This window comes from Bufo gargarizans, chromosome 2 (assembly GCF_014858855.1).
Source record: "Bufo gargarizans isolate SCDJY-AF-19 chromosome 2, ASM1485885v1, whole genome shotgun sequence".
Taxonomy (NCBI): Eukaryota; Metazoa; Chordata; class Amphibia; order Anura; family Bufonidae; genus Bufo; species Bufo gargarizans.
Window position 1 is genome coordinate 586,191,723 of NC_058081.1, and position 72,089 is coordinate 586,263,811.

The window sequence follows — 72,089 nt, forward strand, 5'->3', positions numbered from 1 at the left end:
TGGGCCTGGAAAAAAAATACTAAAAGTGGCCCCGTTTTGTAGTCAGGTCCAAATTGATGGAAGGCAGTGCCAGCAATACCATATTGTGGCACATTATACAAAACCCAACAGAGCCAAATACCACAGTCCATCACAAAATACTGCCAGCAGCCCAAAATACACTGAACAAAAATATAAACGCAACACTTAGGCCTCTTTCACACGGGCGAGTTTTCCGCGCGGGTGCAATGCGTGAGGTGAACGCATTGCACCCGCACTGAATCCAGACCCATTTATTTCTATGGGGCTATGCACATGAGCGGTGATTTTCACGCATCACTTGTGCGTTGCGTGAAAATCGCAGCAAGCTCTATTTTGTGTGTTTTTCATGCAACGCAGGCCCCATAGAAGTGAATGGAGCTGCGTGAAAATCGCAAGCAGCCGTAAGCAAGTGCGGATGCAGTGCGATTTTCACGCACGGTTGCTAGGAGACGATCAGGATGGGGATGAGAATTCATATTCTGTATTCAGAATGCTATTTTCCCTTATAACAATATTATAAGGGAAAATATTACAATCTACACAACCTTGAACCCAAACCTGAACTTCAGTCAGTTTTTTATCACGCACGTGCAAAACACATTGCACCCGGAACGCAATCGTAGTCAAAACTGACTGCAATTGGGTACCTACTCGGGCGGGTTTGCCGCAACGCATCCGGACCTTATCGGGACACGCTCGTGTGAAAGAGGCCTTAAGGTTTTGCTCCCATTTTGCAAGAGATAAACTCAAAGATCTGAAACATTTTCTACATACACAAAAGACCCATTACTCTCAAATATTGTTCACAAATCTGTCTAAATCTGTGTTAGTGAGCACTTCTTCTTTGCCGAGATAATCCATCCCACCTCACAGGTGTGGCATATCATGGTGCTGATTAGACAGCATGAATATTGCACAGGTGTGCCTTACACTGCCCACAATAAAAGGCCACTCTGAAATGTGCAGTTTGATCGCAGAGCACAATGCCACAGATGTCGAAACGTTTGAGCAATTGGCATGCTGACTGCAGGAATGTCTGCCAGATCTGTTGCCCGTGCAATGAATGTTCATTTCTCTACCATAAGCTGACTCCAAAGGCGTTTCAGAGAATTTGGCAGTACATCCAACCAGCCTCACAGCTGCAGACCACGTGTAACCACACCAGCCCAGGACCTCCACATCCATCACATCCATTGTCTGAGACCAGCCACCCAGACAGCTGCAGCAACAATCGGTTTGCATAACCAAAGGATTTCTGCACAAACTGTCAGAAACCGTCTCAGGGAAGCTCATCTGTATGCTCGTCGTCCTCATCAGGGTCTGGACCTGACTGCAGTTCGTCGTCGTAACCGACTTGAGTTGTCAAATGCTCACATTCGATGGCGTCTGGCACGTTGGTGAGGCGTTCTGTTCACGGATGAGTCCCGGTTTTCACTGTTCAGAGCAGATGGCAGACAGCGTGTGTGGCGTCTTGTGGGTGAGCGGTTTGCTGATGTCAACGTTGTGGATCGAGTGGCCCATGGTGGCGGTGGGGTTATGGTATGGGCAGGCGTATGTTATGGACAACGAACACAGGTGCATTTTATTGATGGCATTTTGAATGCACAGATACCGTGGTGAGATCCTGAGGCCCATTGTTGTGCCATTCATCCACGACCATCACCTCATGTTGCAGCATGATAATGCACGGCCCCATATTGCAAGGATCTGTACACAATTCCTGGAAGCTGAAAACATCCCAGTTCTTGCATGGCCAGCAAACTCACCGGACATGTCACCCATTGAGCATGTTTGGGATGCTCTGGATCGGCGTATATGACAGCATGTTCCAGTTCCTGCCAATATTTTGCAACTTCGCACAGCTATTGAAGAGGAGTGGACCAACATTTTACAGGCCACCATCGGCAACCTGATTAACTCTATGCGGGGGAGCACTTCTATGTTGCACTGCGTGAGGCAAATGGTGGCCACACCAGATACTGACTGGTTTTCTGCCCCCCCCCCCTCCTCCCAGTAAGGCAAAGCTGTGCACATTTCAGAGTGTCCTTTTATTGTGGGCAGTCTAAGGCACACCTGTGCAATATTCATGCTGTCTAATCAGCACCTTGATATACCACACCTGTGAGGTGGGATGGATTATCTCGGCAAAGGAGAAGTGCTCACTAACACAGATTTAGGCTACATGCACACGAACGTTGTTTGTTTCCGTGTCAGTTCCTTTTTTTTGCGGATAGGATGCGGACCCATTCATTTCAATGCGTCCGTTCCGTTGCCCCGCAAAAACAATGGTGCATGTCCTATTTTTTTCTAGTTTGCGGACAAGGATAGGCATTATTACAATGGATCTACAAAAAAAAATATGTCATACAGAACGTAACATAGTAACATAGTACATAAGGCCGAAAAAAGACATATGTCCATCCAGTTCAGCCTGTTGCGGACCGTAAAACACATACGGTTGTGTACACGAGGCCTTAGACAGATTTGTGAACAATATTTGAGAGTAATGGGCCTTTTGTGTATGTAGAAAATGTTTCAGATCTTTGAGTTCAGCTCATGCAAAATGGGAGCAAAATCGAAAGTATTTTTGTTTAGTGTACATCCCCAAAACCTTCCACTGGCCAGCCGTGAGGAGGCTTCAGGCGACTCTCTGGGCATCGGCCCACCGGTAAATTTCCCTACGGCCAATCCGCCCCTGCCTCGGGGAGTGGAGTAAATTATAACTCCAGACGCACGGACTGCCGTAGATAATTTATGGCAAGGTTCACGTCTTGTGATAAATTATGTGCATCCTCCGGCAGCACACGGTGGAAATCAAGGACTGGTGCATAAGGATGTATGACCCCCACTGCAGCACAGTGTAAATGACCCCTACGCAGCACATCTAACCGAAATCCGAAGCATCACAATCGACGCCAATTAATGCAGCTTATGCTGCAGATTTCTTTGCATTAAAAAGAGGGAAATCCACAGCAGATAGCCACATGTCAGCTTATTTGCAGATTCTGGTGCGGACACTCTCCGTAGCGTGAGGATGAGATTTTTTTTAAATCTCCTCCACTTCTCTGCTATTCCAAATACTTCACATTTCCATGTTCAATTTTGCTGTAGAAAATCCACAGCATTTCATGTCACCGTTCACTTAGGATAAGTGCATATCACCCTTTGCGATGTATATGCTTCTTTTTTATTTTAAGTTAAAGTGATTTTTTTTCCCCCTTCAGCTGAATTCTGAAGTATGCGGTACAAGCATCCACTTATGTACATCCATACGTATAAATATGCAAGGATATGTCTAAGGTTTTGCACAAAGGGTTAACTGTAAAGCTCAAGGATGATAAATGGCTAGTTCTACATATATGAAAAAAATGTAGCTACTTTCCGCCAGATGCTGCTCCATATAAAATATACAGATCAACTTGTTCTTTTTATACCCCTGCAGAAGCGAAACACAAGACGGCAGGAAGATCAGAACTTTAGCACGGTGCAGACAGAGGTCATTGAAGGGCTCCTGCACATCCTAGTCGCCCCCCCCCCCCCTCCCGCCACCAATGTCATTCCTTTTCCTATGTTTCTGCTCCAAAGTGCAACTTCCAACCAGATCAATATCACGTCACGTGAAAGATGCTCACGTTGCAATCTTGCAGAAAAGCTGCATTGTGGTGCATTGTCTGACCTGATGCTGGTAAAGGAGGTGTCAGTGGTAAAAATAACAGGGCCCTATAGCAAGCGGATCAATGCTGCATTTCAGCATCGGAGTGCGAGGAGGAGTCATTGCAGGAACGGCACAAAATGCTTGCTGCAGTCCAAGCCTGTGGTGCATTGGCAAATGTGAGAGGGACTGGGAAAAGCTTCAAGATGAAGAGGGAAGAAAAGTCATCTTCAGCAATGCTGGGAGTGGATGGGAGCGTGGGGAAATCCTAAAGAACAGGGCTCCAGATGTATCCCTTCCCCCTTGTCAGGCAGGGCAGGCAAGCCTAGACTAGTCCAGGCACATCAAGGAAATCCCCTTTTCCAATGATCATGGGCATGGGACAAAGATGGGACAGCTGCCCTGCGCACAAAGTCACCTTGTTCTGGCTGCTGTATACTCTGTGCAACTTCTTAAGGTTATTGCAGAAGCTACTGTGCCCGCCATCCTGCCATGTGCCTGTGTTTAACCCTTCCTTCTACTGCTGTGCCATGGCCATAAAATATACTGCATAGCACGACATGAAAGTCAACTGCAGTGACATAATACAGCGCCGCAGCACATGTCACCGCCATACAGAGAATGAGGAGCTGTTGCTGTGGATATATTATATTGTGCACCCCCCCCCCCCCCCCCCCCCTGTACTTTCAGACCACTGCGGACCTTCTCCACCAAATCTTACCCTAATGGAATTTATTTGTCCTGCAAAGTTTTAACTCCTATGATGCAGAGACGGGGGACCTCGAGTCTGCACCCCCCCAACGCTGGCTCTGAGCTAGGGGTACAGGTGACCCAAGGAACTAAACATAATGATTGGTCAGTTATAAGCCAATTACCATCTAGTCTTTTCATTAATCTGCAGTGCTGGGAATCATCAGATGTAGTAGAGTGCATATTATTCATTTGCCATATTTTACTAGATACAATAAAAATAAAAAAAAGAGGTAGCAGAGCAGAGTTTATAATCTGGCACAACTTGTCCTGAAATCACGAGGTGTCGTCAGAGTTTTTACACAGGACTGCAGGAAAGATTACTGCAGAAAGTGGTGCAGCCAAAAGAGTTACAGGACATACTCATCTTTAGTACATCACTATTTTTACACGTAATGCACAGTTACCTCCATGTAACTTGGTGTACCTTCAACTTTTATTTTATTTTTTACTAATGTTTAAAAAAATATCTAGATTTCCATTCCCAGGACAAAGTCACACAAACCGAGAATCACATGAAATCTTCATTTAAATTCCTACAATCCCTAGAGAAATTAGAACAAAACATTTAATGATCTGAGTCCATGGTTTATCTGAATGGGTTCAGAGAATACAGTTTATAACAGATCTGTACCCGGTGCCCATGGGTCAGTGTACTTTTAACCCTTTACTGATGATGCACTGCAGAATTATAGGCAGGCCTGTGCGCTACAAGTCGCCGGTGAGTTCCTTTAGACTTTTCTAACATTTCTTCCTATACACTTGCTGCATTATACTCCATGCCTTCATCCCAGATAACTTCTTACACTCGGCATACTCATTAACATGCAATAAACAGCTGCATATATAATATATATATACACATTAAAAAGCACTGGGAGAATAAATATCTATCATTTTGCCTGGAAAGGGCAAACAATGGTTAAAGCTGCTTATAATAAATAAATAAATAAATAAATAAATAGGGCTAGTATATAATAAAACATAATGCAACGCTAATATTTTTTCTTCCTTTTTCTGTTTGATTTCGGAAGCTGAAGGAAGTTTGTCAGATCTAAAACATAATAAAATAAAATAAAAATACTGAATAAGTGCTAGAGAAAGAGAAGTATGACATTGGGAAGGGAGAGAAGCACATCTGAGGGAATGTATAGTGCCACTGCAGTATGACACAGGGAGGCTCAGCAGCACTGCTGCAACCCAAAGGGGTAAAAGGGTTTAGGAAGAAAGGTAAAAGAGGGGTGATGAAGCAGGCATGGGGTCAGACTGTATAGGAGAGCAGTGCTGCCAGTCACTTACTTGCAGTCAGTGGGCACAGGCCGGAGATACAGGCAGAATGTGACTTCCTCTCCCAGCAGTGAAAGTTGAGTGCTGCAGTGCCTTGTCACAGCAGAATGACATTGTTATAAGGGATCTCTGGCAGCTCAAACTGCACAGATCAGCAGCCTCTCCCGCTGTCGCAAGCAAGAGTCTGCATCAGATCCGCATGCTAGCATGTGTTGGGACTTTTAAAGGGGAAGCCAACCTCCAGTGGGAGGGGGGAAACCAAAGGATGCACAAGCCTTTGTACTGAATCTCACTTCATGAAGGGCAAAGGGTGATGATGGTGGGGAGGGGAGGGGGGGGGGGAATTAGGAAAAATTACTTAGAGATGCTAAACTATGGCAGGACATGAGCACCAGAAAATGTTCTCCCTGGTAATGTCAGATCATCTGTTTCTATTAGGGAAGGGTTAACAGCACACTTTTGCCGGCAATGTTCCTCCAGAAGCCGAGGGGCTTCACTGCAGCCTGTCCTCTCTGCAGATGGATGCAGTGCAGCAGCAATGCAGGAGGAAGAGGATGAATGTGTCACCTCAGCAGGAGAAGAAGGAGAGCCGCTCCATTAACTGCTTGGGAGCTGGTCACTATTAACTCAATCCCATTAAAAAAAAAGTAACACATATGAAGACTTTCGCCTCGTGGGCGCAAATACGAAGCCCGGTGCATGAAATTTATAAAAATCTCACGAGCAATATAATATATTTAGAACAACTATGACAATTCTTCCTTCTTCCAGCACCTCGTGATGGTTGAACATAGGTGCTAATATTTTGCACCCAAAATTGGCACATGTACAAGGCACATTTGCCCCAACTTTTGGCCCCGATTATTTCATGCACCCTTTTCTAAAACTATTTTAGCTGTCAAAGAAAATATGGTGCCAGTGCTTCATATGTGTCGTTATTTTTTTTAAAGCATATTGAATCATTGGTATGGGGCTTTGGGGAATATGAAAGGCATACCAAGCTATATGTATATAAGGTCTGTATATGCAGTTTTTTCCTATAAGCACCATATTTAGTACACAGTTCTGCAAATGCAGCACTCTTTCAGGTTCCTGCTGTACCACTTAAAACGTTAATAGGGTTCAAGCCAGGGCTCCGCTGGGCCACTCAAGGACATTCACAGAGTTGTCCCTAAGCCGCTCCTGTGTTGTCTTTGCTGTGTACTAAGGGTCATTGGGGGAGATTTATCAAACTGGTGTAAAGTAGAACTGGCTTAGTTGTTCATAGTAACCAATCAGACTTCACCTTTCATTTTGCAAAGGAGATATGAAAACTGAAAGGTGGAATCCGATTGGTTGCTATGGGCAACTAAGCCAGTTCTACTTTACACCAGTTTGATAAATCTCCCCTGGTAAACTTTCATCCCAGTCTGAGGTCTAAAGCTCTCTAGATGTACATTATCTTTATTTAAAGGGACACTGTTACAGACCTTCTAATTATACAAGCGGAACATTGGGACTGTATTAAGATGATAGGACAGGCCGTATGATATACAGAAAGATCCCCTGTCTGATACACAGGGCTTATACATCAGTGGATTGCTTATCTTATATTTTATATTTTTTAGGGGGATATTTTATGTTTAATATTATGTTATATAATTCTTGCTATTTTATGGTTAATAAATGCTGTTGTTGTGACCCACATAGTGAGTGCCAGTCGCCCATTTACTTATTTTTACCTTATTCTGACTGATTGGGTGATCAGTCCCAGACTAGAGCACCTTTACCACACGGAGAAAGGTGGTGAGCTATCCACAACTACTTATTTCTAAAGCTCTCTAGATCAGGTTTTCACCCCACTAAACAGTTTTTTTTTTTTTTTTTGTTTACTTATAATCCCTATACTGCGATTTCTGCATACATAATCTAATTAATCATTTTGGTTCAGTAGATTGTGTTAAAAACTTGCTTTTAAAATATGCTAATTACCTTGCTACCAGCAAGTAGGACGGCTACTTGCTGGTAGCAGCCGCATCCTCCGATCCTAAAGACGCCCCCTCCGCATGTTGATTGACAGGGCCAGGGAACGGGATCGTTCTCTGCTGGCCCTGTTTGTATTCAAAATCTCACGCCTGCGCCGTACCTGTCTTCAATCAGCGCAGGCGCACTGAGAGGCGGCCGCTCGCTCGGCCGCTCCATCCTCAATGCGCCTGCGCCGGGTGTAGATGTGACGTCATCGGCGCAGGCGCATTGAGGATGGAGCGGCCGCCTCTCAGTGCGCCTGCGCCGACTGAATACCGTTACGGCGCAGGCGCGAGATCTTGATAGCAGACAGGGCCAGCAGAGGACGATCCCGTTCACTGGCCCTGACAATCAACATGCGGAGGGGGCGTCTTTAGGATTGGAGAATGCGGCTGCTACCAGCAAGTAGCCGCCCTACTTGCTGGTAGCAAGGTAATTTGCATATTTTAAAAGCACGTTTTTAACACAATCTACTGAACCGAAATGATTAATTAGATTATGTATGCATAAATCGCAGTATAGGGATTATAAGTAAACAAAAAAAAAACGGTTTAGTGGGGTGACAGAAGCCCTTTAACCCCTTAAGGACATAGGACGTACCGGTACGCCCTATTTCCCGAGTCCTTAAGGACCGAGGACGTACCGGTACGTCCTGACTTAAAAATGTAATTCCGGCGCCGCGGGGGTTAATCGGAACGGGATTTCGGCTGAAATCATTCAGCCGGCATCCCGTAACAATGCAGGGGGGGTCATTGGACCCCCCCCGTATCGGCGATCGCAGAAAACCGCAGGTCAATTCAGACCTGCGGTTTTCTGCGTTTCCGGTCCATTCGGGTGTCCTGTGACCCGATGAACCGGAAAAAGACTGCGATCGGTGGCGTAATTTTACACCACCAATCGCAGTCCGAGGATTTGAGGAGGCGGTGCTGGCCCTGGTGCTGAACACTGCTGTCCAGGGTGCTGATTGGTGCAGGGGAGAGAGGCGCGAGATTCAAACTTCCTGCGCTCCTCTCTCCCCTCCTCTTCCTGTTCTGCACGAGCACCCGGCAGCATCGTCCAGCACCAGCTCCTGTGTCCCCCTAATTGCCATCCATCACCCTCCTGCACCCATCGCCACCCAGGTAGGTTAGGGTCAGTGAGGGAGAGGCACCGTTAGGCAGGGAAAGAAGGGAAAAGTAAGTTAGGGAAAAAAAAAAAAAAGTACTTTTATTCCAAACTTCCAAACTTCCATCTATCCATCTAACCCTAACCCCGACCCCCCCTGCCACTTGCCCCCCACCCCCACCAGCTCCCCCCCCCACCCCCACCAATGAACTAAGCCCCCTGCCGATGAACTTAGCTGGTGTCCCCCAGTGGACTTTGAGCCTGAGATTCCGGATTTCGCTGGCAATCCTGGAATCCAGATTCCCACAGTGGGGTTTACTGAAATAGACTTTTTTAGTTTTTTTTTCAGTAACCCACTGGTGAATTTGATGGTGGAGCAGACGAATCTGTACGCCCAAAAGTTCGTCGCTCAAAACCCAGGCTCAGTTTTGGCTAGACCCGGTGGCTGGACGCCGGTCAGTGCAGCCGAAATGAGGACATTTTGGGGCCTCGTGCTGCATATGGGTCTAGTCCAAAAACCCAGTGTCAGGCAATACTGGAGTAGGGACGTCCTGTACCAGACCCCACTGTACAGTATGGTCATGACACGTCACCGGTTTGAGGCCATCCGGAAATGTCTGCAATGCATTATTCCGATAATGCAGCATGTCCACCCCGAGGTGATCCTGCCTATGACCGGCTGTATAAGATACGGCCGGTCATCGATCACTTTGGGGCCACATTTCAGCAGGCCTACGTACCTGGAAGGGAGGTCGCGGTTGATGAGTCTCTCGTTGCGTTCAAGGGGAGACTCAGTTTCCGCCAATACATTCCCACAAAGCGGGCGAGGTATGGCGTGAAGCTATACAAAATTTGTGAGAGTACCTCAGGGTACACTTACAAATTTCGTGTGTACGAGGGGCGAGATTCCCGTATTCAACCCCCAGAATGTCCCCCCACTCTGGGTGTTAGCGGGAAACTCGTGTGGGACCTTATGTACCCACTGCTGGATAGTGGTTACCACTTGTACGTGGATAACTTTTATACCAGCATTCCCTTGTTCAGGTCCCTTGCCGCCAGATCCACGTTCGCTTGTGGGACCGTGCGGAAAAATCAACGCGGCCTCCCTGCCTACCCCCTCCAGGTACCTATCCCCAGGGGTGAGACCCGTGCACTTACCAGTGGAAACCTGTTGCTGGTCAGGTATAAGGACAAGAGGGATGTCCTTATGCTGTCCACAATCCACGGTAACAGCACCACCCCAGTCCCTGTGCGAGGTACCGCGGCAACGGTCCTCAAGCCCGATTGTATCGTCGACTACAATCGGTATATGGGAGGAGTTGATCTCTCTGATCAAGTCCTCACGCCATATAACGCCATGCGCAAAACCCGGGCATGGTACAAAAAAGTTGCGGTCTACTTGGTGCAGGTTGCCATGTACTATCCCGAAGCGCTGGCAGCACAGGGACATTCCTCCAATTCTATGAGGCAGTCCTCAAGGACCTGATCTTTTCGGACCGGGAAAGAGCAGGCCGGAGTACCTCGGGAACTGGAGGCGCCCGGATCGTCCCTGGCCAACACTTTCCAGGTGTGGTCCCCCATACTGGAAAGAAGGGACGAACCCAAAAAAAGTGCAGAGTGTGTCACAAGAGGGGGATACGGAAGGACACCACCACTCAATGTGACACGTGCCCCGATCATCCGGGCCTCTGCTTTATCGATTGCTTCAGGGAGTATCACACTTCCATGGAGTACTAAATTTTTATAATCCCCAACAGTTCACTAGAGAACATAAAACACTATGGCTCTCAGACTTTGGAGACACGAAAACAATTTTTCTTTCCCCAAAAAATATTAGTTTTAGTGCAGGCATCCTCAAACTGCGGCCCTCCAGATGTTGTAAAACCATAACTCCCAGCATGCCCAGACAACCTACAGCCATCATCAGGGCATGGTGGGAATTGTAGTTTTACAACATCTGGAGGGCCGCAGTTTTAGGATGCCTGCTTAGTGTCTCCAAAGTCTGAGAGCCATACATATTGGGCATCGTCGCGTGCGTAAAAGTCGTCGCTATAAAAATAACTTTTTACCAAACGCCTCGGATGAACGGTGTTAAAAATATAAAATAAAAACGGTGCCAAAACACCTATTTTTGGGCAAAATTTAAATTTAAATCCATTTTGCCGGTAATAAAGCAAGGGTTAACAGCCAAACAAAACTAAACATTTATTGCCCCAATTCTGTAGTTTGCAGAAACACCCCATATGTGGTCGTAAATGGCTATATAGCCGCACAGCAGGGCATAGAACGAAGGGAACTCCATACGGTTTCTGGAAGGCAGATTTTGATGGACAGTTTTTTTTTTTACACCATGTCCCATTAGAAGCCCCCCCTGATGTAGCCTAGACTAGAAACTCCAAAAAAGTGACCCCATCTAAGAAACTACACCCCTCAAGGTATTCAAAAGTTACTTTACAAACTATGTTAACCCTTTAGGTGTTCCACAAAACTAAATAGCGAATGTAGAAACAATTTTAGAATTTAATTTTTTTGTTACATTGCCTCAAAAAAGAGTAATATAGAGCAACCAAAAATCAAATTTACCCCAAAAATAGTCCCAAAACAACAACCACCTTATCCCGTAGATGGGGTCACTTTTATGGAGTTTCTACTCTAGGGGTGCATCAGGGGGCTTGAAAGGGTACATGGTGTAAATAAACCAGTCCAGCAAAATCTGCCTTCCAAAAACCATATGACGTTCCCCTTCTTCTATGTCCTGCCGTTTAGCCAAATAGTAGTTTACCACCACATATGGGGTGTTTTTGCAAACTACAGAATCAGGGCAACCCATTTTGAGTGTTGTTTGGCAGTTAACCCTTGTTTTACTCCTGGAAAAAACTGATTATATTGGAAAATTTTCCAAAAAATAGAAATTTCAAAATTGTTTCTCCATCTGCCATTAACTCTTGTGGAACACCTAAAGGGTTAACAAAGTTTGTAAACCCAGTTTTGAATACCTTGAGGGGTGTACTTTCTTAGATGGAGTCACTTTTTTGAAATTTCTATTCTAGGGGTGCAACAGGGGGCTTCAAATGGGACATGGTATAAACAAAACCAGTCCTGCAAAATCTGCCTTCCAAAACCCATATGGTGTTCCCCTCCTTCTATGTGCTCCCGTTCGGCCAAACAGTAGTTTACGACCACATATGGGGTGTTTCTGCAAACTACAGAATCAGGGCAACCCATTTTGAGTGTTGTTTGGCAGTTAACCCTTGTTTTACTCCTGGAAAAAATTGATTATATTGGAAAATTTTCCAAAAAATAGAAATTTCTAAATTGTTTCTCCATCTGCCATTAACTCTTGTGGAAGACCTAAAGGGTTAATAAAGTTTAAAAAAACAGTTTTGAATACCTTGAGGGGTGTAGTTTCTAGAATGGGGTCATTTTTGGGAGGTTTCTATTATCTAAGCCTCACAATATGACTTCAAACCTGAACTGGTCCATAAAAAGTGGGATTTTGAAGATTTCTCAAAAATTTCAAAATTTGCTTCTAAACTTCTAAGCCTTGTAACATCCCCAAAAAATAAAATATCATCCCCAAAATGCTACAAACATGAAGTAGACATATGGGGAATGTAAAGTCATCACAATTTTTGGGGGTATTACTATGTATTACAGAAGTAGAGAAACTGAAACTTTGAAATTTGCTAATTTTTCTAAATTTTTGGTAAAAAATGTATTTTTTTATGCAAAAAAATTAACTTTTTTGACCCTATTTTAGCAGTGTCATGAAGTACAATATGTGACGAAAAAACAATCTCAGAACGGCCTGGGTAAGTCGAAGCGTTTTAAAGTTATGAGCAAAAAATGGCCTGGTCCTTAAGGTGAAAATGAGCCTGGTCCTTAAGGGGTTAAGAATATCTTTGCACTTTGCTTCATTCAGCTTTCCCTCAAACCTGACCAGTCTCCCTGTCCCAGCTGCACAGCGCACCATGCTTCGCTGTAGGGATGGTATTGGGCAGGTGATGAGCAGTGCCTGGTTTTCTCTAGACAGAACACTTAGGCCTCTTTCACACGGGCGTCATGTTTTAGGGCCGGATAAGATGCGGGTGTGTCACGGGAAAATGTGCGATTTTTCCGCACGAGTGCAAAACATTTTGGTGCATTTTGCACGCGCGTGAGAAAAATCGCCATGTTTGGTACCCAAAGCCGAACTTTTTCACAGAAGTTCGGGTTTGAGATCGGTGTTGCGTAGATTGTATTATTTTCCTTTATAACATGGTTATAAGGGAAAATAATAGCATTCTTAATACAGAATACTTAGTAAATTAGGGCTGGAGGGGTTAAAAAAACGAAATAAATAATTTAACTCACCTAATCCACTTGTTCGCGCAGCCTGGCTTCTCTTCTGTCTTATTTCTTCAGGAGCTGGGTAAAGGACCTTTGATGATGTCACTGCGCGCATCACATGGTCCATCACATGATCCATCACCATGGTGATGGACCATGTGATGAGCGCAGTGACGTCACCACAGGTCCTTTTCCTTATAGATGAAGGCAGAAGAGAAGCCGGGCTGTGCGAACAAGTGGATTAAGGCGAGTTAAATTATTATTTTTTTTTTAACCCCTCCATTCAGAATGCTATTATTTTCCCTTATAACCATGTTATAAGGTAAAATAATAAAGATCGAGTCCCCATCCCGATCGTCTCCTAGCAACTGTGCGTGAAAATCGCACCGCATCCGCACTTGCTTGCGATTTTCACGCAGCCCCATTCACTTCTATGGGGCCTGCGTTGCGTCAAAAACGCACAAAATAGAGCGTGCTGCTATTTTCACGCAACGCACAATTGATGCATGAAAATCACCGCTCATGTGCACAGCCCCATAGAAATGAATGGGTCCGGATTCAGTGCGGGTGCAATGCGTTCACCTCACGCATTGCACCCGCGCGGAAAACTCGTCCGTGTAAAAGAGGCCTGAAAATCGAGGCCAAAAAGTTTAATCTTGGTTTCCTCTGACCAGAGAATCTTGTTTCTCGCAGTTTAAGAGTCCTTTAGGTGCTTTTTTGCAAACTCCTGGTTACTGAGGAGAGGCTTCTTTCTGGCCATTCTACCATAAAGCCCAGATTGGTGGTGTGCTGCATAGACGCTTGACCTTCTGGAAGTTTCTTCCATCTGCACACAGGATCTTTGGAGGTCAGCCAGAGTGACCATTGGGTTTTTGGTCACCTTTCTTACCAAGGTTTTTCTCCCCCGATTACTTAGTTTGGTGAGGAGGCCAGCTCTAGGAAGAGACCTGGTTGTTCCAAAGTTCACCCATTTAAGAATTATGGAGGCCACTGTGCTCTTGAGAACTTTCAACGCAGCAGACATTTTGTTGTACCCTTCTCCAGATCTGTGCCTCCACACAATCCTGTCAAAAGTATTCACCCCCTTTACTTTTTTTGTATTTTGGTGCCTCACAACCTGGAATTAACATAGTTTGTTTGAGAATTTGCATAATTTAATTTGCAGAACATGCCCACAACTTTGAAGATTTTTTTTATTTTATTGTGAAGCAAACAACAAATAGGACAAAATAACTGATAAAGTCAATGTGCAAAATTATTCACCCCCTAAAGTCAATACTTTGTTTGCGCTTGTGAACAGCAATCTTTAAAGAGGACCTTTCACTAGAATAAAACTTCTAAACTAACTATACAGACATGTAGAGCAGCGCCCAGGGATCCCCCTGCACTTACCGCTATACCTGGGCGCCGCTCCGTTCTCCCGGTATAGCCTCCGGTATCTTCATAGTTAGGCTCCACCCAGGGGAACCTGCCGGCATCTCATTCTCCCATGCTGTAGCGCTGGCCAATCGCAGCGCTCAGCTCATAGCCTGAGAGAAAAAAAAGCCTCTCAGGCTATGAGCTGAGCGCTGTGATTGGCCAGCGCTACAGCATGGGAGAATGAGACGCCGGCAGTTTCTCCTGGGTGGAGCCTAACTATGAAGATACCAGAGGCAATAACGGGAGAACGGAGCGGCACCCAGGTATAACGGTAAGTGCAGGGGGATCCCTGGGCGCCGCTCTACATGTTTGTATAGTTAGTTTAGAAGTTTTATTCTAGTGAAAGTTCCTCTTTAAGCCTGACCACATATTTTCTTTTGGGTTGAGATCTGGGCTTTGACTAGGCCATTCCAACACATTTATATGTTTCACCTTATTTGGGGTCATTGTCCTGCTGGAAGGTGAACCTCTGTTCTAGCCTCAAATCACGCACAGAGTGGTACAGGTTTTTCACAAGAATATCGCTGTATTTAGGGCGGAATTCAATACCGGAAAAGATAAACGCTAGTGTGAAAGTACCCTTATGCAAAAAAGTAAAAAATCTGAGACTTACCAACATTTTGGAATCCTTGATTACAGTAAAGAAAACTGGAGATCTTAGTATTCTTCTATGACTTGAAATGTCCCCTTTCCAAGTGTGAGCAATCCAGGCAATAGAGTAGAGAAGCCATGAGACTCGTCTACCCAGGGGCTCTTTTTTCTACTTTTGTATCTAGCTCCTAGTTATACGCAGCCATAACATGGCATCATCTAGGGTTGAATACCACAATTAATATGTTGCAGCATACAGGCAGCATCTGACACCCAGCATCACCTGTAGCGGCTTCAACGCTGGAACTGCGCAGCTCTGTCCATTGCAGGTTAGCCGCTACAGAAATGGATGGAGCTATGCATTTCCAGTCTTCATTTCTGGCTCGGTGTGGGGTGTTGGATCTCCGCTCATCATATATTGATGGCCTATCTTGAGGACAGGCATTCAATATTAAAGTATCAGAAAACCCCTTTAAAGTGGTATTCCCATCACATACAATGGGGGCATATCGCTAAGATATACCCCCATTGTCTGATAGGTGCGGGTCCCACCTCTGGGACCCACACCTACAAGGAGAACGGAGCAGGGAGAGATGTGACTGAAGGACCCCGGGGTCCGTCCACCACCAAGCGCTGCTCCCCACTGCTCCCATACAAGTAAATGGGAGCGCACGCTCGGCTATTTTCGGAGACCCCATTTTAAATGAATGGAGGGTAGCTGCGCATGTGCAGTGCTCCCTCAATTAATTTCCCCGCTCCGTTTTTATTCCCCGCATATCTAACGATATGCCCCCATTGTATGTGATGGCAAAACTCCTAAAAAACTGATGGAGGAGGCATGGGGACCACCGGATCCTGATACAGACAACTCATGGGCCATCTGTATGGACTGAAGGATTCTATGAGATGCACCCATGGACCTGTGACGTACCCCCAGTATAAAGAAGGGGCCCCCATGGCGGCACCAATTTTGCTGGGTAAAAAAAAAATAATCTCATCCACTTGAACTCACTCTGCACTGGAGGAAACTGGAAGGACCTGGTGCTCCCAGCGTCAATGGGGTCCATCTGGCCATGAAAACGGACAAAAATAGGACATGTCCTATTTTTCACAGCCACTATTCACTTGCCATAAAAAAAATACACGTGAATAGCCCCATAGACTTTGACTCTAAAAACAGCCGTTTTGCGGCCGTTATGTTTGTCCTGTGAATATAGCCTAAGTCCATGTTTACATCCACATAGGAGTCTCCGCAAGGAATTCCGCCACCGATTCTGTCAGATTTCACAGAAAAAATAGCACTGTATACGTTATGTGCATTTCAAGGGGTCTATTTCGTGACAGATCCTGCACGGCGCCGTGGATTGCATTTAAACAGAAACCATGCCGCAGATGTGAGAACTAACAATGGATTTAAATATTACAACTAGATGATGAAATTTCCTAGTGGGCCTAGTGGGCCGATGCCCAGATGGCCGCCCAAGCCCTCCTCTTGGCCGCCTGTCAAGTACATAAAGATATGATGCTCTCAGCATTTTATGCAACTGGACAGCAGGTGCAGGTGCCCTCCTGAATTGCCTTCCTCACCATGCATGGGCAGCAGAGTTTTGTGCTGCCCTGCAGTATTTGGTTCTGCTGGGGAAGTATTTTGTTCAGCACCATGTTATTGCTGGCCTTGCCTAATTCTGTTGTCTCGCCTTCAGTCATTTTGAACTCACCTACAACATGTTTCTTTTTCCAGAACCACTTTAAAAGGGCTTTCCTATATTTTTTTTTTTTACTGATGACCTATCCTCAGGACACCCGCCGATCAGCTGTTTGAAAAGAAGGATTTCTTGAAGTTTACCAAGCATAGTGCCATAGTTTTTATAGTGGCTGTGCTTGGTATTGCAGCTCAGCCCCATTCAGTTGAATAGGACTGAGCTGCTTCTAGGCCACATGATCGATGACCATGTCGTCACTGGCCTAATAAAAGCAGAGAGAAGGCTGCAGCGCATACAGGAGCGCCACTGCCTTCTCAAACAGCTGATTGGCAGGGGTCCTGGGTGTCGGACCCCCAACAATCAGATACTGATCACCTATCCAGAGGATAGGTGATCAGTAAAAAAATCTTGGAAAACCCCTTTAGGCCTCTTTCACACGAGTGTGACCGATTGGCTACGGATGCGTTCAGGGCGCTTTCAGTCAAACTCGCACCATTTTGCAAGCAAGTTCAGTCAGTTTTGTCTGTAGCTTGCCAGCTAAGACTTGTCCTAGTTTGCTAATATAGCTTATATGTGTATACAGCTAAGGGTGGGTTCACACTAGCGTTAAGGATTCAGTTATGGCTTTCCATTATAACATGGTTAAAATGGAAAATAACGGAATCCATAAGACGGAAGGATGGATCAGTTTTTCTGCCCATAGACTTGTATTATGACGGAATGCAAAATGGAAGCCTTTAAAAGGCATTCCGTTTGCTTTCCGTCCTAATAGAAGTCTATGGGAATCAAAACGGATCCGTCTGGGTCTCGTTATGCAAGACAGAAAACAAAGTCCTGTTGACAGGACTTTGTTTTCTGTCTTGCATAACGGGACCCAGACGGATCCGTTATCCTTTCCCATAGACTTCTATTAAGACGGAGAGCAAACGGAATGCCTCTTAAAAGCTTCGGTTTTGCATTGTGTCTGGGCATTCCGTTATTTTCCGTTATGTTATAACGGAAAGCCATAACGGAATCCCTAACGCTAGTGTGAACCCACCCTTAGCCTGCCAATAGCCTTAATGCAGTTCCTATGTTTATGTGTTAAGGGCCTCATGCACAGGACCGTTGTTGTGTTCCGTTCTGCAAAATGGGGTTCCGTTGTTCCGTGATCCGTTTACGTTTTTGTTTCCGTGTGTCTTCCTTTATTTTTGGAGGATCACCAGACATAAAGGAAAGTAAAAAAAAGTCTAAGTCAAGTTTGCCATGCAAATGATAGGAAAAAAACGGACGCGGACGCGAGGAAGTGGATGACAATCTTGTGTGCCTCCGCGTTTTTTCACGGACCCATTGACTTGAATGGGTCCGCGAACCGTTTTCCGTGGAAAAAATAGGACAGGTTATATTTTTTTGACGGACTGGAACCACGGATCACGGACACGGGTGACAAACGGTGCATTAGCCAAGTTTTCAACGGACCCATTGAAAGTCAATGGGTCCGCAGAAAATCACAGAAAACGGAACAACGGACACGGAATGAAACAACGGTCGTGTGCATGAGGCCAAAGACATAAGCAGAGTTATTTACTGTGACATCATGTTTTGGATGTCATATAACTGTTATATTTTGTGTTCACAGAAGCAGAAAAAGATATTATGTCTTTAAGATTCATTTTGTAATGAAAGGTAAGCTCAGTGACATAGCAAAAACAACAAAAAGCATAGTGTTAATCTGTTGTTGCTGGGCAGAAAACTAGACCAGTCACGGCCAGCATCACACAGCAAGAATTTTCACCAATCACAGCCAGCCTCACACACAGTTTGTCTGGGAATTCTTCTAGCAGGATCTGCTAGAATAATTATTTACCAAACACAGGAGCTGAAGAGCTGAATTCACTCCACTGAGAGCTGTGTTTTTATGGAAGCAGGAGAGGCCAAAATAGGTATTTTAAACAGTTATATAATATTCCTGTTGTTAGTATTGTGATTGGAACTGTATACTGAACTGGTTATATGTGTTTACTTGCAGTTTCCACCAATTGCAAACTACAAATAGCATACAAATAGCAATCCATACAAATTGCATACACATCAATAGAACTATCGGTCAAATCTTAGATATACCTCTCAGAGAGATCATAAAGTGCTTAAATAACTTAAAGTGAGAGTACAGATACTCAAGAGAGAAATATATACACCATTTTATGTTGAATGACAAGACTGAACAGTTGAACCACCATCTTATGCATACCGCCATTTTGTGATATCCTTTCCACACGTGTTTTGTACATGGACTATCTGCTGCGGAGGCGGCAGTGTTATATATGAAGAAAAGTTTAAGTTAATAAAGAAGTTATTTGAAGCATTTGGTGTGCTCTTTAAACCTACTGCTTCCATAGAACGGCGCTAGAGGAATTACAGAGTAATAGACAGTCTGGTTAGACTAAAAGTCGGAGATATCAAAATTCTTCTAATGCCACAGCGCAAAAGGCACTCAATAGTGCTGCGCCCGCCTACATTGTCTGTGATTGCGTTCAGTTGTTCCGTTTTTTCCCGCACGAGTGCAATGCGTTTTGATGCGTTTTTCACGTGTGTGATAAAAAAACGGAAGGTTTACAAACAACATCTCTTAGCAACCATCAGTGAAAAACGCATTGCATCCGCACAAAGCCCATTCACTTCTATGGAGCCAGGGCTGCATGAAAAATGCAGAATATAGAACATGCTGCGTTTTTTAAGCAACACAGAACTGATGCGTGAAAAAAAAACGCTCATGGGTGCACAGACCCATTGAAATGAATAGGTCAGGATTCAGTGCGGGTGCTATGCATTAACATTACGCATTGCACCCACGTGGAAAACTCGCTTGTGTGAAAGGGGCCTTAAGCTCCCAGCGCGCTCCTGATAAATATAATCGTAGAATTATGACGGTGACCTGAGCTGAACAGTTGCGCACAGAGGCATCAGGCTAGGTTCACATTTGCCATTTTAGTGGTACTTTTTTCCATTTTTTTAATCTTCATGTCCAGATGTAAAATGTGTATATATATATATATATATATATATTTTTTTTTTTACAATATACATTTTGCAGCATGCTGGTCAATGGAAATTTAGAAAAATATAACGGAAACAAAAATAGCACTTTTTATGTGTTTCTAACTATTGCACCCGGTGCAATGCTAAATTTTTCAAAGCATTTAGACCACTAAAATGGCATAACTATATTGGTAGATCTGCCCCAAATGTTCAGTGGAATTTCTCTTCAGCCAGCTGCTCTATCCGAATTGTCTGACTGTCCTCTGCTCTTGGCAGCGTTGTATTAAAGATAACTTGAAATAACCAGGGCATTTCCACAGACTTTACACAGAACTGATGACAAATCAGAAAACAGAACAAGAAGTGTTCATGGTTCATCATCCATTCAGCTGAAAGTCTCTGTGCAGACACCTTCCATCCTGACAGAACAATCGATGATCTCCAGAAACTCCCGAGTCCAAAAGACGTAAACCACCAGGATGTATGAACGCTAAATCAAGACTACTGTCAGGGCGCTAGCGATGTATGCTTTCCTTAAATGATGTGTCTAGCAAAACGGGAAACTGCCAGCCTGCATTTAACCCTTGGTGTTTGGTTATATCAAAACGGTCATCTCACAACTGTAGTGAATCGACCAAAAGTAAAATGTATGCTCTGCTGATATGTATTCTCTTAACCCCTTGTGGACCAGGCTCATTTTCACCTTAAGGACCAGGCAATTTTTTTTGCAAATCTGACCAGTGTCACTTTATATGGTGCTAACTTAACGCTTTGACTTATCCAAGCCATTCTGAGATTGTTTTTTCGTCACATATTGTACTTCATGACACTGGTAAAATGGAGTAAAAAAAAATCATTTTTATTATAAAAAAATACCAAATTTACCAAACATTTTGAAAAATTTGCAAATTTCCCAGTTTTAATTTCTCTACTTCTGTAATACATAGTAATACCTCCAAAAATAGTTATTACTTTACATTCCCCATATGTCTAATTCATGTTTGGATCATTATTTTGGATTATTTTTTGGGGATGTTACAAGGCTTAGAAGTTTAGAAGCAAATCTTTAAATTTTTCCAAAATTTTCAAAAACCCACTTTTTAAGGACCAGTTCAGGTCTGAAGTCACTTTGTGAGGCTTACATAATAGAAACCACCCAAAAACCACCCATTCTAGAAACTACACCCCTCAAGGTATTCAAAACTGATTTTACAAACATCGTTAACCCTTTAGGTGTTCCACAAGAGTTAATGGCAAATGGAGATAAAATTTAAGAATTTCGATTTTTGGGCAAATTTTCAATTTAAATAAATTTTTTCCAGTATCAAAGCAAGGGTTAAAAGTAAAACAAAACTCTGATTCTGTAGTTTGCAGAAACACCCTATATGTGGTCGTAAACTACTGTACGGGCTCACAGTAGGGCGTAGAGAGAAAGGAGTGCTGTGTGGTTTTTGGAAGGCAGATTTTGCTGCACTGGTTTATTTACACCATGTCCCATTTGAAGCCCCCCTGATGCACCCCTAGACTAGAAACTCCATAAAAGTGACCACATTTTGGAAACTACGGGATAAGGTGGCAGTTTTTAGGGTACATATGATTTTTGGTTGCTCTATATTACATTTTTGTGAGGCAAGGTTACCAAAAATAGAAATTCAGAAATTTCATCTCCATTTACCATAAACTGTTGAGGAACACCTAAAGGGTTAATAAAGTTTGTAAAATCAGTTTTGAATACTTTGAGCGGTATAGTTTCTTAGATGGGGTCACTTTTATGGAGTTTCTACTCTAGGGGTGCATCAGGGGTTCTTCAAATGGGACATGGTGCCCAAAAAAAAAGGCCATTAAAATCTGCCTTCCAGAAACCATACGGCGTTCCTTTCCTTCTGCGCCCTGCCATTTGGTCATACAGCAGTTTACGACCACATATGGGGTGTTTCTGTAAACTTCAGAATCAGGGTGATAATTACGTTTTTTTGGCTGTTAACCCTTGCTTTGTTACTGTAAAAAAACTATTAAAATTTAAAATTTGCCAAAAAGTTGCTGTTTTGGCACCGTTTTTATTTTATTTTTTTGACCGTGTTTATCTGAGGGGTTAGGTCATGGGGTATTTTTTATAGAGCAGATTCTTAAGGACATGGCGATACCTAATATGTCTATTTTTTTAAATTTACTTAGGTTTTACACTATATTATCCTTTTTCAAACCAAAAAAAACATTTTTGTATCTCCATAGTCTAAGAGTCAGGTTTTTTAATTTATTTTTTAGCCGATTATCTTAGGTAGGGGCTCAGTTTTTGCGGGATGAGAGGACGTTTTTTTTGGCACTATTTTGGGGATCATATGACTTTTTGATCGCTTGCTATTACACTTTTTGTGATGTAAGGTGACAAAAAATCTTTTTTTTTGCACCGTTTTTATTTATTTTTTTGGACCGTGTTCATGGGGTATTTTTATAGAGAATATTCTTACGGATGCGGCTATACCTAATATATGTCTATGTAATATTTTTTGTTTTAGTGTCTCAAGTCTGAGAACCATAGTTTTTTTTTCGATTGTCAGTGGCTAAATGGAATTAAAATTGGGTAAGAGGATTATAAATTTAGTACTCCATGGAAGTGTGGTACTACCGGAAGCAACAGTCAATGCAGAGGCCCGGATGATCGGGGCACGTGTCACACTGAGTGGTGGTGTCCTTCCATATCCCCCTATTGTGACACACCCTGCACTTTTTTTTTAGACTGTCCCTTCTTTCCAGTATAGAGGACCACACCTGGAAAGTGTTGGCCACGGACGATCCGGGCGCCTCCAGTTCCCTAGATACTCCGGCCTGCTCTTTCCCGGTCAGAAAAGATCAGGGCCTTAAGGACTACCTCATAGAACTGGAGGAATTTCCCTGTGTTGTCAGCGCTCTGGGACAGCACAAAAGAGTTGTACAAGGCAACCTGTACCAAGACCACTGCAACTTTTTTGTACCATGCCCGGGTTTTGCGCATGGCGTTATATGGCTTGAGGACTTGATCAGAGAGATCAACTCCTCCCATATACCGATTGAAGTCGATGATACAATCGGGCTTGAGGACCGTTGCCGCGGTACCTCGCACAGGGACAGGGATGATGCCGTTACTGTGAATTGTGGACAGCATAAGGACATCCCTCTTGTCCTTATATCTGACCAGCAACAGGTTTCCACTGGTAAGGGCACGGGTCTCACCCCTGGGGATAGGTACCTGGAGGGGGTGGGTAGGGAGGCCGCGTTGATTTCTCCACACGGTCCCATAAGCAGACGTGGATCTGGCGGCGAGGGACTGGAACAAGGGGATACTAGTATAAAAGTTATCCACGTACAGGTGGTAACCTTTATCTAGTAGTGGGTGCATAAGGTCCCACACAAGTTTCCCGCTAACACCCAGAGTGGGGGGACATTCTGGGGGTTCAATACAGGAATTTCGCCCCTCGTATACACGAAACTTGTAAGTGTACCTGAGGTACTCTCACAAAGTTTGTACAGCTTCACCTAATACCTCGCCCGCTTAGAGGGAACTTACTGGCGGAAAATGAGTCTTCCCTTGAAATCAATGGGAGACTCATCAACCGCGACCTCCCTTCTAGGTACATAGACCTCCAAAAATTTGGCCCCGAAATGATCGATGACCGGCCTGCCCAAGGCAGGATCACCTTGGGGAGGGACATGCTGCATTATCTGCATAATGCAGGCATTTCCGGATGGTCTCAAATCGGGTATTGGCCGTACTTTAAAGTGGGGTCTGGTAGAGGACGTTCCCACTCCAGTAATGCCTGACAGTTTTTTTTTACTAGGCCCATGTGCAGCACGAGGTCCCAAAACATCCTCATCTCAGCTGCACTGACCAGAGTCCAGCCACCGGCCCTAGCCAAAAAGGAGCCCGGGTGTTGAGCAATGAACTGTTGGGCGTACAAGTTTGTTTGCTCCACCATCAGATTCACAAAGTGGTCACTGAAAAAAAGACTAAAATAGTCATATTCAGTGAAGCCCACTGTGGGAATCTGGATTCCTGGTTGGCCAACAAAATCAGGAATCACAGGCTCAAAATGCTCTGGGGTATACCATGCAAGTTCACCGGTAGGGGGCTCAGGTGGACTTATCTGGTGGGCTGGAAAACTAGTACGAGAATGTGAATATAAGGTATGGTGGCTCACTCCGTTTGTAGCTATGGATTGGGTGCTACCAAGCCTAATGACTCACCCAGTCATAGGAAGATTAAAAATATGAAAAATTTAAAGGCTGAGCACTCACCACCTGGGCCAAACAGAGATACGTACACAAATAGGTAATGGTGACAATATTTATTACACCTGATGCAGATTCAACGGTTAAAATATACAATACTAAAACAATAACATCTAGCTAGTGATAAAACAGTGGAAAACAATATAATTAAGAACAATTCACAATAGAAGAAGCATCATATAAGTCTAAACATAAGATAAAAATATAAAAATGTGCAATGCAATAATAAAGGATGCTGTGGATGTCTTCAATGGCAAATAAAACTGTCACTACCAGAGCTTTGAGACGTTCTCACAGCTCTGTGTCTCCACCCCTGTGATGAGGTCTTTACTCCAAGCTGTTCCTCCTGCGTTTGATTTCCCTGCCTTTAAATCACCCCTCCTCCTATTGCAGGGCGTGGATTATATTTCTCTTTTCAGTTGTAGCTCTGCCTTGAGTATCTTCACTTCTTAAGCTATTAGTTCTCTGGACCTGTGTTCTGTTGCTGCAAGCACTCCGGATATTGCCAGCGGCCCTTGGATCCGTCTTCTCTGCGGCTGCAGCTCCATCAGCTAAGTGTGCAGACATTGTTGTGTACCTGGTGATTTTCTGACTGGATCTGAGGTGGCCACGGTTCCTTCCATATTCTGAGCAGGGCATCGGTGGCCGTGCCCCTTCCACTATTGTAGGGGTTACAGGGCTCATCAGTCTTAGGCACGCGGGCATGCCTCGTTCCACCACATGGATCCGGGCATGTGCTTTAGCAGCATAGGGAGAGTGTTGAGGGTCTGACAGGGGTCCCCCTTTCTCTTCCCTAGTTTGGGTCCGGTCAGTAGCTCTTTTTACTGTGTATGCTCTTGTTACCCTTAAACAGCCGTGACAAAAACCCTTAAAATTGGATATTATCAATTAAATTCAATGCTCTGAAAATTGATAAATAATCGCCAATAAAGTGCCCAGTGTTTTTTCGAATAAATGCCTAAACAAGATTCATATTCGATAAGTTCTATTCGATTATTCGGACATATTCGACATATATTCACTGAATGGAATGCGTGTGGTTGTGGTTACACCTCTCGATATAGTTCAATTGCCATCTGACTTGAGCACACAGTGGCGTCCCACGTGGCTAACAATGTCGGATCTGGCGGTACCTGATTATGGTTAGTCAGCTGGAGCGGTTCAAGTAGTTCTGCGGTCCCCAATGTAGACAATCTCCAGTGATCTTCCCAACTTTTTCAGATATGGGGAATGTACAGGTAAGATTTCGCAGTTGTCAGGACTCAGTTTGTTTTCAAGCGAGGTGTTCACTCTATGCCAGAAAATCGAAGGTTCAACAAAGTAAGGATCCGATTCCAAGATGTGGGGATCAGTACGTATTCATCAGCTGATGTATAGGTCTTGAAGCAACCAGACGCGTTTCGGGGTCTTTTCCTAGCCCCTTCCTCAGTGGGGCTGAGGAAGGGGCTAGGAAAAGACCCCGAAACGCGTCTGATGCTTCAAGACCCGTACATCAGCTGATGAATATGTACTGATCCCCACATCTTGGAATCGGATCCTTACTTTGTTGAACCTTCGATTTTCTGGCATAGAGTGAACACCTCGCTTTAAAACAAACTGGGTCCTGACAACTGTGAAATCTTACCTGTACATTCCCCATATCTGAAAAAGTTTATTAGTCACCATTACCTATTTGTGTATGTATCTCTGTTTGGCCCAGGTGTTGAGTGCTCAGCCTTAAAATTTTTCATATTTTTAAACTAGTACAAGATCCAGAGCAGCTCGTACTAGTGTGGGCCACAGGGTCCCTGGATGGCGGTCCCCTTGCTCCGTCTGGCGGCGTCTCCGCCACCTTGGGGGCTCATTATTATCGCTAGATGAGGAGGAGGACGCGGATGACAAAAGAAAAGTGGGGTCATCCTCGTCCTTACTAGGGCTCTCGGATTCGGAGGCAAGCAGGGCGTATGCCTCCTCGGCCGAGAACGTCCGGCGGGCCATAGGGAAGTGTGTGTGTGTGCGTGCGTGGAAAACTTTATTCAGTGTGCGTGTGTGTGGGGGACAGGTGTTCGCGTACTTTGCCCTACACCTAACAGAATAAATAAATAAATAAAAAAGTTGAAATTCCCAAAAAGTGTAAAAAAAAAAGCTGCAGCACCCCTGGGGGGTCTAGGGTCACACAGCTGAGTGCTGTGCACCTCAGACACCCGATCCGGGTGCTACAACACAATAAAAAAAACTTTTTTTCCCCCTCACTATCCCTGCCTAATCTACCTCTCCCTACCTCACCCAAATATGCTGATTTGTGCCTGATGGCACAAAAAACTTACACAGTAGCCGGAGCTACTCTCTCTCCCCGCTCCACGGACATGTATGAGTGGGGAGAGGAGCTCCGGCAATTCAAATTTGCCGCTGCGCCCACCCACCTGCCCAGCCAGCCAATCAGAAGTGGATCGCAGGACGGTGATTGGTGGTGTATTATCAGAGACCCGAATAACCCGGAAACGCAGCCAACCGTAGGTCTGAATTGACCTGCAGTTTGCTGCGATCACCGACATGGGGGGGTCACAGGACCCCCCTGGGCATTGTACCAAGGTGCCTGCTCAATGATTTGAGCAGGCACCTTGTTCCAATCACCGCCCGCCGCACAGCGGTGATCGGAACTTAAGCATCAGGGCGTACAGGTACACCCTGTGTCCATAAGAGGTTAAAGGGATTGTCCTACGAAAAATATTCTACAGTTTTCAAACCAGCACCTGGATCTGAATACTTTTGTAATTGAATGTAATTAAAAATTTAGTATAGCCACTGAGTTATTCAATAAAATCTATCTGCATAGCGCCACCTGCTGTCTTTTTTTTTCTTATTTCTGTGTCTTGCTCACTGAGATGGCCGCACATGCTCAGTTTCATCCTTCAACTGCCTTCTGAGCTATGATAGGAAGAATGCTGTAGCAGAAAGGACACTCCCCTTGAGCTGCCAGCTTGATACAAATTTAGCAGAGCAATAAATGGGAAGATCTCTGCCTCCATTACAGTGCTGGTTCTAGCTTTGTTTATTACATGAATCAAGGGATAACCCCTTTTAAGAGGGTTGTGCGGGATTTTACCATTGATGGTCTATCCTCAGGACAGGCCATCAATATCTGATTGTCAGGGGTTTGGTCTGGTATCAGAAGTCAGCGCTAGTGGTGCTTTCTTTTCACTTCAGTGCTGAAGTGACCATTTCCATTCACTGCACTAGACTGAAACACCTCTCTCTACCAATAGGTATTCACAAGAGGTTAAAAGAGAAAATATAAATGTATAAATTACAGGTTTTACTGAATCTTTCCCTACAGAAATATATATCTTCTAAGCTTCTGCAGTACAGCATGGTACGTTTAGATTGTATTGCATTTTGTGGTGCCAGATCCTCTTTAAATAACACTTCTGAAGCATCCTCCCTTAGAACTCTATGTTGTGCTGTTTACTCAATTATTCCTTCTAGAATAGTATGAATAGGTGGACAACTGATACCTTACATCTGGCGGCAGTTTATCTCCCAGGGGGACAAAGGGATCAGGCCAAAATATTAATTTTGCCCAACCCCTATCTCCCCCAACATCATCTGTTGGGGAAAAGTTGAGAGCTCCCCATATATAAGGCCCCATTCACACATCTGCAATTTCGTTTTGCATTTTGCAGAACGGAATTGCGGACCCAATCCTTTCTATGGGGCCGCACGATGTGCGGCCCGGCTCCGGAAATGCGGACCCGCACTTCCGGGTCCGCATTTCCGTTCCCGAAAAAAATAGAACATGTCCTATTCTTGTCCGCAATTGCGGACAAGAATAGGCATATTCTATTAGTGCCGGCGATGTGCACATTGCCGTGTCCGTGTTTCGCAAGTCCGCAAAACACGTTACGGACATGTGACTGGACCCTTAGACTGTTGACCGAACCCGCTGAGAACAGCAGATTCAGTGAACAATGCACTAATGTATATGGGGGCCTATAAAGAAAAAAGACATATATTATTTTTAAAAATGGTGGATGTTTTCTTTACCTCACTAATTGGGCAAAAAACAATATTATTCGAAGAAAGAAAAACATTTTTAGAAAATATTTATATAGATAGATGTACACCTGGGCAATGCAGAGTATATATACGCTACTCTAATATATAAAGCTGAGTGTGTGTGCATGTCCGCTAAAGGAATCCGCACCGTTGCATTTACAATAACGAAATTTGGCACACAGGTACATCAGGTGTCCGGGAAGGTTTTAGACCAGGTCTCAGCTCTTTAGGACGTACCATTTCCGAGATATTCGCAAAAAATGTATTAGCCAATAGAAGCTTGACCCTTATCAGACAATAGAAGCTCACAGGTCCTCCAGCCGCCACATACAGTTTTACTCCAGGTTTCCATAATACCCAGCCATTTATCTTCACTGCTGTAGGAGAGCTTTAAAGGAAATCTGTCACCAGGATAATCGCTATTGAAGCAAAGCCATGGCCTAATAGCACTTAGTACCTTATTTCAAGATGTGCCTTTTTCCAGCAATAGATGTTTTTATCCTCAGAAAATCCAGTTTATTTGGTATGTAAATGAGCCAGTAAGGTGCCCAGAGGGGCGTCACTCTTGCAGGAAGGAGCCCAGACGCACACCCTGCCACAGTGTGTCCACCCTCAAAAGACTTAAAACCCCGCCCCCAGGTCTCTCTAAGCCACGCCCACGAGTTGATTAGGCCACTCCCACATCTGAGTTGATGGGGATTGAAAAAATGAAGCTAAAAATCAACTTCTGTCAGCTGCAGGGGTGGGAGGGAGGGTGACTTTCTCCCTGCAGCTTACACTCAGACAGCACAGTGCTGCTGTCTTAAGCTCTATTCAGACGTCCGTAGTGCATTGCAGATCCACAATACACCCGGCCAGTACCCCCACAGAAATGCCTATTCTTGTCCACAATTGCAAATAAGAATAGGACATGCTCTATTTTTTCTGGAGTGCAGACCGGAAGATCGGGGCCGCGCTCCGGAAATGCAGATGCGGACAGCACACTGTGTGCTGTCTGCATCTCTTCCGGCCCCATAGAGAATGAATGGGTCTGCATCCGTTCTACGGACGTGTGAATGGACCCTTAGAGTGAGCTGTTCAAAAGGACACGCCCCTGATCCGGTTAGGCCATGTACCCTCCCCACTCCTCAGCGGACTAAGCCACGCCCTGATCTGGTGAGGCCACGCCCCCTGCACTCCTCAGCCGACAGAGATTAAAAAAAAATAAAGGTAAAAATCAACTTCTGTCAGCTGCAGGGGTGGGAGGGAGGGTGACTTTCTCTATAGTATAATGGCAGTCTATGGTGTCGCACTGCGACATGCTGCGACTGCGACGCAACAGTCGCAGAAAAATCCATCTTGAATGGATTTTCTGCGACTGTTGCGTCACAGTCGCAGCATGTCGCATGTTGCAGTGCGACACCATAGACTGCCATTATAAAAATTGTCGCGCGACATTAGTGCAACAAAATGTTGCGCGACAAATGTCATCGTGTAGACCTAGCCTTAGAGTGAGCTGTTCAAAAGAACTCATCCCTGATCCAGTAAAGCGACTGTTAAGGGGGCGGGCCCCTGTGGAGGTCACTGTCAAAGGGGTGGTATGCTGTGAAAGTCACTGTTAAAGGGGAAGGCTGCTGTAAAGGTCAAAGTTAAAGGGGTAGGCTCCTGTGGAGGTCAGATTTTAAGGGACGGGGCACTGGGGGGGGGGGGGGTCAATGTTAAGGGGTGGGGGGCTGTTAAATTAAATGAAATAGATTTAATATACCCAAGCAAAGCCGGGTCCTTCAGCTAGTATTATATATAGTTCAAAACCTCAGAAGTTGTTAAACACTGCTCTCTCCTAATAATCCATATGCAAATAATGCAATGCATGTCAATAAAATGTTTTACAATAATGCACAGTGCCTGTACTTCCCCGTAAATAAAGTATCTAGCAGTACAGTTACACTTATTGAAACCCAATATTTTTACATGTGTATTATGGAATTAGAGGGACATTCATTTCTACAGCCCAATCAGACAAGCTGCTACAAACATTCCTGGAGAATAGCCATAATGAAGACACACTTTCTTCCTCTACTTTCTATATAGACAGTGCAGCAGGAGCAGGGTGTGTGTTGGAGTCAATACATGTCATAGACTATTGCAGTCTCTAGGAAGCATATATAGGAAGAGTGCAGGGACCTAGAGCAGGAAGTGGCAGAAGAACCGCATACCGAGCCTTACCTGGGTGTATAGTGTTACTATTCTGTCTTACTTAGTTTTCAGCAAAACACCAATTCAAAAGCGCACATATGATATTACACAAAAATTTATTAGTAGAACAAATCATACAACAAACAACATATAATAAAATAAATAGCAGCAATATATGAAGGTACTATGACAGTATTAGTTCACCCTGGTCATTCAAGGCCGCATTGTCACATCTACATAGGGTATGCTGTGCCAGTAATAATTGTTATACACATCACTAAAATCTTTAAAAGTACACCTATGTACCCATCTAGCTACAAATAATATTGCACAAGTTCCATAAGTAGCCATACCAGTAGCTACTGTAACCTTGCAGAGAGAAATCCCAACAGAAATTAACCTGATAAGTTGGAATACTATCCCGCATACTCTGGTAAGGAGAAAACCATCATCAATTGAGAAAAAAAGTGCAAAAAGTAGCATAAGAGAGCAATACAGACCAGAGGCCAGGAGTGAACAAACCAACCCCTTAGTTTTCAGCAATAAAAAAGAGCCATCAGTAAATCACTGACTGTCTAATGATGAGATGACTCTGCTCATATTGTCTCAGTCTTGTGAGAGGTAGCTTTCTTTCAGGGGATCATCCTCACAAATACCTTCGCAGACAACAGGTTTTAAGGTCCAAACAGTGCATTTATTGTGGCACACCAGCAAAAGCAAAACTAACAAAACCATAAACACTCGCCCGTCCAGGCTCTAACTAATACAGAATGTCCCTGACTCACCTATTAGGTACAGTTCACACCCCTTGATCCAATGCGGCTTTCCCAGCCAATGTCCCACAGACTCCTGGCTGTACAGAGCACAGTACACCCACTGTCTCAAGTCCAATATCTCTTGTGGGGGTTTAAGGCTCAGTAGTCCATCTATGGCCTTGCGACCCTCCCAGGCGTCGCTTTGTCCCCCAACTCCAGGCTTTCTCCCAGCCTCGTGGTCTCTCGGCCTCCTGGCTGAAACCACACATCCAGAGCCTCTGCCAGACTCTGCTTCCACACTCTCCAGGATCCCACTCTCCACCTTCTCTCACTCCGAGGTTTCTTTTATTCTCAGGTGATTGTGGCACCTGGTATTGCCTCAGGCCTGGCAACTTATGGGGAAGATATGGAAAATCCTGACATACACCTCCCCTAACAGCCATGAGGCCTGTCACTGCCTCACAGTCTATACAGCAATGCTGACAAATGTGGTAGAGAAAGCAAGAAGTGTCAGCTTATTGTGACTGCTCTAGTGTGAAAACTGTAATATGGAATCTAGCCGTATTTTTTTTTTATCTGAAAAAGCACAATAAAAACCTGCTTTTTTTAAATCATACTTTCGCTTTAAGGATATTAAAATGTTCCCATATTAATTTCTAACAGTATGTGCTATATAAGCTGGGTGCCTCTCTATGCTCACTGTTGTGCAGCTGATCGGTTGGCGTGCTGGATGTTGGACCTCCACCCATTGGATATTGATGACCTGATAGTTCTTAAATGTGGGAGTTCCAGAAAACCCCTTTAATGGCCACTGTATATATGTAGCTAACATCCATGCACTGCATTGTCTAAGGACAAACCATCAGAAAACAGCAAATGAAATATACAGTTGTGTTCAAAATAATAGTAGTGTGTTTAAAAAAAGTGAATAAAGCTCAAAATCCTTCTAATTGCTTTTATTTCCATACACACAAATTGATTGGGAACACTACACATTCTATTCCAAATCAAAACATGAAGAAAAATATATCTAATTTGTGTTGTTCCTCTAAAAACATTGAAGAAAAGTAAATATTAAACTGTTCAAAAAAATAGCAGTGTTTGTATTCTTCTTTACAAACTCAAATATTCCCTATATAACCTGAAAAATATTGGAAGATTTTGCTTTCCTTTAAATCACTTCACTAATATTTAGCTGTATAACCGCTGTTTCTGAGAACTGCTGTACATCTGTGTTGCATGGAGTCAACCAACTTCTGGCACCCGTGAACAGGTAATCCAGCCCAGGAGGATTGAACTACATTCCACATTTCTTCTCTATTTCTTGCTTTTGCCTCAGAAACAGCATTTTTGATGTCACCCCACAAGTTTTCTATTGGATTAAGATCCGGGGATTGGGCTGGCCACTCCATAACGTCAGTCTTATTGGTCTGGAACCAAGATGTTGCACGTTTACTGGTGTGTTTGGGGTCGTTGTCTTGTTGGAACACCCATTTCAAGGGCATTTTCTCTTCAGAATAAGGCACCATGACCTCTTCAAGTATTCTGATGTATTCAAACTGATCCATGATCCCTGGTATGCGATAAATAGGCCCAACACCGTAGTATGAGAAACATCCCCATATCATGATGCTTGTGCCACCATGCTTCACTGTCTTCACAGTGCACTGTGGCTTGAATTCAGTTTTTGGGGTCGTCTGACAAACTTTCATCAGTCCACAAACTGTCTCTTTAGGCCGGTCAATGTGCTCTTTGGCAAATTGTAACGTCTTCAGCACATGGCTTTTTTTCAACAGTGGGACTCTGCAGGGGCTTCTTGCAGATAGCTTGGCTTCACATAGTTGTCTTCTAATTGTAACAGTACTCACAGGTAACTTTAGACCTTCCTTGATCTTCCTGGAGCTGATTGTTGGCTGAGTCCTTGCCATTTTGGCTATTCTTTTATCCATTCGAATGGTAGTTTTTCGCTTTCTTCCACGTCTTTCAGGTTTTGGTTGCCATTTTAAAGCATTTGCAATCATTTTAGCTGAGCAGCCTATCATTTTCTGCACTTCTTTATATGTTTTCCCCTCTCCAATCAACTTTTTAATCAAGGTACGCTGTTCTTCTGAACGATGTCTGGAACGACCCTTTTTCCTCAGAATTTCAGAGAGAAATGCACTGTAACCAGCATGTACAACATTTGCTGCCTTCCTTCCTTAAAGGGCTTCTGTCACCCCACTAAACCGTTTTTTGTTTTTTTTGTTTAATTATAATCCCTATACTGCGATTTATGCCTACATAATCTAATTAATCATTTTGGTCCAGTAGATTGTGTTAAAAACGTGCTTTTAAAATATGCAAATTACCTTGCTACCAGCAAGTAGGGCGGCTACTTGCTGGTAGAAGCCGCATCCTCCGATCCTAAAGACGCCCCCTCCGCATGTTGATTGACAGGGCCAGGGAACGGGATTGTCCTCTGCTGGCCCTGTTTGCTATCAAGATCTCGCGCCTGCGCCGTAACGGTATTCAGTCAGCGCAGGCGCACTGAGAGGCGGCCGCTCGCCCGGCCGCTCCATCCTCAATGCGCCTGCGCCGATGATGTCACATCTACACCCGATGCTGGCGCATTGAGGATGGAGCGGCCGAGCGAGCGGCCGCCTCTCAGTGTGCCTGCGCCGATTGAAGACAGGTACGGCGCAGGCGCGAGATTTTGAATGCAAACAGGGCCAGCAGAGAACGATCTACTGGACCAAAATGATTAATTAGATTATGTAGGCATAAATCGCAGTATAGGGATTATAAGTAAACAAAAAAAAAAACGGTTTAGTGGGGTGACAGAAGCCCTTTAAATAAGGGCAATAATTGCCACCTGTTTTTTAAAGAATGAATGACCTCACTCATTGAACTCCACACTGCTATTATTTTGAACATGCCCCTTTCAATAAGTGATTGAATTACAGAGAATTAGCAGTATGCATGTCATGACTGTTGGGTCTGTTGGATTTCTATCACTCTACTACACCTGCTAGTAAATTATTTGCCATGTAGAAATATAATTTCTACCAAAAACAGTGATTGATCAGGTTAGTGATGTCTGACTGCTATTATTTTGAACACAACTGTAGGTTAAGCACTGCAGAAGAGAAACCCTTTCCTGATCTGATGATTCTGCAGCTTTGATAATGGTTGTGCAAGGTTCAGTATCTCTATGAGACACAACCTTTCCCAATATGAAACAAAATAGAACATATAATTTTCTCCTCAGTCTTTGGGACTATCTAAAAGAATGTAAAATAACTTATAGGAAAAATATATTTTTAAAAATAGAACCACGACCACAGCTTATAAAACCAGATGTTTCTTCTATAGGCAGTAGAGGCCATGATGACCACAGACCTGGAAGAGGTCACCATTATTACCAGCTATCAGTGCCTATAGTCAAATGGAGACTTTCAGAGGTATTACTATCATAACATCCATGACATATCGGTAGGAGACACCATAATCACACTATAGGTTCAGGTCACATGTTTGTGACGCTTGTCTATCAGGACAACACTCCCAACATTTTCTGTCCATAGACATTGGTTCATGATTGGAATCCACCAAATAAAATATAACATCTACAGCCAGCTTAAAGGGGTTGTCTCATCTCAGACAATGGGGGCATATCGCTAGGATATGCCCCCATTGTCTTATAGGTGCGCATCCCACCGCTGGGACCCGCACTTATATCAAGAATGGAGCCCCGAAAGTGAAGGAGAACGCATGCGCAGCCGCCCTCCATTCATTTTTATGGGGCCGCCGAAAATCGGTGAGCGCAGGCTCGGCTATTGCCGTCTGCCCCATAGAAATTAATGGGAGCATGGGCTGCGCATGCGCAGCACGCTTCCATTCACTTTTATGGGAGAGGCGGAAATTAGCGCTTGGTGGTGAACGGACACCAGGAAATCTGGGGTCCTCCAGCCACAGCGCTCCCCACTCTGTTCTCGATATATGTGCGGGTTCCAGCGGTGGGACCCGCACCTATCAGACAACGGGGGCATATCCTAGCGATATGCCCCCATTGTCCAAGATGGGAATACCCCTTTAACCTAGCAAGTCTACTCCAAGAACGTGCTGTGAAACAGAAAATAAACTTCAGGTTCCTGACGTCATTTCTGATCATAGGTAAAAGGCAAACATAACCTGATATAAAACAGGGCATCATCTCGTGATAACCAGAGCTCCACATGTTTTCAGTTTCAATAGGTTACGTAATTGCTGCATTAACAAGTATCAAAGGTTGTGCGTACCTGCTCTCCGACACGCACTGTTGTGGTTTAACATACCTAGTACACCACATGATATGTTTCTATGTTGCTATAGATGACCTAACAAGTTATTTGTACAACATTTTATTATAAACTTCTCCATACTTCATTTGGCTATGGTCTGCTAAGTAGGCTCCCCCGGGGTTGGAGATCAGCATCACTGCGACCCCTCTCTGATTTGCTCCAGGCTGATATTACCCCCTCAGGCACAGCAGGGTCCCTTTACCAGAACTAATTCCACTACATCAGCGGCAGCTTGCATGGTTCTCTTGCAAACCTCCTTCCTCCAATGTTAGCCCATCAGGCCTACAGCCTTAATCTAAGCATCTTAATACACCAGGTAAACCTCGACACAACTTTCGCCAGAGCACAATTGCAGTACTGAGAACAGTTGGTATCTGCAAATCGTTTGTTATATATTGCTATGTAATGCAATGTTATTCTATGTTCTATATTATACCCAGTAGAGCTGTGTATGGATGGCACAACCAGGGTTAGCACTGCTGGTCAAGCCCTTTGGAGGAAGTTGGGTGGGGATCCAAGATCCGCCCCAGCTAAGTTAAATCAGTTTTAGGGGAGAGTTCAGAGAGTAAAAAAGCTGTGCCTCATGCTCCTTCTTCTTAGGTCTTCTTAGTTCATCAAGGTAACCTGCTACTACAGCCATTTAGACTTTGCTGCAGATAACCTGCACACTTGGACACACCCTGGACAGACGTGCCTTTAAAAGTCTGTAGCCCACAGTAGATACTGCAGCCATTATTGCCAAGGTACTGTTGCCAGCTATAGATTCTACTGAGAGAAACTAGCAAGATAGTGTACAGAGAGGGCCATAACCTCCATCCTTGCCTAAATCCATACATCCATATCTGGGAGAGAATTGCACTGTGTACAGTTGGAACTGTAACTACTATAGTTGGATTTACTACAGCTCCCATTTTGCACTTGAGTAAAGAGAGACATTTATTCTTCTACCTTTGGCCTGGTTTTCTGACTCCTATATTCTACACGCCCCCGGCCTTGCACCCATTCAAGCATTGACACCAGCTACCATCAGATAGGTGCCCCAGTGTCAGGGAGTGCCACTGGGGAAGAAAGGGGGCACCCTTCTTTCATGGCCCTAGGGAGCAACGGTGTGAGGAAAGCCACCGTGATTGACTGTAAGCCAGAGCCCCCTGGGCTGCTTCACAATCATGTCTTTAAATCTTGATTGACCTCTGCAGATGTTTAGGCCTTTTCAGGTTCTACATAGCCTCCTAATAGGTGGAATAGGCTCAGGCCCAACTATCTCCTAACCCAACAACAATAGGCACTGTCATATATGACCAAATATGCTTACTCCCAACGTAATAGTGTGGCGTGCAAGTGTCACTGTGCACATCCTCCAGTTGCCAATCTTTATTATTGTAAAGAATGTCTTGGTATCTGACACCAATGTATAATTTATGATCATCACCAAAGACACCATTCAGGTGGCATAAAGGACAATACTGGATCACTCCTAGGCCACTCAAGTGGCAATCTGTCAATCTCCATTGGCTAGTATGGTGTGTTTTGGGCAAATGTTGTGATCGTCATCTACAATGTACCTTCTACTGAAGATTTGTGTGTGTGTAGAATAAGAAATGGGCTGCTGCCTTGTGTCATACCTCAGACTACCACCACCTAGGTTCTCCATGCGTCAGATAGTGAGACAGCTATTAAATCAATGACTATTTGCAAGTGTCCGAGGGATGTTTTGAATGAATATTTCTCACACCGGTTCTGTAAAATTGCCTGGATCAGCAACATTCTCTGTCTCACAATGGCATAGCTATAAAATAGCTAACACGGTGTACAGCAAACAGGATTATCAGTAACTCACGTGCTATGATCTCCATAGAGAAGTAACCTCTGTCTACATTATCTGGTCTGCTAGATGTCTGCTAATAGTTATGTAAATTCATAATAAGATAGAATTGCTTTCCATAGTCTTTTCGGGGGCTACGTCAGCAGTCATGGTACATTTGATGCAAAGAGTAGCTCTGCATGCAGTGCTATTTTTGTCATTAAAAATCACAATTAGACCATATACTGTACTTATTGAATTACCGTGGAGTTGATTGGGCGACAGATCTGGCAAAGCATTGTGGTTTCAGTTTAAATGGAAACCAAGAGGCATATGTGAAAAGAGCTTACAGGAGAGGTTTACAGAAATTCACACAACGTGATGTACTGCATGGAACGGATTCACAGTCTCAGATATTTCTGTTACAAGTTTGGCTTTGGCTGAAAAACCTGCCAAAAAAAATCGACCTCAAAACCTCCACCAAAAAAAACTCTGTGTGAACCTTAGAGGGTTAGGCCAGTGTCTAATCAGTGAAAGTTCGACCACTGGAACAGGAGTCTTGGCCCCCCATATGAATAATGAAGTGGTTTACTATGCTTTAATACTATGGGATTGCTGGCGATAGAGGAACGCGGATCCATAGAGATGACGGGAGCAGCAGTGGTTGTGTTGCAACTGCTGTTTCCATCCTCTCCAGGACCACAGGACCCACTCTATCAAGCTCGATGAGGGCCCCAGGGGCTTGATGATGAGGGCTCCTGTGGGCAGGGGGTACGTTTAAATCTTGGGACAGTCCCTTTAATGGCTATATAAGGGCCAGGTGCCAAACTGCAGTCATTAAAAGCCTACAAAATGTAAGGGGGAAGAAGTCTGTATTAGTCACACATGTGAAATGGTCTGATATCTGACTTTATATTTAGCCATAGTAACTGAGTCACAGTAGTTATGATATGATCAGCTGTTACATGCAAAGAAAATGCACCAGAAATAAACAGGCCGGTGGGAATGTCAGAAGCCTGTCACTGTAGGAAATCCCTTTTTCAGAAGTCCTGTGCCCTATGCTAATCTGATAGGGGAACCCCAGCGAGGAACTCCCCAGATCAGCTGATTGTATCTGCCTGGATTACCTCTATAGAACATCACACTTCACAATGGATGGATTTAGCTCCAAGTAGGGGTGGGGGCATATATTTAAGAATAAAAAGTCTAAAGGGCCCTTGACACGGGGTGATATAATCATAGGAACGCTCATTGGCAATTATCTGGTGGTGTAAATGTGCCACCAATTACACGATAAACAAGCAAGGTGCTCATTCATTGGTAAGAGATCATTCATGCGGTCAGAAAAATGATGGTTTGCCGGCAGCAGATCATGCTCTCTAAACACGCTCTACTGCCAGCAAAGAACTATAAGGAAAAGCTATGGCATTAGCGATCGCTGCCTCCCCTTACTGTGGGGGAGATTGCTGTATGTAAATGCATCGGACTCCTCCACTGACGAGCCAGCACTTGTCGGGAAGGAAGCGTTCAATTGCCTGCTGTGTTGTCCCGTATAAAGGGACCTTAAGATGTGTTTATATAGTCCTTTATGATCAGTAACTGCAGCTTAGCTGCATTGTGTATAGGAGGTCCTGTCTCCATATAAACTTGGTTTGCTGTTCTGTATCTTCCTCATGCTTTACACTGCAGCACTGCCTGTTCAATTTTGCTGCTGTGTGTTAGTGGAAGGTCAGTACGTGGAGAAATGATTAGGTTACAGTAAGGACAGAAGATTATAAACTACAGGGACCCAAACCATCATAGAGAAGAGGACTATCGGGAAGCTGCTGCATGTAGATGGAGGGGAAGGGCGTTAATATGGGGAAGGGCCTGGGGAGGTGCTTTCATCAGCCATTGATTAGTAAACTTGACTTTTCCTGAATGGTGCAGGACTCGCTATGGGAGGAGAAGTTTTGGAGGAGTTGCTTGGGGTGTTTCCAAATGTTGTGCCTAGTTATGCCCTTGTGTACAGTAAGGCTCCTTTGGGGGCTGTATTATGGCTGTGTGCCACTTGCATATTACTCTGGTGTCAATGGGTGAACAAAATTAAATGTGCTTTACAATTTGTGGGCACAACACAAAAATACACATCTCATATACTGTGAAGGTGTGACTCTTCTTCGGAAAGAAGATTGGACGCCATCATCAGGATTCATAGGCGTCGGCGCTATGTTGATCGGCGGCTGCTGGTCGACTCTCTCTCATCCTGCATGTCGATTGGCTCATTCCTTCTGACCAGATTCAGGAAATTAAATCAAAAATGAAGAACTCTAATGAGGAACTCCAGATTCCTGGCCAAGAAATCAACCATCTCGACACAGGCCAGGAGCTTCTTCAGGTCAGTTGCCTTAAGACGTAAAAAACACGTCATCAGCCATGACACAGCTGAGAAGACACCAACCAATTTTATTGCTGATCCGAAAGTTTTACATGAGAAAAGTTTTACATGAGGGGCCCTTAATACCACAAGGCATGTCCCTGGGAGAAAAAACAGAAATGGAGAACCCCCACAAAAAAGACCTCGGGACACTGATGCTGTGGAGCCATTCCTTGTCCAGAAAGCACCACCTGCTAAAAAAAACACCAAAGAGCCGTAAGCGACAATGTAATAGACCTACTCGTCACAAACAAGACACGGCAGTAAAGGATATGATGTCTCTTTAAATTCTGAGACCCTTAAAACATTGGACAAGAAAATAGCTGAGTCTGCTGAAGAGCTTTTGAAGGCATCTCGTGAAGCTTCCAAAGCCTAGTCTTAAAAGGAAAGCACCAACGTCCAATGACATTTCCACCAGCCAAAAGAGCTGCTGCAGAAAACACGTCCGCTCCATCTACCAAAGATGTAGGAAGCCCAGAGCTGGGAACACCACAAGTGATGGCCTATACCCAGAAAGCACAGAACAACTTGTCTCCAAAGCACTTATCCATCCTGAAGAGCAGCGGCCAGGAAGGCATGCTGGACGATGACATCATTAACAAGGCCCAGGATCTCCTTTAGAATCAGTTTGGGGACTTTGATGACCTGCGGCCCGCTGCTGCTATTCGCTTTCCAGGATACAGTCAGGGCCGGCGCCACCCATAAGCAGAGTAGGCCACCGCGTAGAGCGCACTCTGCCTGGGAGCACCGGCAGGGGTCCGAATCAGTAACACCCACCGGCCCGCCGCCTGCGCCCCGCCCCCTACTTGTGATCCATCTGACATCATCTCCTTGACTCCTTCTGTTGCCAGCCGGATGCGCTGCGAGTGCGAGTATGAGTTTGTTCAGTCACTTCGGGCAGAGCGAGCGGCACGCAGCTGACACACATCTACGAGACCCTAGTGTATTTAAATCTCATTTAGCCTGTCTTTCAGAAAAGTTTTTCCTGGGATTTGAACTCACATCCTTTCACATCAGAGGCAAGGCATTTACCCACACAGCTATAAAAGCTGTGTCGCCTGTAACTTTAAAATAAAAAATAAAAAAATATATAAGACTTCTATTGTAGGTAACTTTGATACCTAGTGTACATCCTTACACATGACAGTTGCCCCCAACACACCCAGCTCGGCTACATCCGTACACAGTGTACTGGGGCAGCTGTCATGTGTATGGATGTACACTAGGTATCAAAGTTATCTACAGTAGAAGTCTTATATTTTTTTTTTTTTAAGTAACTAGCTATACAGCTCTGATAGCTGTGGGGGTAAATGCCTTGCCTCTGATGTGAAAGGTTGTGAGTTCAAAACCCAGGAGAAACTTTTCTGAAAGTGTTCTTTTTTTTTTTTTATACCGGACTGTTACTTTACTTTTTAAAAGGGCGGGTAAAAGGGTGTGGCCAATGGGCGGAGTCAAGGGGGCGGCAAAATTAGCTTTTGCCTAGGGTTGCAAAAATCCTTGCACCAGCCCTGGATACAGTGTGCTAAAGAAGGCTGTACAAATCCACTACGACGAGGATAGGGTGCACTGGCTTACCAACTGCTTCAAAAATGGTGACATCCTAGTGGCCTACAGCATCAAGACCAGAAATTTGCCTCTATCTGTTTGAGAGCAGATTCATTCAGTGTAGTAGTCAATGAGCCCCTGAAACATCTAAAATTTATCATGGATCAACAGGGAAACACCTATGACTGTGGGGTGTTTGCCATAGCATTTGGCTTTGAGTTTCTGGCTGATGACAGTGAACCCACGGCGATTTTGCAGCACAATGTGATGAGAGACCATCTAATATCCTGCCTGCAGAATGGCAGGATCACAGGCCTTCCCAAAAAGGTCATTTAGCGACTCCATGTCTTTCATTAAATGTTGAGTCTATGATGGGCCAAGAGATCGCTCTGACCAGAAGCCTGATATTACCGAAACAGACCTGGATCCTCTACGTCACCAAAGCTGCAGTCTCTATCCAATCCCAGATTTCAACTTCTTTCAACCGCATCTAGTCTCTGCAGAGTTTACCAAATAGTCATCTTAGGTTTCTCACTTTTCTAATATCATCCTCCTCCCCACCCTACTACCCCAACAGTATTATCCTGGTGCTGCCCAGAATACTGTGCCTACTATGCTCCCCAATGCCCCTAAATACCCTATACCACAGAAATTATACTGCTATACAGATTAGTCCACCTATAGTAATTTAAAAGCCCTACTTATAGTAATAATTCCCTTCCAGAGTGCCCTTCTTAGTATTACTGACCCCTACAATGCCCCCAATAATGATACTACTCCCCAAGAGTGCCCCTGTTAGTGAAAGTGCCCTCCATATTGTGCCCAATAATAATGGCCACCATAGTGCACCCAGCAGTAATAAGGCTCTCTATAATATTAATAAGGCCCCCCTGTAGTACGTATCCACCATTACAGTGTCCCCAGTAGTTATAATGTTGGGGGCACCACAGGAGGGCATCTCTGCGCGATGCGTGTGAGTGAGAGATTCTACAAGTGTGCTGTAAAACTACAAGAATACAAATATCATGCATAAGTATTAAGCATAGTGTAGCATGTACTATAACATTACATTAACACTGAAGCACATGGTAAAATGGCTGCCTGTACATGAGATTGCATGTCTGCTGGGAATAATGTTCCCTATAAGACCCCCAGTGGTTACTGTCTAATGCCCCCTATAGTGCCCCTGTAGTTATAGCACTCCCCTGTAGTGCCCCAGTAGTTTAATGCCCGCCTGTGGGGCCGCCAATAGGTATAATACCCTCCTGTACTGCCCTTAAAAAGGCCCTCCTGCCTTGCCTCTATAGGAATAATACCTCCCTGCAGTGCCCCAATACTAATAATGCCCTCCTGTGGTGCTCCCAATAGGTATAATATTCTTCTGTAGTGCACCAGTAGTAATAAGGCCCTCCTGTTGTGCCGCCAATAGGTATAATCCTTTCCTGTAGTGCCCTAGTAGTAATAAGACCCTCCTGTGGTGCCCCAAATAGGTATAATATCCTCCTGTAGTGCCCCAGTAGTAATAAGGCTTTTCTGTTCTGCCCCCAATAGGTATAATATCCTCCTGTAGTGCCCCAGGAGTAATATGGATTTCCTGTGGTGCCCCGTATAGGTAAAATGCCCTCCTGTAGTGCCCTAGTAGTAATAAGGTCCTCCTGTGGTGCCCCAAATAGGTATAATATCCTCCTGTAGTGCCCCAGTAGTAATAAGTCTCTCCTGTTCTGCCCCCAATAGGTATAATATCCTCCTATAGTGCCTCCTGTGGCTCCCCCTATAGTTATAATACCCACCTATAGTGCCCTAGAAGGTATAATGCCCCCTGTAGTTCCAGCAATAAGTATAGTGCCCCCCAACAGTTATAATGGCCCCCACATAGTGCCCCATGTAAAATGACCTATTCAGTGTCCCCAGTACTTGCAAAGGCCCCTGTAGTTATAACCAATCTCCCAGTGGCTCCAGCAGGTATAATGCCAACATTAAGTGCCCATAGCATTCATAAAGCCCCCACTGTGGACAAGATATAAAAAAATACTCACCTGACTTCCCACCGCCAGAGGTCCACGCTGCAGGCTTCTGGATTCAGACGGGCATGTTGAAGTCACCGCGCCGTCTGTGTCTTGGCGCAGGCGTGCGCGATTACATCATCACGCCGCCTGAGACCCTGCGCAGGCAGTTGCTTGGCGACAGTCCGCGCCGTTCTACAAGCAAGCGGCCACAGTAATTCAACTGTATAGCTGTCCTTAGGTCGGCGAGGCAGTTGTATAGCTACCAGAAATGACATTCTGGGCCCTGGACAAAACATCAGGGGCTCAAGCCCCAAATGTTTTGACCTAACGACGCCCCTGCATGAGTCAAAGGCCCATCATCAACAGGGCCACATTTAAGACCAGTGCCCTGACTTCTAATGAGAGCATCTACTGAACATGTGATACCTTGCCGTTAATAAAGAAGTCAGTGTATATTAAGTAGTGGTGTGTCCGAGACTCTGGATGGGGGTGCAGGGTGTCGGACCCAAGTGATGGCCTTTCTTGGTTTTACAGCTCAGCTTACTTTAGATGACTTTAGGTGGGAAGTCACTGTGCTGTCAGTAATATGCCTTTTGGGTGTTAAGTGAACCCCTCATTTCCAGTGCTGAACCCCCAGTTCTGACGTAGAGTTCTACTCTCTCAGCCTTGCAGCTGAACCTGAATCTTCACCCTCTCAGTCACCGACACAGTGTAACGCCGCCATGCCCCCCTGCTCTGTGCACTCAGGTACAGTAAGTGTCTGTGTCAGCTTCATGCACTGATGTAGAGACACACTGTTTGTCCTGCTCTACACTGAAGCTTAGCTCCGTAATGGCATTACTAGTCCCTTAGAAACGGGTCAGCTGCCTTTTTTGTGGCAAAAAACGCATGGAATACGTACTATTTTGTTGTGGTATTTGCTTTGGAAATGCAGCAAAAACTTCAGGTAATTTTTCTGCTGTATTTTCACCCAGCAAAAGAGGCAACATGGACAATCACAATATATTAGTAAGTGCCTTGTATTAACTTTCTCTACATGATAAATGCCACTTGCTTACAGGGATTGCTGGAGATTCAGATAAATGCCTCAGATAGGCCAGGCCCGTAAGAAATAAAAAAAATTGGGAATTTATTAAAGGGGTTCTCCAAACCATTATTATTACTTTTTTTTTTACAATGGTCTACAACTGACGTAGACTGACAGTAAGTAGAGATCTACTGACAGATTATTAGTATATCCAATGCTTAAAGGTATAGGGGATAACAGATATTCCCAGGAGAATGGGGACACGGGGTATGGGGTACTTGGCCATTTCTGTCAGTCCCATATAGATTAATGGAGTGGCACAGTGCATGCCAGACCTGTCCATTTATATTGGGAGGCCCAGTAAGCTAAGGAGTCCCTGTTCTTATTATCATGGGCATCCCAGCAGCAGTTGGACCCCCACCGATCCTATGAACAGGGGAAAACTTGTTACAACCAGAATACCGCTTTAATCTGGCCATATACTACTACCGCCTTCTCTGCTCCAATTAAAGGGGTTCTGCAGTTTTTTTAAACTGATGATCTAGCCTCTGGATAGATCATCAGCTTCTGATCAGTGGGGGTCCGACACCCATGACCCTCCGCCGATCAGCTGTTTGAGAAGGCAGCGGCGCTCCAGTAGCTTCACGGCCTTCTCACTGTTTACCGCAGGCCCAGTGATGTCACGACTTGTATCACTGGCCTGGGCGCGGCTAAGCTCTGTTCACTTGAACAGAGCTTAGCCCTGCCCAGGCCAGTTTATACTAGTCGTGACATCACTGGGCCTGCGGTAAGGGTAAACAGCGAGAAGGCCGCGGCGCTCCTGGAGTGCCGCTGCCTTCTCAAACAGCTGATCGGCAGGGGGTCACGGGTGTCGGCCCCCCGCTGATCAGAAGCTGATGATCTATCCAGAGGATAGATCATCAGTTTAAAAAAACTGCAGAACCCCTTTAATTCTCCGCTCCCTATTTCCTTCTCTGTCTCGACCCAGGACATGGCCGTATTAATCACTGGCAGCAGAAGTGAGCCACCTCTGCCAGTGGTTACCTGAACAGTCATTTCCTACGTTCCAGAGGGTCCTGATCCATCGCTTATATTGGAGTACTACTGTGGTTTGGAGAGAAGTCTTGAAGAGACTACTAGAGCAGTAAGGTATCTGTGCAACATGGTGAACCCCGAAAAGACTACCCTAGAGAAGAAGTCCCGAGAGGAAGCAGACACATTGATGATATAGAGCCTTAAAAAGTTATTCCAGCTTTCATGCCAATTTTCAATTTGGCTGGTAGAGCACTGACCCTAAAGTATAAAAGTCACTTACCCCCTTCCCTTCAATCCAACGCAGAGGGTCCGGTCTGGCTCTTTCTGGTCTCCAGCCTGGAAAATTTCTAGACGGGGTCACATGCCCTTCAGTGGTCAATCATTGGCCACAGCAGTGGCATGTCCCCAGGTGGCACATTACTGCTGGGTCACATGCTGCTTGGGACATGTCACTGTTGAGGCCAGCGATTGGCCTCAGAAGTAGTGTTGGGCGCGAATATTTGAATCGCGAATTTTAATCGCGAATATCGCCACTTTGAGAATTCCCAAATATTTAGAATATAGTGCTATATATTCGTATTCGAGAATAGTGTTAAATATTCTAAGGGACTTTTTTACTTTACAATCAGTTCTCTACTGGTCAAATGGAAAATTGCCATAAAAGCTGGAATAACCCTTTATCCCCTTCTGGACAAAGCCTATTTTGGCCTTAAGAACACAGATACGTTTTTCACATCTAACATGTGGTAATAAGTTTGGAATGCTTTTAATTATCCAAGTAATTCTGAGACTGTTTTCTAATGACACATCGTACTTCATGTTAGTGATGCATTTCAGTGAATATATTTTGTTTTTATTTATAAAAAATCCAAAATGTAATAATAATGTATCAAAATTAGCATTTTTCTAAATTTGAATTTCTCTGCTTTCAAGACAGTAGCTCACAAGATACTTACTAATTAATATTTACCATATGTTGACATCTTTCTTCAATCATACTTTTTTTGGAGATGTTAGAGGGCTTATAAGTAGAGTTGAGCGAACACCTGGATGTTCGGGTTCGAGAAGTTCGGCCGAACATCCCGGAAATGTTCGGGTTCGGGATCCGAACCCGATCCGAACTTCGTCCCGAACCCGAACCCCATTGAAGTCAATGGGGACCCGAACTTTTCGGCACTAAAAAGGCTGTAAAACAGCCCAGGAAAGAGCTAGAGGGCTGCAAAAGGCAGCAACATGTAGGTAAATCCCCTGCAAACAAATGTGGATAGGGAAATGAATTAAAATAAAAATTAAATAAATAAAAATTAACCAAAATCAATTGGAGAGAGGTTCCATAGCAGAGAATCTGGCTTCCCGTCACCCACCACTGGAACAGTCCATTCTCAGATATTTAGGCCCCGGCACCCAGGCAGAGGAGAGAGGTCCCGTAACAGAGAATCTGTCTTCATGTCAGCAGAGAATTAGTCTGCATGTCATAGCAGAGAATGAGGCTTCACGTCAGCCACCACTGCAACAGTCCATTGGCATATATTTAGGCCCAGCACACACACAGGCAGAGGAGAGAGGTCCCGTAACAGAGAATCTGGCTTCATGTCAGCAGAGAATCAGTCTGCATGTCATAGCAGAGAATCAGGCTTCACGTCAGCCACCACTGCAACAGTCCATTGTCATAAATTTAGGCCCAGCACCCAGGCAGAGGAGAGAGGTCCCGTAACAGAGGATCTGGCTTCATGTCAGCAGAGAATCAGTCTGCATGTCATAGCAGAGAATCAGGCTTCACGTCAGCCACCACTGCAACAGTCCATTGTCATAAATTTAGGCCCAGCACCCAGGCAGAGGAGAGAGGTCCCGTAACAGACAATCTGGCTTCATGTCAGCAGAGAATTAGTCTGCATGTCATAGCAGAGAATCAGGCTTCATGTCAGCCACCACTGCAACAGTCCATTGGCATATATTTAGGCCTAGCACACAGGCAGAGGAGAGGTTCATTCAACTTTGGGTAGCATCGCAATATAATGGTAAAATGAAAATAAAAATAGGATTGAATGAGGAAGTGCCCTGGAGTCCAATAATATATGGTTATGGGGAGGTAGTTAATGTCTAATCTGGACAAGGGACGGACAGGTCCTGTGGGATCCATGCCTGGTTCATTTTTATGAACGTCAGCTTGTCCACATTGGCTGTAGACAGGCGGCTGCGTTTGTCTGTAATGACGCCCCCTGCCGTGCTGAATACACGTTCAGACAAAACGCTGGCTGCCGGGCAGGCCAGCACCTCCAAGGCATAAAAGGCTAGCTCTGGCCACGTGGACAATTTAGAGACCCAGAAGTTGAATGGGGCCGAACCATCAGTCAGTACGTGGAGGGGTGTGCACACGTACTGTTCCACCATGTTAGTGAAATGTTGCCTCCTGCTAACACGTTGCGTATCAGGTGGTGGTGCAGTTAGCTGTGGCGTGTTGACAAAAGTTTTCCACATCTCTGCCATGCTAACCCTGCCCTCAGAGGAGCTGGCCGTGACACAGCTGCCTTGGCGACCTCTTGCTCCTCCTCTGCCTTGGCCTTGGGCTTCCACTTGTTCCCCTGTGACATTTGGGAATGCTCTCAGTAGCGCGTCTACCAACGTGCGCTTGTACTCGCGCATCTTCCTATCACGCTCCAGTGCAGGAAGTAAGGTGGGCACATTGTCTTTGTAGCGTGGATCCAGCAGGGTGGCAACCCAGTAGTCCGCACAGGTTAAAATGTGGGCAACTCTGCTGTCGTTGCGCAGGCACTGCAGCATGTAGTCGCTCATGTGTGCCAGGCTGCCCAGGGGTAAGGACAAGCTGTCCTCTGTGGGAGGCGTATCGTCATCGTCCTGCCTTTCCCCCCAGCCACGCACCAGTGATGGACCCGAGCTGCGTTGGGTGCCACCCCGCTGTGACCATGCTTCATCCTCATCCTCCTCCACCTCCTCCTCATCCTCGTCCTCCTCGTCCTCCAGTAGTGGGCCCTGGCTGGCCACATTTGTACCTGGCCTCTGCTGTTGCAAAAAACCTCCCTCTGAGTCACTTCGAAGAGACTGGCCTGAAAGTGCTAAAAATGACCCCTCTTCCTCATCCTCCTCCTCCTCCTCCTGGGCCACCTCCTGTTCCATCATCGCCCTAAGTGTTTTCTCAAGGAGACATAGAAGTGGTATTGTAACGCTGATAACGGTGTCATCGCCACTGGCCATGTTGGTGGAGTACTCGAAACAGCGCAACAGGGCACACAGGTCTCGCATGGAGGCCCAGTCATTGGTGGTGAAGTGGTGCTGTTCTGTAGTGCGACTGACCCGTGCGTGCTGCAGCTGAAACTCCACTATGGCCTGCTGCTGCTCGCACAGTCTGTCCAGCATGTGCAAGGTGGAGTTCCACCTGGTGGGCACGTCGCATATGAGGCGGTGAGTGGGAAGGCCGAAGTTACGCTGTAGCGCAGACAGGCGAGCAGCGGCAGGATGTGAACGCCGGAAGCGCGAACAGACGGCCCGCACTTTATGCAGCAGCTCTGACATGTCGGGGTAGTTGTGAATGAACTTCTGCACCACCAAATTCAGCACATGCGCCAAGCAAGGGATGTGCGTCAAATTGGCTAGTCCCAGAGCTGCAACGAGATTTCGCCCATTATCACACACCACCAGGCCGGGCTTGAGGCTCACCGGCAGCAACCACTCGTCGGTCTGTTGTTCAATACCCCGCCACAACTCCTGTGCGGTGTGGGGCCTGTCCCCCAAACATATGAGTTTCAGAATGGCCTGCTGACGTTTACCCCGGGCTGTGCTGAAGTTGGTGGTGAAGGTGTGTGGCTGACTGGATGAGCAGGTGGAAGAAGAGGAGGAGGAAGCCGAGAAGGAGGAGGTGGCAACAGGAGGCAAAGAATGTTGCCCTGCGATCCTTGGCGGCGGCAGGACGTGCGCCAAACAGCTCTCCGCCTGGGGCCCAGCTGCCACTACATTTACCCAGTGTGCAGTTAGGGAGATATAGCGTCCCTGGCCGTGCTTACTGGTCCACGTATCTGTGGTTAGGTGGACCTTGCTACAGATGGCGTTGCGCAGTGCACACTTGATTTTATCGGATACTTGGTTGTGCAGGGAAGGCACGGCTCTCTTGGAGAAGTAGTGCCGGCTGGGAACAACATACTGTGGGACAGCAAGCGACATGAGCTGTTTGAAGCTGTCTGTGTCCACCAGCCTAAATGACAGCATTTCATAGGCCAGTAGTTTAGAAATGCTGGCATTCAGGGCCAGGGATCGAGGGTGGCTAGGTGGGAATTTACGCTTTCTATCAAATGTTTGTGAGATGGAGAGCTGAACGCTGGCGTGTGACATGGTTGAGACGCTTGGTGACGGAGGTGGTGGTGGTGGTGTTGGTGGTACATCCCCTGTTTGCTGGGCGGCAGGTGCCAACGTTCCTCCAGAGGCGGAGGAAGAGGCCGAGGCGGCAGCAGCAGAATAGGCCGAGGCAGCAGCAGCAGAAGAGGTAGCAGGGGGAGCCTGAGTGACTTCCTTGGTTTTAAGGTGTTTACTCCACTGCAGTTCATGCTTTGCATGCAGGTGCCTGGTCATGCAGGTTGTGCTCAGGTTCAGAACGTTAATGCCTCGCTTCAGGCTCTGATGGCACAGCGTGCAAACCACTCGGGTCTTGTCGTCAGCACATTGTTTGAAGAAGTGCCATGCCAGGGAACTCCTTGAAGCTGCCTTTGGGGTGCTCGGTCCCAGATGGCGGCGGTCAGTAGCAGGCGGAGTCTCTTGGCGGCGGGTGTTCTGCTTTTGCCCACTGCTCCCTCTTTTGCTACGCTGTTGGCTCGGTCTCACCACTGCCTCTTCCTCCGAACTGTGAAAGTCAGTGGCACGACCTTCATTCCATGTGGGGTCTAGGACCTCATCGTCCCCTGCATCGTCTTCCACCCAGTCTTGATCCCTGACCTCCTGTTCAGTCTGCACACTGCAGAAAGACGCAGCAGTTGGCACCTGTGTTTCGTCATCATCAGAGACATGCTGAGGTGGTATTCCCATGTCCTCATCATCAGGAAACATAAGTGGTTGTGCGTCAGTGCATTCTATGTCTTTCACCGCTGGGGAAGGGCTAGGTGGATGCCCTTGGGAAACCCTGCCAGCGGAGTCTTCAAACAGCATAAGAGACTGCTGCATAACTTGAGGCTGAGACAGTTTCCCTGGTATGCATGGGGGTGATGTGACAGACTGATGGGGTTGGTTTTCAGGCGCCATCTGTGCGCTTTCTGCAGAAGACTGGGTGGGAGATAATGTGAACGTGCTGGATCCACTGTCGGCCACCCAATTGACTAATGCCTGTACCTGCTCAGGCCTTACCATCCTTAGAACGGCATTGGGCCCCACCATATATCGCTGTAAATTCTGGCGGCTACTGGGACCTGAGGTAGTTGGTACACTAGGACGTGTGGATGTGGCAGAACGGCCACGTCCTCTCCCAGCACCAGAGGGTCCACTAACACCACCACGACCATGTCCACGTCCGCGTCCCTTACTAGATGTTTTTCTCATTGTTATGGTTCACCACAACAACAAATATATTATTTGGCCCAATGTATTGTATTCAAATTCAGCGGGATATAAATTTGAGGCCTAGTATTTAGGCGCTGGGTGACCGGTATGGATTTAGTGACAGAATTAGACTTGGAAATGCACAGAAGCGTGTGTGTGAAGTTATTCTGAATGACCCAATGTGCACCTTGAATATTATATACCCTTTTTGGGATAGATTTCAAATAGCTCTGATATAGCAGGAACCACTAAATTATGAAATTGCTAAATTGGGAATTGTACTTCAACCCAGAACAAAAAATGTGCTTTGACGGGCACTAAATAACTTTCCCAGCTACAACAGGACAGCGGTAACGAGAGATTTAGAGGGATTTAAATTTGAGGCCTAGTATTTAGGCGCTGGGTGACAGGTATGGGTTTAGTGACAGAATTAGACTTGGAAATACACAGTAGCGGGTGTGTGTGAAGTTATTCTGAATGACCCAATGTGCACCTTCAATATTATATACCCTTTTTGGGATAGATTTCAAATAGCTCTGATATAGCAGGAACCACTAAATTATGAAATTGCTAAATTGGGAATTGTACTTCAACCCAGAACAAAAAATGTGCTTTGACGGACACTAAATATCTTGCCCAGCAACAACAGTACAGCGGTAACGAGAGATTTAGCGGGATATAAATTTGAGGCCTAGTATTTAGGCGCTGGGTCACCGGTATGGATTTAGTGACAGAATTAGACTTGGAAATGCACAGAAGCGTGTGTGTGAAGTTATTCTGAATGACCCTATGTGCACCTTCAATATTATATACCCTTTTAGGGATAGATTTCAAATAGCTCTGATATAGCAGAAACCACTAAATTATGAAATTGCTAAATTGGGAATTGTACTTCAACCCAGAACAAAAAATGTGCTTTGACGGACACTAAATATCTTGCCCAGCAACAACAGTACAGCGGTGGGTAACGAGAGATTTAGAGGGATTTAAATTTGAGGCCTAGTATTTAGGCGCTGGGTCACCGGTATGGATTTAGTGACAGAATTAGACTTGGAAATGCACAGAAGCGTGTGTGTGAAGTTATTCTGAATGACCCTATGTGCACCTTCAATATTATATACCCTTTTAGGGATAGATTTCAAATAGCTCTGATATAGCAGAAACCACTAAATTATGAAATTGCTAAATTGGGAATTGTACTTCAACCCAGAACAAAAAATGTGCTTTGACGGACACTAAATATCTTGCCCAGCAACAACAGTACAGCGGTGGGTAACGAGAGATTTAGAGGGATTTAAATTTGAGGCCTAGTATTTAGGCGCTGGGTCACCGGTATGGATTTAGTGACAGAATTAGACTTGGAAATGCACAGAAGCGTGTGTGTGAAGTTATTCTGAATGACCCTATGTGCACCTTCAATATTATATACCCTTTTAGGGATAGATTTCAAATAGCTCTGATATAGCAGAAACCACTAAATTATGAAATTGCTAAATTGGGAATTGTACTTCAACCCAGAACAAAAAATGTGCTTTGACGGACACTAAATATCTTGCCCAGCAACAACAGTACAGCGGTGGGTAACGAGAGATTTAGAGGGATTTAAATTTGAGGCCTAGTATTTAGGCGCTGGGTGACAGGTATGGGTTTAGTGACAGAATTAGACTTGGAAATACACAGTAGCGGGTGTGTGTGAAGTTATTCTGAATGACCCTATGTGCACCTTCAATATTATATACCCTTTTAGGGATAGATTTCAAATAGCTCTGATATAGCAGAAACCACTAAATTATGAAATTGCTAAATTGGGAATTGTACTTCAACCCAGAACAAAAAATGTGCTTTGACGGACACTAAATATCTTGCCCAGCAACAACAGTACAGCGGTGGGTAACGAGAGATTTAGAGGGATTTAAATTTGAGGCCTAGTATTTAGGCGCTGGGTCACCGGTATGGATTTAGTGACAGAATTAGACTTGGAAATGCACAGAAGCGTGTGTGTGAAGTTATTCTGAATGACCCAATGTGCACCTTCAATATTATATACCCTTTTAGGGATAGATTTCAAATAGCTCTGATATAGCAGAAACCACTAAATTATGAAATTGCTAAATTGGGAATTGTACTTCAACCCAGAACAAAAAATGTGCTTTGACGGACACTAAATATCTTGCCCAGCAACAACAGTACAGCGGTAACGAGAGATTTAGAGGGATTTAAATTTGAGGCCTAGTATTTAGGCGCTGGGTGACAGGTATGGGTTTAGTGACAGAATTAGACTTGGAAATACACAGTAGCGGGTGTGTGTGAAGTTATTCTGAATGACCCAATGTGCACCTTCAATATTATATACCCTTTTTGGGATAGATTTCAAATAGCTCTGATATAGCAGGAACCACTAAATTATGAAATTGCTAAATTGGGAATTGTACTTCAACCCAGAACAAAAAATGTGCTTTGACGGACACTAAATATCTTGCCCAGCAACAACAGTACAGCGGTAACGAGAGATTTAGCGGGATATAAATTTGAGGCCTAGTATTTAGGCGCTGGGTCACCGGTATGGATTTAGTGACAGAATTAGACTTGGAAATGCACAGAAGCGTGTGTGTGAAGTTATTCTGAATGACCCTATGTGCACCTTCAATATTATATACCCTTTTAGGGATAGATTTCAAATAGCTCTGATATAGCAGAAACCACTAAATTATGAAATTGCTAAATTGGGAATTGTACTTCAACCCAGAACAAAAAATGTGCTTTGACGGACACTAAATATCTTGCCCAGCAACAACAGTACAGCGGTAACGAGAGATTTAGAGGGATTTAAATTTGAGGCCTAGTATTTAGGCGCTGGGTGACAGGTATGGGTTTAGTGACAGAATTAGACTTGGAAATACACAGTAGCGGGTGTGTGTGAAGTTATTCTGAATGACCCAATGTGCACCTTCAATATTATATACCCTTTTTGGGATAGATTTCAAATAGCTCTGATATAGCAGGAACCACTAAATTATGAAATTGCTAAATTGGGAATTGTATTTCAACCCAGAACAAGAAATGTGCTTGAACGGACACTAAATAACTCGCCCAGCTACAGCACTAGGGACAGATTTAGCTGGATATAAATTTGAGGCCTAGTATTTAGGCGCTGGGTGACCGGTATGGATTTAGTGACAGAATTAGACTGGGATATGGCCAAAAAATAAACAGACTATTGCTGGTTAAATGCACTTGGTGTGACAGCTTCACCCTGATGTAGGCTTTAGCCAAAAAACAACCACACCATTGAGGGTTAAATGCACTTGGTGACAGGCGCAGCTTGCCCCTGATTTTGTATATGGCCAAAAAATGAACAGACTATTGCTGGTTAAATGCACTTGGTGTGACAGCTTCACCCTGATGTAGGCTTTAGCCAAAAAACAACCACACCATTGAGGGTTAAATGCACTTGGTGACAGGCGCAGCTTGCCCCTGATTTTGTATATGGCCAAAAAATGAACAGACTATTGCTGGTTAAATGCACTTGGTGTCACAGCTTCACCCTGATGTAGGCTTTAGCCAAAAAACAACCACACCATTGAGGGTTAAATGCACTTGGTGACAGGCGCAGCTTGCCCCTGATTTTGTATATGGCCAAAAAATGAACAGACTATTGCTGGTTAAATGCACTTGGTGTGACAGCTTCACCCTGATGTAGGCTTTAGCCAAAAAACAACCACACCATTGAGGGTTAAATGCACTTGGTCGCAGCTTGTGCTGGCGCACCACAAGACACAAAATGGCCGCCGATCACCCCAGAAAAATGAGACTGACAAACGGTCTGTGCAGCCTAAAAACAGTGAGCAATTGAGGATCAGCAGCTCAATGATCCACAGCTGCAGATCGATCAGTTAATCAAGTCCTTTGGAGGAGTTAATCTGCCTAATCTCGCCCTACTGTTGCAGCCGCAACCTCTCCCTACGCTAATCAGAGCAGAGTGACGGGCGGCGCTATGTGACTCCAGCTTAAATAGAGGCTGGGTCACATGGTGCTCTGGCCAATCACAGCCATGCCAATAGTAGGCATGGCTGTGATGGCCTCTTGGGGCAAGTAGTATGACGCTTGTTGATTGGCTGCTTTGCAGCCTTTCAAAAAGCGCCAAGAAAGCGTCACAAAAGCGCCAAGAAAGCGACGAACACCGAACCCGAACCCGGACTTTTACGAAAATGTCCGGGTTCGGGTCCGTGTCACGGACACCCCAAAATTCGGTACGAACCCGAACTATACAGTTCGAGTTCGCTCATCCCTACTTATAAGCTTAGCACCAATTTTTTTACACTGACTCTTACCTACTAGACCCTGTCTACGGCACATGGCAGTTCCATAGGCCTTTGTAAGAACTCTGCCTGCCACAGCAACCATTGGGACCCTGTAATTGTGTCACAGAAGTCAGATGGGTAGATTTCACCCTCTGGAAACTCCTTAGATGCTGCAGTCGCTACTCACCGCAGCATCTAGGAGGCTAAACGGCCAGGATCAGTGCCAATACCAATCTGGGCCATTGCAGCAGTGGGTCAGCTGTATGTTAAATGCACGGCAAGGTTCAGCTCGCCATGCTGTATTTGATTTGATTCAACTTTATTGTCATTACACATGTATAATACAGGGTAACGAAATACAGTTTGCATCTAATCAGAAGTGCAAAGAGCTGCAAGTGCAATAAAAAACAAGTTATACACATTAGGATAGTGTAGAAAGTAGGAACAGTTATGTACAGATTATGTACAAATAAGTTAAATATATAGATGTACTATGGAAAAATATTCAGATGTACTGATGTATACATATATACAGATATACAGATGAACTGTTTCTATATTGCTATACAGACAGCAAATATACAGATGTACTATGAACAAGTATACAGATGTGCTACGTATATACAAATTTACAGATGTATAGTAAACAGATCTGCAGAATTCTATGAATATAGCTCCAGAAGTGGAAGAGTAGCGCTATGAACAGACTGTAACCGTGAACAGTGTAAGTCTACGTACTATAACATAGACTATGCTATGACAGTGTATATTTACAGCATGGTGCAGAAGGGGGTTAAGAAGGGAAACGACCCCTGCAAACAGGCTTTTACATTGGCACAGAGGTCCTCAAGAGAAGCTAACTTCAGCCCTCAGCAATCTTCTGCAGTCTTATGAGCTCATAAATGACCGTCGCTCCATTCACTTGGGAACTCGAACCCTGACCTGTGATGTTGTGGTGGGACCACCCCTGTATTGTAATTTATATAGAAACCCCCAAAGTAATCCGAAATATGGAAAAAGGAGGACTGAAGAAAATAAACACAAAAATAATATAGATAAAACATGTCCTTACATGACAACAGTGGGAAGGAGCAAATGGGATCCAATAAATCACTTTCTACAGACATGGGATGATCTTCAGTCTGTTCTTGGCCTTTTAGCACTGCAGATAAGGTTACTGTACTGTATGCTAATGTTTTCTAAGGAGCTTTATACATTAAAGGTATGTGCAATAAATACTGATGATGAGCTATACTTAGCATAGGTCATCAATATTAGATCGGTGGGAGCCCAACTCCTGGCACCCTAACTAGTATTGAGCGAAGCGAGCTTCAGATCATAGATCCAAAGTCGATTCGGTCAAAACTTCATTTGAACGCTGTATGGAGATCCGTCTCCATATAGCATTCAAACGTATGGGCAAGGTAAATTTCTTATTCCCGAAGTCTTGAGAGACATTGCTGAATAACTTTGGGATTATATATTTTTTTTAAACTTTAAAGCCTTTAGTACCGAGGTACCAGTCAGTACCAAAGCTGACTTCGGATCCATGTTTTAACATGGTTTTAAAGTTTAAAAATCGATGGCCGAGGGGGGGTGTGGCTAACTGCCGCCATGAGCGCACGCACTTGAGAGCGGCTCCGTTCCCTGTATCTTATCCTGAATAATCCTGCCAAGATGCCTACTTCAGATCTAGAGTGGCAAGTGCAGAGGAGAAGGAGGAAGTCCAGGCACCACGATATGGGTCCCAGCAAGGCACAGTCCGCGGCTGATAAGCCCAAAGAATATGCCCGCCATGAGAACCAACATGGCGCCGCGGCTCCCGCCACTCCACATGCAGCGGTGACGCGAGGGCAGGCCGCACAGCAGTTGGAGCCTGAAGATGCTGGGCAACCTGAGATCACGCTGAAAGCGGTGTCAGAGCAGCTCCTAACAGCGATATCATCCTGCCAATCCTCCCTTACATGTAAGATAGAGGAGGTGCGAGTTGACCTGGGTCTGCTGAGGCAGGACGTGCAACAGCTGAGGGAGAGAGTAAAGCAGACAGAGGATCGGGTGTCGGAGCTGGAGGACACCAGACCGTTGGACTCGAGACTGACGGAGGTGGAGAGAGCTGTCAGACTATGGCGGCAGAAGTGCGACGATTTAGAGAACCGGGCCCAACGCAACAATGTGAGGATCCTGGGGCTGCCTGAAAGAGCGGAGGGGAGAGACCCGGCCAGCTTCTTGGAGGTATGGTTCAAGGCCCAATTCCCCGATGCCGCGTTCTCTGCGGCCTACGCCGTTGAAAGAGCGCACAGGGTTCCTGCTAGACCACCACCTCCGGGCGCTCCGCTGAGGCCCCTGCTCGCCTGTTTACTAAACTGGAAAGATCGGGACTTAATTCTCAGTCAGGCGAGGAGCAAGGGAGCATTGATGCATGATAATGCCAACGTGTCGCTATTCCCGGACTTTTCTGCGGACCTACAGAAGAAGAGGGCCACCTTTGTCTCGGTTAAGAGACGCCTCAGAGAACTGAACTTGCAGTACTCGATGGCTTACCCGGCGCGTCTCCGTGTGGTGGATGGGGACAGGCTTATCTTTTTCACCGATCCGAAAGAAGCGGAGGACTGGGTCGTTAGGCGTTCAAGACCGCGCTAATTTGAGCTACCAGCTTTGAGATGCAAGTATTGCTGGGTGCTTAAAAGGCATAATGTGGGAGCCTTGCCACTGAGTTTATTTTGTATTCTGGTGCAATCTTCTACCTCACTTGCATTTGATGTGATGTTCTTTGCTACTAGACCACTATGACCATCAATCCAGATCTATGGTTGATATTGAACCTTGGATGGTCTGGATATACATGCATGTACCTATTTAGGCTTATTTGCACCTGCAGCTGCATTATTTTTGTATGGTATGGGGAATGACCGGCTACCTGTACGGGCATAACATCTTTTCCCTCCTGTACTGGTCCCCGAATACATTGCCACGTAACTAACACTACGATGTATGCACTGGATGTATGTTTTGAGGTGTTAGGTGTTCACCTGTTATGTTATATGTTTATTATGTTACTGAAATCATGGTCATATCAATTTTCATACGGGATTGTGGATGTGAGGCGAATCTATATAATGAGATGGGGATCCCTTGGCTCGTCTGATAGTATTCTGAATTACAGGGGGGGGTGACCCTATGCTTACATTATGGGGTCTCTAGTGGTGATGTCCTGGAACGTGAGAGGCTTGGGGGCTCCGAACAAGAGGATTGCGGTATTCTCACATGTGCGACGTTACAGCCCTCACGTTCTAGGACTTCAAGAAACTCATCTGACGGCTGACATGGGGCACAGAATTATTAAGCAGTGGGTGCAGTGGTCACTTCGGTCATATGGTACTTCGAATTCTACAGGGAGTGCAGAATTATTAGGCAAGTTGTATTTTTGAGGATTAATTTTATTATTGAACAACAACCATGTTCTCAATGAACCCAAAAAACTCATTAATATCAAAGCTGAATATTTTTGGAAGTAGTTTTTAGTTTGTTTTTAGTTTTAGCTATTTTAGGGGGATATCTGTGTGTGCAGGTGACTATTACTGTGCATAATTATTAGGCAACTTAACAAAAAACAAATATATACCCATTTCAATTATTTATTTTTACCAGTGAAACCAATATAACATCTCAACATTCACAAATATACATTTCTGACATTCAAAAACAAAACGAAAACAAATCAGTGACCAATATAGCCACCTTTCTTTGCAAGGACACTCAAAAGCCTGCTATCCATGGATTCTGTCAGTGTTTTGATCTGTTCACCATCAACATTGCGTGAAGCAGCAACCACAGCCTCCCAGACACTGTTCAGAGAGGTGTACTGTTTTTCCTCCTTGTAAATCTCACATTTGATGATGGACCACAGGTTCTCAATGGGGTTCAGATCAGGTGAACAAGGAGGCCATGTCATTAGATTTTCTTCTTTTATACCCTTTCTTGCCAGCCACGCTGTGGAGTACTTGGACGCGTGTGATGGAGCATTGTCCTGCATGAAAATCATGTTTTTCTTGAAGGATGCAGACTTCTTCCTGTACCACTGCTTGAAGAAGGTGTCTTCCAGAAATGGCAGTAGGACTGGGAGTTGAGCTTGACTCCATCCTCAACCCGAAAAGGCCCCACAAGCTCATCTTTGATGATACCAGCCCAAACCAGTACTCCACCTCCACCTTGCTGGCGTCTGAGTCGGACTGGAGCTCTCTGCCCTTTACCAATCCAGCCACGGGCCCATCCATCTGGCCCATCAAGACTCACTCTCATTTCATCAGTTCATAAAACCTTAGAAAAATCAGTCTTGAGATATTTCTTGGCCCAGTCTTGACGTTTCAGCTTGTGTGTCTTGTTCAGTGGTGGTCGTCTTTCAGCCTTTCTTACCTTGGCCATGTCTCTGAGTATTGCACACCTTGTGCTTCTGGGCACTCCAGTGATGTTGCAGCTCTGAAATATGGCCAAACTGGTGGCAAGTGGCATCTTGGCAGCTGCACGCTTGACTTTTCTCAGTTCATGGGCAGTTATTTTGCGCCTTGGTTTTTCCACACGCTTCTTGCGACCCTGTTGACTATTTTGAATGAAACGCTTGATTGTTCGATGATCACGCTTCAGAAGCTTTGCAATTTTAAGAGTGCTGCATCCCTCTGCAAGATATCTCACTATTTTTGACTTTTCTGAGCCTGTCAAGTCCTTCTTTTGACCCATTTTGCCAAAGGAAAGGAAGTTGCCTAATAATTATGCACACCTGATATAGGGTGTGGATGTCATTAGACCACACCCCTTCTCATTACATAGATGCACATCACCTAATATGCTTAATTGGTAGTAGGCTTTCGAGCCTATACAGCTTGGAGTAAGACAACATGCATAAAGAGGATGATGTGGTCAAAATACTCATTTGCCTAATAATTCTGCACTCCCTGTAGAGGTACGGCCATTTTAGTGCGCAAGGGACTTGTATGGGAACCGCAGCAGTCTGTTGCTGAATATCTGTTGGTGTATGGCTTTATTGACCACATCCCTTATGTCATTGTCAATCTATATAACCCCCCCCCCCCCCCCCCCCCGGCTAGAGTCTCACTCCTTCAAGTGATTTTGGGGTTTGCGGCGCAATATCCCTCGGCCCGACTGATCTGTATGGGGGACTTCAATATGGTTATGCAGGAGGAATTGGACAGATACCGCCCGCCTGATGGGAGGGGGACTGGGATCCAATCTGTAACCACACTGTTTAGACTTGCCGCAGAATTGGGATGGTTGGATTTGTGGAGACTCAGGAACCCACAGCTGAGGGAATACTCCTGTTTTACCCCTACTAGGGGGGCGCTCTCGAGAATTGACTACATTCTGGGTAATGCTGCAGTGTACACGGATTTGGTTGCCATTAATTATGAGCCGCAGGGACCCTCAGATCATGCTGCGGTGGTGGCACGTTTTAACACTCCCGGGGTCGCCTCCAGGGGGGGGAAGATGAGAATCCATCCCTTCTGGCTTTCCCTTTTGACGCAGAATGATAGGTTTCCTGATCAGCTGAGGGTCTTCCTGGATGTACAGGGGGATGAGACGGAGGGCTTGTTATTATGGGACACCCTGAAGGCTTACCTGAGGGGCTGTTTAAAGTCCTCAATATCTTTTGTGAAAAGGGACACAGCTCGCCAGGAGCTAGAGCTGCACGCCAAATGCAGGGAGGCTGAGGCCTCCTTTTGTTCTGACCCCACGGAAGGGAATAGGATAGAATGGATGACTAGAGGTAGGTCATATATGCTGTATCTCAAGGAAAAGAGCGAACGCAGAATGTTTTTCATGAAGCAGCAGTCTTTTGAATCCAGGGATAGAGCGGGTAAGCTTTTGGCTCAAATTGCTAGGGCCAATCAATCGTCCCCCCCGGTACTACGAATACTGAACCCGGAGGGACAATTGGTGGAATCTGTTGAGGGAATACTTGATGGCTTCAAGCGATTCTATCAATGACTGTATAGCTCCGCAGTACACTACACTGAAGGGGAGCTGAGTGACTATATTGCAGAGGTGGAACACCCTAGGCTGAGCGTGGCGGATATAGCCTTGTTAGATAATGACATAACTTTAGATGAAATCCAGCTTGCTATCCATTATCTACCAGCTGGGAAGGCGCCGGGCCCGGACTGGATCCCTGTAGAAGTCTACTCAAGGTACAGCGAGATCCTTAGCCCCCAACTCCTTAAACTATACTCAGCATCATTCCAGCGTCACCAGCTACCTGAGACCCTGTATGATGCTACTATTGTAAATATATTGAAGCCGGATAAAGATCCAAGTGAGTGTGGCTCTTACAGGCCAATTTCGTTGTTAAATTTAGACTACAAAATTCTGACTAGGTTACTGGCCTCCCGCTTGAATAAGGTGATCACGTCCATAGTACATCAGGATCAAGCTGGATTCATGCCAGGTAGAACCACCTCTGACAATATTAGGAGAGCCCAGGTCATTGCACAGATAGGAGTGGCGGAGGGTAGTAAATGGGCCCTGGCGTCTCTCGATACGGCCAAGGCCTTTGACTCTGTAGAGTGGCCCTTCCTTTGCGAATTCTGAGGGAATTTGGGTTTGGTCCAAAGTTCACATGGTGGGTTGAAATTTTGTATCAGAGACCTAAAGCGAACATACTAGTTAATGGGTCCCAGTCGGATTCCTTTACATTGCATAGAGGCACCAGACAGGGCTGCCCCCTCTCCCCCTTGTTGTGTCACGAGGGTGTCAAGAACCACGCCTGACTCCGTTATACCCGGGGTCAGGAAGTCGCAGCGGTTGGCTGCGCGCTCTATGTAAGATAGGGCTGTTTTCCTTATGGTAGCTTTCTGGGTTTGCTTTGCAACCCTTTTTGGCTCACTCAGGGATCCGTAGCTCCTTCTCCTCAGCTGTTCCTTGTCCAGCACTCCCAACCTCCTTATATTCCCCTCTCCCACTTCTCTGGTTGCCAGATATAGAGCTTCCTGCCTGGACTTCTATACTGACCCACTGGAGCTGTGTTGCTGCGTTCTCTGGTTGTTGGTCCAGAACGTTTCCCTCCGGATCCCTGTTGAACCTTTGTGGTCTGCTGTGGTCGCCCACCTAGGTTTATGTGTTTGTCTGTATTGTCTGTCAATGGATGTGAAATGGAAAGCTACTATTCCCACTCTTGATGCTGAAGAATGGGAGGAAGCTTTGTTAGTACCCACTAAGGTTTCTCATCGGTAAACAATAGGCTGACTCAACTGTTTATATTGCATAGAAGCTATTTGTCCCCTTTACGGCTACATAAAATGGGGAGATTGCCTAGCAGCAGATGTCACAGATGTCAGGAAGAGAGGGCTGACTTTTGGCACTTGATATGGGGATGTAGACATCTACAGGTCTTTTTGGGGCAAAATTGTAGAAATCCTTTCCACAATGGTACCTGTTCCACTAACAGTCTATACTAAAATATGTATCCTGGGAGTACTGGATGAGGAACAGTGGACACATCATCAGAAAGTTTTCTTGGGGGAGACTCTCTTTCTAGCCAGAAAGGCGATAGCTCTGAGGTGGATGGCGGACAGGTCCCCTACGGTTAGTCAATGGAAGGCTCTGGTGAATCATGCCATGACACTGGAAAAAGTGGTTTACATTCATAGGAAGTGCCCACAGAAATTTCAGAAAGTATGGGGGGAATGGTGCTCTTCTATTCATTCCTTACATCATACGCATCTACACTCTGTGTTGGAGGACCTTCCTGCAGCGGGTGTCTGACTTTAAATTGCGGGTCTGTAGTGCCTTTTTGCTGTCATGTAGTAGAATATTTGTGGATGTTCGCCTCAATGTACTATGCACTTTGATTATATGATGTGAAGCTAGCGGCTCCCCTGCGTGGGTTGCAGCTGCTTCAGGATGTAATGATCCATGCCTGTTGTTAAACTTCAATAAAACGAGTTTAAAAAATAATAATTGATGGCCGAAGTTATTCCTCAATGTCTTGCGAGACTTCGGGAATAACTCACTTCGCCTTACCAAAGCACCTACATTTTAGTGCTGTACGGAGACCCGTCTCTGTACATCATTACAACAAAGTTAGGAGCGAATCGACTTCAGATCTAGGATCCGAAGCTCGATTTACTTAAAGGGAACCTGTCACATTTAAAGTCCAGGAGGCGGTCCTATCAGTGATTGACAGCTGTCTCTGTATAGAGTCACTGATAGGACCGCCTCCTGAACTGCAAAGCCCAGAATGAGCAGGGATTTAGATTAATACGTTTCAAGTTTTACTGTTTTACACAAATCTATATAACAATCTGCTCAGCTCCTCCTGCTCTATAACCTGCTGCATGTAGCTTATATTGTATTATCACGGTGACAGGTTCCCTTTAACACTAACCCTGACAATTAGCAGTCTGACGAGGCCGCTGTGCATTGGTGAATGCCTGACCTCTTCCTCTGCCTGTGACATCACATTCATTGGTCACATGGACTTTATGAAGATTAGTCCCGTTTAAATGAAAGGGAATGAGCTGCAGTACCAAGCACAGCCATTGTACAGCGTGTAGCACTGTGCTTGGCATAGTATAAATGTCACAAACTTACCTGTCCGGGCCCCAGTGGCGTGATCCTCAGCCTCAGCACGACCGTGCCAGGAGAGACGCGCTGCTGAGCCACGCCCCCCTGGTGATGCCACCACATCCTTAGCAACAGGATGCAATGCTCTGTTTCTCCCTGCAGCAAGCGTGTTCTGGGAGAGATTAGCAGTGGGCTGATTGCTCATATGTGCCCGCATGGCTGGGAAAAGGGAAGTTTTAATATATGCAAATGAGCCTCTAGGAGCAACAGGGGCGTTGACGTTACTCCAAGATGCTCTGGTCTCTGAAACTGCCGCACCCCCAACACTTTGATTGACAGGACCAGGCATCACATTTACACTGCTTGAACCTGTCAATCAAAGTGCAGAGAGAGCTGAGCCTCTAGGTGTAACGGCAACGCCCTCTTTGCTCCTAGAGGCTCATTTGCATATATTAAAACTTCATTTTTCTCAGTAATGCGGGCACATATGAACCTGGGACCAACACAGATGCCTTCAGCTGCCAAGCGCACATGTAACAGGTCAGCCAGTGTCATAGGGACAAATCTGCTGACAGATGCCCAGATGAAGTATTACTTCTTATGTTATTTTAGATTAATAAAATCTGTTTGTAATAAATTCAGCGTAAGGGATTAAGTTGTATAAAGTGTTTGTTATCTGAAGGATGTCCATGATACAAAAGTCCTAGATTTCGCTGCGTAAATGCATTTTTTGCATGTTTCACTTGCAAAGACCATGGAGCCAATAACCATCACAAAACCACATCCGCAGCACATTACAGGAACGTGTGAACTAAATACTGCAAGTCTTGGAGGAAAATCTGTACCCATACTTGCAAACTTGTCTCTGGGATAGAAAATGGTGTCATTTTTGATCCGTAACTTTCATCAGGCCACACCCCACTCTTATGTCGTCCACCCCTTACTTCCAGCACCCCTCTCCCATCAATCATGTATGAGCTCAGTAACCCTGCTCCACATACGGTACATCTGAAGCACAAGGATATCTGCTTTCCAGGAGAAAATGCCGTGCCGGGAGGTGTGCCAGCTCTTATCGGAGAGAATTGGAAAGTATGTTTCTACCACTTAGGACTGACTGTACTTACAACTTAGCAACTTTTTCTGAGATCAAAACCGCCACCTGCAGTCTAGAAAAAGGTACTGAATTCCCCTAATAAAAATGCATACAGTATCATTTTAAAGGAGCAAGCTTTTTTAGGGTATGGCCTCATCGGGCTACCTCTGTCAGTCCATTAGCCCCTTGCCATGGTCCTCATGCGTCCTTTTGACGTCTATCTATTACACCATGCTACAGGCCTTCACACACCTTATTAAGTGGATGCTGGGAGTCTTCCCCTTACTAAGCAGACATTGATGGGTCATCAACACTGAATTCCTGAAAACACCTTTAAAGGGGTTAAAAGCTCCTAGCTTGCATCGCCTCCTGGAAGATGCATGCTAACCTTCTGGTCCTGCGCACTAGCTCCCGTTTCTCCATCTTCCAGTCCCTGGCTTGTTTTCTTCTGGCTAGGGCATGGAGATGGGACCGGCACACATGGCCATGTCCATGCCCCAGCCGGAAGACAGCTGGCCAGGGACTGGAAAATGGAGAAACGGGAGCCAGCTCACAGGAACGATGGGGAGTAGATAAGTATGAATCTTTTGGGAGGCGATGCAGGCTCTGGTCCTTCCCTTAAAAGTAAGGCCTCATGCACACAACAGTATTTTTTCACGGTCCGCAAAACAGGGTTCCGTTGATCCGTGATCCGTGACCGTTTTTTCGTTCGTGGGTCTTCCTTGATTTTTGGAGGATCCACGGACATGAAAAAAATGTCGTTTTGGTGTCCTCCTGGCCATGCGGAGCCAAACTGAATTACAATTCAAGTCAATGGGGACGGATCCGTTTGACGTTGACACAATATGGTGCAATTGCAAACGGATCCGTCCCCATTGACTTTCAATGTAAAGTCAGTAGTCCCTTTTATACCATCGGATTGGAGTTTTCTCCAATCCGATGGTATATTTTAACTTGAAGCGTCCCCATCACCATGGGAACGCCTCTATGTTAGAATATACCATCGGATTTGAGTTACATCGTGAAAACTCAGATCCGACAGTATATTCTAACACAGAGGCGTTCCCATGGTGATGGGGACGCTTCTAGTTAGAATATACTACAAACTGTGTACATGACTGCCCCCTGCTGCCTGGCAGCACCCGATCTCTTACAGGGGGCTATGATATGCACAATTAACCCCTCAGGTGCCGCACCTGAAGGGGTTAATTGTGCGTATCATATCCCCCTGAAAGAGATCAGGGGCTGCCAGGCAGCAGGGGGCAGACCCCCCTCCCTCCCCAGTTTGAATATCATTGGTGGCCAGTGCGGACCCCCCTCCCTCCCTCTATTGTATTATCATTAGTGGCACAGTGTGCGGCTCCCTCCCTCTATTGTATTTAACTCATTGGTGGCACAGTGTGCGGCCCCCCTCCCTCTCTCTATTGTATTTAACTCATTGGTGGCACAGTGTGCGGCCCCCCCTCCCTCTCTCTATTGTATTTAACTCATTGGTGGCACAGTGTGCGGCCTCCCCCCCCCCCCCGATCATTGGTGGCAGCGGAGAGTTCCGATCGGAGTCCCAGTTTAATCGCTGGGGCTCCGATCGGTAACCATGGCAACCAGGACGCTACTGCAGTCCTGGTTGCCATGGTTACTTAGCAATATTAGAAGCATCATACTTACCTGCTGGCTGCTGCGATGTCTGTGACCGGCCGGGAGCTCCTCCTACTGGTAAGTGACAGGTCTGTGCGGCGCATTGCTTAATGATCTGTCACTTATCAGTAGGAGGAGCTCCCGGCCGGTCACAGACAGTATGATGCTTCTCCGCTGCCACCAATGATCGAGGAGGGGGGGGGGCCGAAAATGCTATTTGCTGAAGTGGGACAACCCCTTTAATGGCATGATGCATGGGGGACATGTTACCCCAGTGGCCAGCCATTGTAAGAGATCGGGTGCTGCCAGGCAGCAGGGAGGCAGTCATGTACACAGTTCGTAGTATATTCTAACTAGAAGCGTCCCTATCACTATGGGAACGCCTCTGTGTTAGAAGTATACTGTCGGATCTGAGTTTTCACGAAGTGAAAACTCAGCTCTGAAAAAGCTTTTATACAGACGGATCTTCGGATCCGTCTGTATGAAAGTAACCTACGGCCACGACCACGGATCACTGATGCCAATCTTGTGTGCATCCGTGTTTTTTCACGGACCCATTGACTTAGATGGGTCCGTGAACCGCTGTCCCTCAAAAAAATAGGACAGGTCATATTTTTTTGATGGACAGGATACACGGATCACGGATGCGGCTGCAAAACGGTTCATTTTCCGATTTTTCCACGGACCCATTGAAAGTCAACGGGTCGCAAAAAAAAACTGAAAACTGGCACAACGGCCACGGATGCACACAACGGTCGTTTGCATGAGGCCTTAAGGTTCCTGAAGAAAATCCTTTAGGTATGATTATGTTTTATTCTGGAATTTCAAACCCAAGCACTAGTTTTCCATAGAGCTATGCTCTCCAATTACAATATTTCCAACTTACACAGCTCACCCCGAATTGATATGGTAACTTTAGGGACTACTGTAGAGATAATCTCATTTGCCAGGTATGTGTGTTCTTGGAGGAAACTTGAAATCCCAGAGATGCAAACACCGAAGGAATGTGCTCACTCCGTGTAGTTGCTGTCCATGGTCAATTCTGAACCCAGGATCCCAGAGCTGCAAGTCAACAGTGCTAACCACTGAGCCATCGGGCTGCCCATGACCTAACACACCATAGACCTTCAGTGTACTTCGTATGGCATCCTTTCCCAGTGCTGGCCATAATCTCAAAATAAAATCAATGAGAACAAATATCATCTACGTCAGTGCAGTGATACCTGCCATACAAAGTTATGGTGTGGCCAAATCCAGCGTCTTTGCCATATGCTCCACCATATGCTAAACCCTTGCTTTATATCAATCATTGTACTGTTGTATAGTAAGAGATACAAAATATGATACGTGTAATAATCAAATACCTCACATATTCTCTAAAATAGGTTGTGTTCACTAAATTTGTAATTTTTTTCACTTGTGACTGGTTGACAAAAAAAACACATTGGGTTTAGAAGGTGTCCTCAGTTGCATTGCTTTTACCATCAGTCCACATTTATCATGCACACGACCGTATCTGTTTTGCGGTCCGCAAATTGCGAATTTGCAAAACACTGATCTCGGCCATTTTGTTTCAGACTCCTGTAGAAATGTCCTATCCTTGTCTGCAAAACGGACAAGAACACGACATGCTCTATCCTTTTTGTGGGGCCGTGTAATGTACATACACGGTGCACTGTCCGCATCTCTTGTGGCCCCATTGCAAAAAATGGGTCCGCAAAAAGTGCGGATCGGATGCGGACTGAAAAGATGGTCGTGTGCATGAGGCCTTAATCTAATGTCATTTCTCCTAGTCTCTCCTGCCTTCCATTGTCCAGCATTGTACCTTATAGCGCTGTGTATCTAACGGCAGACGTGGTTTTCAGCAGAAAAGACAAAAGTGGAGCATTTTCCTGTCCCTCGAAAAAACAGCATTTGTTGCAAAGAAGCAGAATGACTCTGTGCAGAGTGATGTGAACAGTGACAATACTGGAGGTCACTTACTCATGTGCCAGAACTGATATCTACTCCGGCCCAGGAGCCGGAGTAGATTTCTAGTGTAATGTGCACACATTTTCTTGCACACATGTTGTTACATTAGTTGGGCTGCTGAGGATCCACCTGCGGCCCACCTTCTCCGACTTACTTATTGGAAAAGTGGTGAAAATGTTGGAAAAACCTAAAAAAGTCTTGTGGATAGGGGATAACGTCAAAACTTGCTCCACCCCCTTTAAAATAATGGTGTGGGATACCTGCCTTAGGGCTCATGCACATAAACGTATTTTCTTTCCGTGTCTGTTTGGGTTTTTTTTCGGACCGTATGCAGAGCCATCTATTTCAATGGGTCCATGAAAAAAAAATGGAAGTTACTCCGTATGCATTCCGTTTCTGTATGTCCGTTCCGCCAAAGAAGAGAACATGTCCTATTATTGTCTGCATCACGGACAAGGTTAGTACTGTTCTTTTAGAACTACCACCTCTTCCGTTCCGCAAAATATGCAGAATGCACACGGACATCATCCGTATTTATTGTGGAAATACATATGGTCATGTGCAGGAGCCCTTAACCACCTCCCGACCATGTAACACACGGATGCGTCCGGAAGGTGGTTGATCTATTCCTCCTGGACGCATCCATGCGTCATCTCACGATAGCCGAGATTTCCTGTGAACGCGCGCACACAGGCGCGCAGCGCTCACAGGAACTGAAGGTAAGCAAGTGGATCTCCAGCCTGCCAGCGGCGATCGTTCGCTGGCAGGCTGGAGATGTGATTTTTTTTAACCCCTAACAGGTATATTAGACGCTGTTTTGATAACAGCATCTAATATACCTGCTACCTGGTCCTCTGGTGGTCCCTTTTGTTTGGATCGACCACCAGAGGACACAGGCAGCTCTGTAAAGTACCACAAAACACTACACTACACTACACCCCCCCCGTCACTTATTAACCCTTTATGAACCACTGATCACCCCATATAGACTCCCTGATCACCCCCCTGTAAGGCTCCATTCAGAGGTCCGTACGATTTTTACGGATCCACGGATACATGGATCGGATCCGCAAAACACATGCGGACCTCTGAATGGAGCCTTACAGGGGGGTGATCAATGACAAGTGGGTGATCACTCATATAGACTTCCTGATCACTTCCCTGTCATTGATCACCCCCCTGTAAGGCTCCATTCAGACGTCCGTATGATTTTTACGGATCCACTGATACATGGATCGGATCCGCAAAACACATGCGGACCTCTGAATGGAGCCTTACAGGGGGGTGATCAATGACAGGGGGGTGATCACCCATATAGACTCCCTGATCACCCCCTTGTCATTGATCACCCCCCCCCTGTAAGGCTCCATTCAGACGTCCGTATGCGTTTTGCGGATCCGATCCATGTATCCGTGGATCCGTAAAAAATCATACGGACGTCTGAATGGAGCCTTACAGGGGGGTGATCAATGACAGAGGGGTGATCAGTGACAGGGGGGTGATCACCCCATATACACTCCCTGATCACCCCCCTGTCATTGATCACCCCCTGTAAGGCTCCATTCAGACATTTTTTTGGGCCCAAGTTAGTGGAAATTTTTTGTTTGTTTTTGTTTTTTCTTACAAAGTCTCATATTCCACTAACTTGTGTCAAAAAATAAAATCTCACATGAACTCACCATACCCCTCACGGAATCCAAATGCGTAAACATTTTTAGACATTTATATTCCAGACTTCTTCTCACGCTTTAGGGCCCCTAAAAAGCCAGGGCAGTATAAATACCCCACATGTGACCCCATTTCGGAAAGAAGACACCCCAAGGTATTCCGTGAGGGGCATATTGAGTCCATGAAAAATTGAAATTTTTGTCCCAAGTTAGCGGAAAGGGAGACTTTGTGAGAAAATACAAAAAAAAAATCTATTTCCGCTAACTTGTGCCAAAAAAAAAAAATTCTAGGAACTCGCCATGCCCCTCACGGAATACCTTGGGGTGTCTTCTTTCCAAAATGGGGTCACATGTGGGGTATTTATACTGCCCTGGCATGTTAGGGGCCCTAAAGCGTGAGAAGAAGTCTGGGATCCAAATGTCTAAAAATGCCCTCCTAAAAGGAATTTGGGCAGCTTTGCGCATCTAGGCTGCAAAAAAGTGTCACACATGTGGTATCGCCGTACTCAGGAGAAGCTGGGCAATGTGTTTTGGGGTGTCATTTTACATATACCCATGCTGGGTGAGATAAATATCTTGGTCAAATGCCAACTTTGTATAAAAAAATTGGAAAAGTTGTCTTTTGCCAAGATATTTCACCGGTCATTTTTTACACATTTTGATTGCAAACTACTTCTCACACATTAGGGCTACTAAATTGCCAGGGCAGTATAACTACGGCACAAGTGACCCCATTTTGGAAAGAAGACACCCCAAGGTATTCCGTGAGGGGCATGGTGAGTTCCTAGAATTTTTTATTTTTTGTCGCAAGTTAGTGAAATATGAGACTTTGTAAGAAAAAAAAAAAAATCATCATAATTTTCGCTAACTTGTGACAAAAAATAAAAAGTTCTATGAACTCACTATGCCCATCAGCGAACACCTTAGGGTGTCTACTTTTCGAAATGGGGTAATTTGTGGGGTTTTTCTACTGTCTGGGCATTGTAGAACCTCAGGAATCATGACAGGTGCTCAGAAAGTCAGAGCTGCTTCAAAAAGCGGAAATTCACATTTTTGTACCATAGTTTGTAAACGCTATAACTTTTACCCAAACCATTTTTTTTTTCCCCAAATTTTTTTTTTATCAAAGACATGTAGAACAATAAATTTAGCGAAAAATTTATATATGGATGTCGTTTTTTTTGCAAAATTTTACAGCTGAAAGTGAAAAATTTCATTTTTTTGCAAAAAAATAGTTAAATTTCGATTAATAACAAAAAAAGTAAAAATGTCAGCAGCAATAAAATACCACCAAATGAAAGCTCTATTAGTGAGAAGAAAAGGAGGAAAAAATCATTTGGGTGGTAAGTTGCATGACCGAGCAATAAACGGTGAAAGTAGTGTAGTGCAGAAGTGTAAAAAGTGGCCTGGTCATTAAGGGGGTTTTAGCTAGCGGGGCTGAAGTGGTTAAAGGGGTTCTGTCACCTCGTTTTAGCCTATAGAGATGCGGACATGCACGGCTAGATCGCCGCTAGCATGTCCGCAATATACCTGTCCTATAGGGCTGTGTGCTTTTATTGTGCTTAAAAAATGATTTTATAGATATGTAAATGACCCTTGTAAGGAGCCTAAGGGGCTGTACTAACCTTCTCAGCCCAGCCACGCCCCCCTGTGAAGGAGCCCAGCACCGCCTGCGTCCTCCGAATCTCCTCACAGCCTCAGGGAAGGAACTGCGCATCACGAGATTACGCCAATCTAACTGTGAGCGAGGAGGAGATTCGGAGGACCAGGCAGTGCTGGGCTCCTTCACAGGGGGGCGTGGCTGGGCTAAGAAGGTTCGTACAGCCCCTTAGGCTCCTTACAAGGGTTATTTACATATCAATAAAATCATTTTTTAAACACAATAAAAGGACAGAGCTTTATGGGACAGGTATATTGCGGACATGCTAGTGGCGATCTAGCCGTGCATGTCCGCAGCTCTATAGGCTAAAACGAGGTGACAGAATCCCTTTAAACGGGTTGTCCAGGATTTTACTATCGATGGCCTATCCTCAGGATACATCATCAATATCT